The following is a 68,648-nucleotide window of genomic DNA, read 5'->3' as shown; positions in this document are numbered from 1 at the left end:
AAAGATCTTTAAACGTAAAGTCCAGCTTCCTTCTTTTTTTTCAAGGTCTTAAGACTACTAAGACACTGGGTGACTGAGAACCCACCCAGATGTACACAAATGTATAACATGTCCTCACCCTCACCTGTGGTCACAACCTTTGTATAATGGAGAAAGAATGAGATCATGCATAGAAGCAGTGCAAATGAGCTTTTTCCGAAGAGTGGATGGCCTCTCCTTAGGGTTAGGGTGAGGCCATCAGTCATTTAAGAGGAGCTCAGAATAGAGTGACTACTCTCCACATAAAAAAGAGCCAATTAAGGTGGTCAGAGCATCTGACTAGGATGCCGCCTGGGTGCCTCCTGGGTGAGGTGTTCCATGTTAAACCGGAAGGAGGCCCCATGGTAGACCCCGGACACACTGAAGGGAATATATATCTCACAGCTGGGTTGGGAAGAGGAAAATGGATCGATGGAAGTAAGGCACATTGCGTTTCAACTGCTTTCCGCATGCCATACAAATGCTGTGAAACAGTTTTTAAAAAAGGATTAAAATAATGTTTAGAAATGAAAGGAAGAACTTACAAAATTTTAAACACAGCCCCTTGTCCTTTTAAAGTTTTAAAAACTGTGTGCTGCTCCCACACTGGTTCAATAATGTTGAGATCCAGACTGTTTAATAGTAAGCTTAGCTTAATAGTATATTTTTCTCTCCAGATATTGTTCTACTGCATTTTCAGTGTTTTGGGTCCGTGTCATGCTGAAAAATGAAGCTGTTCCCAGTCAGGTGTTTGTCTGTACCGAACTACTTCAGTTATGACATGATCCCCAACACCACTTGGTTAAATGCAGCACAAAACCATGACAGAGCGTGCACTCTATAAGACCTGTTGTCACTGTTTCTTACTCCAGTTCTTGTGTAATTTGGCATACATCAGCCTTTTCTCTTTGTTTCCCTTCTTTAAGAATATCTCCTTGACAGCCACCTATCTGTCAATAGCCACGATATAAGGGCTACATTTGTCTCTAAGGATTTTTCTCAAGGACATGATTTTGCCTGCCACTTCTAACTTCCACTTCTCTAGTTTCCTCATTATTTAAGGAAACGCTGCACACTAAGTTTTCAGCTGAAAGGTTTTTTGTTTTGTTTTTAAATTCCTATTAAAATCATCAGGTACAAGGGCTAAAAATGAGTGTAAAAGCCACCAATGTTCAAAGAAAAACCTTGAAATACCTTCACAAAGCCAGTATTGTATTAGTTTGTATACAAATGATTTGTATCCACAGATCCCTCCTTCATCCCTCAGACTGACAGGTGTTACAAGCTTAGCCGTGTTTCTGTCAAACAGAAGCCTTACTGCTGAATACATTGAGTGAATGCAGCAATTTTCAGAGTTCAGATGAACTAAAAATACTGAGCAGAATGTAGGGTGAGCTCTCTGAGGCCTTACTGCTCTTAGATTATCCTTTATTTATTAACTTTATATTCTGCCCTACTTCAACTCCTCAGCAGTATTAACCCACTTTTATACACAGAACAGAAAATAATCAGAAAGATGATTCTCTTTATTAACTGTTTGTTGAAATAAGGTAGAGGGAGAGCTGATAGGAAGTTATCACTAGATGGTGTTTATGTGGAGCAGCAGCTGGAGAAAACCGTAAACATTAAGCTAGTAAATCTAGTGTTTTATCTCATACAAGAGCTGAAAACTGCTGTCTAGACTTTGCAGCCCTTGCAGACTTGTGAGCTTCACAGGCACATTTCTGGGAAGTCTGAGTCTGCAAAGAACCTCAAGTTATTTTCTGTGGACTTTCACAGGTGTGCAGACTTCAGAATAATGTCAATAGTGAATCCTTATTGCAAGTTTTATTATAATAATCAGTCAACAAAGAATGACGGAGAAAAATATTTTGAGACTGCCATTTGTTATTAATTGAATTATATGTCATTTAATATTAACTTGTTAGAGGTACTAGATTTCCATCCCAGTGTAACGCAAATTTGAAAAGCAAAAAAGCAAACCAAAATATAATTGATATTAAGGTGTACTGCTTAAAATTTTTAACATGTAAAAATTTGGAGGAACTTGTCAATGATCTCAAAGCAGCTGGAAACATAGTCACCGAGAAAACAGTTGGTAACACACAATGCCGTGAAGGACCGAAATCTCGGAGTGCCCTTGAGGTCATACACTCAAGAAAGCACATGTACAGGCCCGTCTGAAGTTTGCCACTGAATATCACAACGATTCAGAGGAGGACTGGGTGAAAATGTTGTGGTCAGGTGAGACCAAAATCGAGCTATCTGGCATTAACTCAACTCGCCGTGTTTGGAGGAGGAGGAATGCGAACTATGGCTCCAAGAACACCGTCCCCACCGTCAAATATGGAGGTGGAGGCATTATTCTTTGGGGGGGTTTTCTGCCAAGGGGACAAGACAGCTGTACTGCATCAAAGGGAAGATGGGAAATTCTTGGCTGAGAACCTTCTTTCCTCAGCCAGGCAATTGAAAATGAGTTGCGGGTGGGTATTCCAGCATACAACGATCCAAAAACCATCGCCAAGGCAACAAAGGATTTGCTCAAGAAGAAGCATATTAAGGTCTTGGAGTGGCCTAGTCAGTTTCAGACCTTAATCCCATAGAAAATCTATGCATGGAGCTGAAGGTTTCACTTGCCAGATATCAACCATGAAACATTCATTACTCCAGCCTCTATATATCCTGTGCTTAGAGCTTGTTGCTGTGCTGCCATGATTTGTGACTTGGTAGGATTTCTCGTTATCCACGTCTTCTACCTGCTTATGCCATGCAGTGGTACTTCCATGATGGTTCTTCTTCTTGCTTCTCTTTTTCCTTTAGTTTCTGGAAGGTCTGGAACTGGCTCTCTGTTTAAAAATTCGTAATCTGTGGAAAATCTACCATAATCTGTAGGGAATGCAGAGCTTGGATGGATACAGAGAAGACAATCACCCCGCTCTGTCTGCTTATCAGCCCTCTGGATTTGATCATGTTTCCTCTGAAGGCATGCTTGCCAGGGTGGCCCTCTGGTCAAGTCACACCCATTATCAGCAGCTTTCCTCTAAGTCTTTGCACTTGGTAAATAACCGGGTTAAATTTAGTGACCTGGTAAACTAGCCCCCAAGTATCTGTTTATTTTTAAGGCTAGAGTAACCAGTAAAAACCCTTTAAGTAATAGTATAATAATACACAGATTTTTTACCGCTACTGTTTCACAAAGGTTTTAAAAGGGAAGAAAAGTGTGCTTCAGCTTGAGGTTACAGACAGATAGCCAGATATTCTCCTTCAGGATGTTTTGGTAGACGGCAGAATTCATGGTTCCATTTACCACAGCAAGTCTTCCAGGTCCTAAGGCAGGAAAACAGCCCCAGACCATCACCTTACCACCACTATATATTTTTTTTACTGTTAGTATGATGGTGATGGTTACTTTTATGCCAGATGTAATGGGACACACACCTTCCAAAAAGTTCAACTTTTTTCTCATCAGTCCACAGAGTATTTTTCCAAAAGTCTTGGGGATCATCAAGATGTTTAATGGCAAAACTGAGACAAACTTCTTTTGCTCAAGAGTGGTTTTCTTCTTTGAACTTTGCAATGGAAGCAATTTTTGCCCAGTCTCTTTCTTAAGGTGGAGTCATGAACACTGACCTTAACTGAGGCAAGTGAGGCCTGCAGTTCTTCAGATGTTGTTCTGGGGCCTTTTGTGACCTCATCACTGCACTCTTGGGATAATTTTGGCCGGCCGGGCACTCCTCTTAAGGTTCACTACTCTTCCATGTTTTCATTGCATCAGCCATTTGTGGATAATGGCTCTCATTGTGGTTTGCTGGAATCCCAGAGCTTTAGAAATGTCTTTATAGTCTTTTCCAGACGGAGAGATCTCAATTACTTTGTTTCTCATTTGTTCCTGAATTTCTTTGGATCGTGGCATGATGGCCAAACATCATGCCACGATCCAGTGAAACTGGGGAGCCATTTGAGGATGTTTTGGTCTCTTCCACTTTGTCAGGTGGGTCCTACTTAAGTGATTTCTTGATTGAGAACAGGTGTGGCAGTAATCAGATCTGGGTGTGGCTGGAGAAAATTGAACTCAGCTTTCCAAAGATGTGATACATCACAGTTAATTTATGTTATAACAGGAGGTGCAATCACTTTTTTACACAGGGCTGTGTAGGTTTGGATTTTTTCCCCGTTAATAATAAACACCCTCATTTAGAAACTGCATTGTTTACTTGTGTTATCTTTGTCTAATATTTACATTTGTTTGATGATCAGAAACATTATAGGATATCAGGAATGGAGCAACCACTGTATATTGTCTGTGTCTCCCTCTGTTCTCTGTCACATCCTCCTCCATGGTGCCTGGAGCCTCTGTCCATCTGTCAGTTTGCCTGTCTTGGACTTGCTTAGTTTATGTGTTTCCATCTTGCTTCTTTTGGGTCCACTCCCTGCCTCCCACATGCTCTGCTTCACATGACATATCCTTTTAATGCTGTCAACCTTTACAGGTCCCTTCATCTAGAGTCCCAAGGTCTTCATTTAACTCCCTTTCTCTATAAATGAGTCTGAATGTTTAATCTGGCAAGTTCAAAAGAGCTCTATTAAACCCTGACAGCCTCACTGCCATGTTGCCAATAAAATGTGACCTGTGTTGTGAAAGGCTTTATTTGTGTCACCGTTATCTTTTCCAAATCTTTGCTTTTCATATTCTCATCACAGTTTCTTAGAAACATAGCCTTACACAGACATTTTGGGGAGCAGATAATTAAGCCAAAAAGGAGGTATTGGTATTTATAACAGATAAATAAATTGCACACACTAGCACACCTTTTACTTGCCTACATACTTACTTTGCTTATTTGTTTCCACACCCATACACTTCAGAATCAGATCAAAAATCATCAGATTAATAATCTACATATTTCTACAAACTGATCATATCACACATAGACAATTGACTTTTCATGCACTGGTTCTATATGGGTTGTTTATCATATCATAATACATCTTCATCATACTACTTACTGCTAGATGATGTGATCTAGGACAGAAGAGAGCTCCTATAGTGCCCCTTATGTTTTCTTAATCTGACCTTTCATTGTGCCACAACTGGGGAATGTAAAAATCAATATTACATGATTTATGATGAATTATCATAATTAAGGGTTAAGTGTGGTTTATCAGCTTGCGAAGTTAACCCACATTTCACCTGCACGTTCACATGAAAGACATGGTGTTGGCAATATCTAACCAATCTAAAAGGGGATTTTCACAGATCATATGACATATGGTCATATTTTCCATCTACTCCAGAGATATTAGTCAGTAAAATGCAACACTGTAAAAAGGACATATGAATGCAGAATGCAGAAAATTGTTAATGTGGTTATTTAGCACACAAAGCAGTAAAATAAAATAAAAATTATTCAAGTAAAATATTTTATGGCAGAGTGAGTGCACAGTGAGGCTATTTATTTCTGAGGCAACAGCAACTGGACTCATTTAAAGAAACCTTGCTGCTCCTCAGCCTAATAAAGGAGAGGTGCTAATCGCTTTAATTTGTCGCAGATCAAAGTGAAATTGAAAACAAAACAAACAAAGCTTTAATTTACAACAAAGTTAATATGAGGTCAACAAGTAGTACATATGGCCAAACACAGACTCCTCCTCCTTCAGCATCAGCAGAGGAATCTTAGCTGTGTCCCAGTTCATAGGCCGCATCCTTCGAAGGACCCGGCCCTTTGAAGACTGCAAATACCATGCAGGCCAGCAGTGAGAGGCTGTGAAATGGGACGGTTTGGCCTTCAGATTTGCATCACCAGCTGTTCCCGCCCCTACTACTTCCCTTTGGTGACAGCGGGAAATGATGGATGCCGAAATTTTAATGGCTCTCTTTCTCATCTTTTTATTAATTGAAGAGCTACGACAAATAAAAAGTCGTCTCAGTCGTCGGATTTATCTCCAACTGAGAGATAACCATGTTCAGGTCCAGTGAAGAATGCATGTCTTCATTTTTTTCCACTCAGATCTTTCATGTGTGCATTTTCTTCAAAGTGTTCAAAAGTTAAAAACTGAAAAACTGAAACACGAAACTTCACTCTGGAAACTAACTGAAACTAAACTGAATTAAAAACCAAAACGACAAAGTGGCATTAAAAAAAATCTAATTAGAAAATACAAAATTACAGTAACTCTGTTCCAGCCACTCTACTAATCTTGAATTAGATGATTGGATGATATGAAGCAAATGTTGGTATGCTAGCATAAACAAGTTGGTAAGCAGACAGTGAGTTAAAACTCACTTTCACCCTTTATTTAAGGCTGTAAGGCTGAGTTGGGAGTAGATCTTATCCTTTAGCTTGACCCTGCTATAATGTGACATCACTATGATGCGTTTCTCCCCTTTGCTTCTTTGTGATAGTGAACAGCTGCAACCTCTGACTGTTCATCTGAGACCTAAATGAGAAGATTCACCTCCTCTGCCAGGTCCTTCAAAAGCCTATTTCCATCCTGTCAGCTGTGATTAAAGCACAGAGTGGCGATGCCACCCCTCATTGAATTTGACCCCATCAAAAAAAAAAAAAAAAAAAAAAAAACAATCTCAGTGATTCATCTTCAGGAATCTAGCGTTTGTAATGCTTTATTGGTTTAAACACCTCGCACGGTTTTGCCCTTTTTGAGACTTAAGTGGGGTGTTTGGATCCGCTGAAATCTCAGAAAGGACTTTTGCCCGAGTTTATTTTTTTCATAGACATGTAAAAATATACCTATTTTCAGACATAGACATATGTGTGGTTTTGCATTTTTCATCCTTTTTAAAAATTTGATTTCATACATATATATATATATATATATGAACACCCAGCACGCCCCTGCGGGCGGTTTATCCTTCAAGCTCGGGTCCTCTACCAGAGACCTGGGAGCTTGAGGGTCCTGCACAGTATCTTAGCTGTTCCCAGGACTGCGTAGGTCCTGTGTTTAAAAAGTATATTTTAAACACTTTATTTGACTACTTTTATGATTTAAATGGCACAAAGGAATATGAAGATAAAACCAGTCTTATCAACCTTTACCTAAATAATAGCCTTGGAACTTTTTCAATATTGTGATATTTCACAATTTTTAGTGTCTGGCAGAAAAACAAAAACATTTTCTAATGAACACAACCAAATGTACTAATTTATTATTATTATTAGTCCTTTATTTATCCAGGTAAAAATCTCATTGAGATTAAAAATCTCATTTCCAAGAGAGACCTGGCAATAACTGAAGCATCTGGCATGCATAATCAGAACATCAAATTTGAATGATCTTCATAATCAGAAGATCATTCTATATATTCAAGTTTCATTCTATATATTAAAGTTTCATTCTATATATTCAGAAGATCATTCTATATATTAAAGTTTCATTCTATATATTCAGAAGATCATTCTATATATTCAAGTTTCATTCTATATATTCAAGTTTCGTTCTATATATTGAGAAGATCATTCTATATATTCAAGTTTCATTCTATATATTCAGACTTTGATTGTAATATATATATATATATATAATATTTTCCTAAACGGCATTCCATTATATATATATATATATATATATATATATATATATATATATATATACAGTATGGGTGTGCTGGGTGTTTTATATATATATATATATATATATATATATATACATCAGTTTATTTTGAAGAATTAAAGAATGTACTTTTGCTTTTTTATATTATTAATGAATGAGTATATACTTTTAGGTTTATTTTCCATATATCTTTAGTCAGATAAAAGCTGGTGACTGCCAATAATGAGATCTCGGTCTCCAATAAGCATGTATGCAGAAGTGTGTCGTGGTTTTTGATCACAATTTTGATCAGTTTGGCAAAGACTAAATACATTTCATGCAAATTATATTCCCAAGTTAGTTCCTAAGTTTTAAGTTAGTTTGTATTTAGTTTCAGTTTTCTTTCCTTGTGTGGTTTTTAATTTTTCCTTTTAGTTTATTTTTTGTTTATTAAAATGGTTATTCACATCTACTATTAATTTTTAGTTTAGTGTTCTTGGTGCCATGATTTTCTATGAGTTCTTAATTTTATTAATTAACTCATTAATTAATTAATTTTAACTCTTTTTTTCTTTTCTTTTTTCTTCCCATGCTTTTGACATTCTCCTATTTCTCATCATGTATAGTTTCCATGTCATGGATTTATTTCTTTGGGTTGTTTCACGGTTTTTTGTTTTTTTTTTATGTTTTGTTTCTTTCCTCTGCTTTGTGATTATTCTTCATTAATTTCCCCTGTGTTTGATTGTCTTCACTTCTCACATTTTATAATCAGCCCCCTGTGTAAATACAGCCTTGTCTTTCTCTCCATTCTAGTTGTTTACCCTGTATTCCTTCCAAACGGTTGTCTGAGTTCTTCTACTCCATGTTCCCTTCTGCCTTTTCTTTGTCCTTTTATTTGAACTTTTGCTTATCAACTTTTTAAATGAAGCAGAACTTTTTATTTTGATATTTTGCTTATCATGTCTGTATTTGGGTCTTCCTTTGTACAGATCTCAACAGTAAGTTTTATGTAAATATAATATGGTTAATGGACTGGCTCTCTTACAGTGTTTTTCCAATCTACTTGAGCACTCAAAGCATTTTATACAACATTCACACCCATTCATACAAGCACTATTTTCTGTGCCTAAGTGCTTTCTGGCCATCATTCACACCTTCATAGTTTGATGAATGCATCAGAGAGCAACTTGGGGCTCAGTATCTTGCCGAAGGATACTTTGGCATGCAGACTGGAAGAGTCAGAGAATGAAATACCAACCTTGTAATTAGTGGATGACCTGCTGTATGTCTGCAGCCATACTTGTAACCATTATAAACGTCTCTGTTTATGCAAGAAATTTGAAATCACATATTAAAATTATAATCATCTATGTATTGTTTTTTAACTTTTTTAACAATAAAAAATGCTTTTGACAGAACGATACCTTTTATGTTTATAACAAAAGTTTCGCACACTTGCTAACGTCTGACACTTGCTAAACTTAGTCATAACAATTATCACTGATTAGTCACATGCTTAGGTTTTACGATAAGGTTTTAGTAAAATAATTATAGCAGAACTCAAATCACAACATTTTTATGGGTTTTCTTGCCCAAGATGAAATTTATACCTGAATTTCAGCTCTAGAGATGCTCCAAACTACTGCAACCCAAAACACTTTAGTCTAACTTAGTCAACTGACATAAGTCAACTTATTGAAAAAAAAATCCTAAAAGATAGAAGAAGGAATTCACTGAACAGCCAAAAGATCACCCTTTTTGGAAATGCTGTGAAACTGTCATGTGTCAATTTGTGGCTCACAGTTTGCAAAGCAAAATTGCAGACACAAAGATGGAAAGTGAACTCCAACAGCTTTATTAAAACAAAATTCAAAATAACAGAAAACTGAAGTGGAATCTGGAACTTACTGGTTACACAACTGAATGAACAGGCCACACACATGAGGAATGAATGATGACCACTTGAAAAAGATCAGGGAATGACTCAGACAATAAGTACACAAGAGGGAATGGGGGCAGAGAGGACACACCTGGGGGACACAGCTGAAAGGAATCTAAACGACGAGAGCCAGGAAGCAAAGCAGAACATAACATGCATGAGACCAAAAAAAGTAAACACAAAATCACCACAAAAACACATCTGAAACTCTAGGATCCTAACAGAAAACACAACAGCTGTTTCACACATGAGGAGAATGTAAAACAAAAAAAAACCCCACATTATATCAATCACCTCTCTGATAAAGCATGATTTTTCAGGAAAAAAATATTTGTTCTTGCTAAGATGGATTTTTTCTTAAAAAATTTTAAAACATTCTGTGACAACAGGAACAAAAGATATATGAATATTTTACGCATAGAAAACTGGAGGATATTTGGAGACTTGAGGCAAGATCTTACATGGTGTTCATTTCATATTTCTTCTGCCACTGCAGAAAAATTGTACCAACAGTTCTCACCTTCTCACAATCACACGAGTCTAATCACACCTTGGCTTTTGTGATTAGGCAGACGATCTATAGAGGGTCCATGACCCTCTTAGGGACACTCCCAGTAGGGCTTAAAAATCTGGGACTCTCCACCAATTGCTCTTAGAACTCAAGAAGCTCCTCGGATGAAAGGTGAAATGTCTTCAAGAAACTTAACTTTCTATCTATCTATCTATCTATCTATCTATCTATCTATCTATCTATCTATCTATCTATCTATCTATCTAATAAATTATTGACCTGACTGAATCAGCAAATTAACTCTGTTTTTTAGCCTATCCTTATGCATTTGAAACTGGGTCTGCTGGACACATTCATTCCGCAGATACTAGCCTTAGGTCCCGACTGCTAATAACAGATGGTTACTGTATGGGCCTTAAAGCAGAGGGCTATATATATGGATGCAAAAGGCATGAAAAATGCAACAGCTTCTCCCAAAACTCTCTTCCTCCATGTAGCGCTAACATGATGAAATACATACCTACACACTTTATCAAACATAATGCAGGCTTCTCATTGGAGAATCCATATTAACGTGAATTGAATTATGCACTACATTCATGTGTGTCTCTGTGAGGGAGTGTGTGTGAGTTTGTGTGTGTCAGAGGATTTTCATTTTAAATTATTAAGACTTGGGAGCTTCACGTTTGCAGGATATGATGCACAACATCATATTTTCATATTCCATGCAGACATCATGCAAAGTAAAATGATACTGGACTGTTATGGAGAACCAAAAGAGCCACATGCATCAAAATAAAGAATTGTGCAATAAAATATGCATTACTAAAATCATTTATGGATTTAGTATTTAACTCCTTTATTTTTTAACATTATTAAAATAATTTCTTATTTAATAATTTAATTCAAAATAAAAACATTATTCATAAATCAGTATTTAAAAATGAATTATTAATCCATTAATAAACACTTCAAACTGAAAATGGATTTCACTGAAAAAGAATTAAACTATACTTAAAGAATTAAACCTCATTTCAAAAACCAAATTTGAACTCCAAATTAAACAGATCTTCAAAATCTTTTTCAAAATACAATTTAACAAAGAGGAATAAGTAAATGAGGGGGGAAAAAATCAAATATTTATTTCTGATATTTAAAACGGTGATTCTACTACTCATTTTGGGGTGATGCAAAAAACCTAGCCATAGGCAAAATACAAATCCAACTTGAAATAAAAACTAACTAAACTAACTCTGCGCAAGGAACCACTTGGGAACAAAGACCGAGGAACTGAACAGTACACTCTGATAAAGGACAACGGGAGACTGAGACGATTAGGGGAAGTGGAGACACAAGGGAAACAAAGTGGGAACAGTTCATTAATATACATAAAAGGGAAGTTAGACAACACAGTGCACACACAATAGACTCACAATAAAACAGGAAACATAGCGTTCTCACTCCCGGGGCGTAGCATGGCGACGTTTTGTCACGTCCCGCGGCGTTCGTGAGGAACGCGAAAGGTGACCTTCTGCGTTCTGATGGTACGCCCCGGGTTATGGCTGAATTCCAGTGGTATGACGGTTCCGTGGTAATATACGTTCCAGCCATGTATTCCAGCCCTAAACCTAACCTTATCCCTAACCCTAACCCTATTCCTAACCTTAACCAGCACAGAAATGGCATGAAATAGTGTTTTGTAAAGCGATTTGAAGAAAATGAACGAACATGTGTAGATAGAGTCCCAACGGTTCTCATGTTTTCTCATTTTTCCGATCTCGTCATGTAGGAACGTGTTGGGTACCCGAAAGCGTAAAATGTTGACGATTTGTCACATAGCGTAAAATATTACGCTTAGGGAGTGAGAACGCGTTGAAACATAACTAAACTAAGGCAGAAGATATATACAGAGAAAAAACACAGAACAGACAGACACTGGGGCTTGACTGAGGGAAACAAAGGGATTACAAAACTATTACATTAAATGTTGCAAAACCCAGGAAGAGCCAGAATATAACCTAAGATTATAAAGATATAACAAATTCTAAGACATTCTAAGATGGAAAAAGATGCCCCTCAGTCTGCTGGTTCAAGACCGGATACTGCAGTACCTTCTGCCTGGAAGTAGTTTGAACATTTTGTGACTGGGGTGACTGGAGTTTTTGATGATCCTCCCAGCTTTCCTCAGGCACCGCTTCCTGTAGATGTCCTGGAGGGAGGGAAGCTCACCTCCGATTATCCTCAGCGGGGCACAGAGACTTGCGTTCTGTTGGCTCGGAAACTCTGCAGGTTCAGGACCTTGTGGCTTATACTGGGCCGGCTCGAAAGCACGAATATATGGTATATACTGGTGGAGTGGATGGTTGCCGCTGCACACGATGCCTGGGCATCTCAGGCCACCCAGGTTGCTCAGGATACTCAGGCCGGTGCTATATAGGCTGCACAGTCAACTCTGGAGGGTGGGGCTGCAGTGACGAGGCTTGGGTGCTGAGCTGCTGCAAACACTGACGAGGACCACGTTTCCTCTTTGAGGATGACAAAAGAGAGGAAGTGGGCTCCGGCAGGTGGCTAGCAGGCACTGCACCAGGTGACCTCAGGTGAAAAAAAGGCATGCAATGTGTACACCTCCTGCATGCACTGGCATGCCCTGGGATCACAGCTTCCAGTGGGGGCCTTCATGGACCATGCAAGTCCCCCAAGGATCACAGCATGAGCCATGTCTTAACTTCAATATTCCTCTGTGAAATGGAAAGAACATCTTAAAAAACTTCATAGTCTGAGTAGTCTATTATATTTGTCAGTGCATTATGTTATGAGTTGTGGATGAGAACCCCAAATGCAGATGTAAACATAGGCAGTGCCCTTTTCATATATTTCCATCAACTATCAGAAACAAGTGTTGGTGAATTTGCTCTGTACTGAGTACTGTTTATCCTCAGCTTCCTGAGAAATGTATCCCACTATTCATCTCCAGGATCCATCATGGTCTGCAAGGGGAGGTGGTGAGCTGTTTAGTCCAGAGAGGAAAAGTCTGGTACTGCAGGTTTCAATTTTAAATCCACACAGAGTCGAAGGATTTGAGCTCCTTCCAATAAATAAACATTTTGTGTGAAATAAATCAGCTGAAAAAGCTTCATCATCCAGCTTCAGAACATGCAGGATCCAGACAGTAAACCTGCTCTTATTCTATCAGCTGGAAAAACACTAAAGCCAGGTTTAATTTAGTGTTACTGATCATTTCAGGGGACATACAGTTCACTTAACTAGCTCATATTTATTTTTACTGACACTCATGTATACACATAAGAAGGTGTATTCCCCCTTTTTTTAAAAAAAATCTGTAATCCATAAGTTAAACAGAAGCCTCATAAGTGTGTTATTCACAGGCAAGACATGCTGGATTTGTTTGAGTCTTTCCCAAAATGATGGGTGATGCAATTCAGAAAAAAAGAAAAAAAAAAACCTGCAGAAGTGCTGGTGTAGGAACAGAAGAAGTTGAAACAGGAAACAAGGCTATCAGAGAGGATTCTTTTTTTATTAGCTGCAGAATGACTCATGTTTTCCAACCTTTGCATCTTCCTCACTGTCATCTGGGAATATAAAATACTTCTGTATTCATGCATCTAATCCTGTTTGTTTGGGGGGTTATTCTCAAGATTTTTTTTCCTTTTCTCCTATGTCCCCTGTGTCTAGTCTGTGTTTCTGTTCTTGCATGGTTAGTCAGTTTTTGTCTTTGTGTTTACTTTGGCATTCCAGCCTATTAATCAACCAAAGACCAATGCAGACTTTTAACTCAATTTATACCCTGATGCTTAGCCTTCCACTCTAGCTTGAAAACTCAAAAACCATATTTGTTATCATCTACATTGGTTAGTGTTTCTAAAGACTATTCCTTTGCATTCTTTCCTCACTTAGGAGAGGTTTTTAAAAAAGCTCTTGAACCCTTAATAGAAACAGAGTCAGTATTGCATCTCTGTGACACTGAACCAATGATACTAAGCAGACCTGGCTCCCACAATGCATCAGCTGTCCTGAAATATCAATTTTGCACTTGACTTCACACGGCACGCTCCCCATTGGCTCAGTCTATCCATTTGTCATTAGTAGACCATCAGCAGAGTCCAACACACACAAATGTACTGTAATAGCACTACAGGCAGCCCTCTCTGATGAGGGGGAGTCCTCTCTCCCTTCATCCCAGAGGTCTTCAAAGTGTTTCTCAAAAATCAAAGAGTCAAAACAGTCTACTCGTATAAAATACCCTTTGTGTGTGTGTGTGTGTGTGTGTGTGTGTGTGTGTGTGTGTGTGTGTATGTGTGTGCACAGTATTATTGTAGGGTCCTTAATTTACAATATAAAGCACCTTGAGCTGACTGCTGTTGTGAGATTTATATTTATTCCCTTCTCGCCCCTGCGGGTGGTCCTTCAAGCACGGGTCCTCTACCAGAGGCCTGGGATGTTGAGGGTCCTGTGCAGTGTCTTTGCTGTTCCCAGGACTGCGCTCTTCTGGACAGAGATCTCGGATTTTGTTCCTGGGATCTGCTGGAGCCACTCACCTAGCTTGGGAGTAACCGCACCAAGTGCTTTGATTACCACTGGGACCACTGTTACCTTCATCATCCACATCTTCTTGAGCTCTACTCTGAGCCCTTGGTACTTTTTCAGCTTCTCGTGTTCCTTCTTCCTGATGTTGCTGCCATTTGGTATCGCTACCATACATGCCAACCCTCCCGATTTTTCCGGGAGAGTCACGAATTTCAGTGCCCCTCCCGAAAATTTCCCAGAGCCACCATTCTCCCGAATTTCTCCCAAATTCCACCCGTTAGGGAAGAGTATCCTCAGTTCTCTGTTTATGTATATACCTGTGTCTGTTGTTGTATACCATGGTTCTATTGAACCATCACTACCGTCTGTTGCACAGGTACTGGACAGCTATTTAATTTAACTTATTCTGTCTGATGAATAAAGACTGTAAAATTCAAGTTTTTTTGTCTGTATATGTATATGACGACCCCCCCCCCCTTTTTGAATGTCTCCCTCCACTTCCTCCACTTGTCCACCACGACTGTGTCTGGTTAGTTAGCCATCACCATTTTCTCCATCTCTATCTGGAAGTCCCACGGGATCTTAGTCATTCTCGACCACCCCAGGGGGCGTCTCCCATTTTGACCTCAGAACTTCCAGGCCATACTCAGCACAGATGTTTCTGTATATTATGCCGGCCACTTGGTTATGGCGTTACTTGTATGCCCTGCCTGCTAGCATTTTGCACCCTGCTGTTATGTGCTGGATTGTCTCAGGGGCATCTTTACACAGCCTGCACTTGGGGTCTTGCCTGGTGTGATAGACCCCAGCCTCTATGGATCTTGTATTCAGAGCTTGTTCCTGTGCTGCCATGATTACTGCCTCTGTGCTCTCTTTCAGTCCAGCTTTGTCCAGCCACTGGTAGGACTTCTGTTCCTACCAGTGTCCTAGCGGCCTCTTCATGGTTCCCATTTGCATGTGGGATTCCCAGGTACTTGTAGCTGTCCTCATTGCCAGGGACTGCAATGTTGCCTTCTGGAAGTTTGATCCCCTCAGTTCTGAGTACCTTCACTCTCTTCGTTACCATCCGACTACACTTCTCTAATCCGAATGACATTCCCATATCCTTGCTGTATATCCTGGTGGTGTGGCTCTGTGAATCAATGTCTTGTTCGCATACAGCATCCACGTAGAGGAAGTGATTGAGAATTGCTCAGTTCCGTAGTCAGTATCCATAACTAGTCTTGTCATTGATCTCATTGAGGGGGTTCAGGCCTATGCAGAATAGCAGTGGGGACAGCGCATCTCCTTGGTAGATCCCGCACTTGATGGCAACCTGTGCTATGTCCTTGAAGTTGGCCTCTAGTAAAATACCTATGTACGTGTTTTTTATTTTTTATAAACTTGCAAGAATTTCAAGCAAAATACCCTCATTTTATTACTTTGTGGGAACTGAGTGTAGAATTTTGATGTGGAAACATTTTATTTAATCCGTTTTGGAATAAGACTGTAACATGACAACATATGGAACAAGTGAAGTGCTGGAAGCACTGCAGTTACTGTAGTTAAGTGTTGTTCAATATACTGGATTTTACCCTCCAAATCACTCCATGACTGGTTATCAAAAAACACAACAAGTAAAACATTTCTCAAGAAAAGCAGACTATTTATTTTGGTTACAATACCCAAGACCAAACTGGCTGGTTATAAGGTGTTAATACTATGACTTCTAGCTTCTGCATTCTTTCACTCTGCTACTCACACTAAAAAGTCTACTGCCAGTATCACATGACAGACAGGGGAGATCACCATACCAGACTCCTCTGCTAGCTAAGCTAACTAATAAAGTCATAGTAAACAAAAAGTAATGGTGTGAGTGATGTTACAGACTAGTAGAATTTAGGTATTTAAACTCTAAATATTTGCTTGTTAGCATTTGCTCCACTCACCACTGCCAAGATTTCTCTCATATTCCGCTTTTTATTTTCCTTTCATTCTAAGAACTCCTTTTAATTTTAATTGACGCACTGACTTTCATTAGGTTTGTCATGATTTCCCAATAGTATTATTGATACCTTTAAAGATGTTTCCACACATTGTAGTGTACCCTCCATTTCTACCTGTGCACGTTTCTACAACTGAATGACAATCGCTTTTTCAGTCTTTTTGGGCTGAAGTGTTGTCATTTTGTAATCATACATAAATACTGAATGAAATATTGTATGCGTTATCATTAGGATAGGATTTTGTATTGTATTTGTGTGTGGAACTGTAGATTTAACATTTAAATGGTTTGTGATAATGTCTTCTAAGTTAATTTATGGAGTAATCTAAACAACAGGTAATGAGTAGGTAAAAAATTAGAAGTAATTAAGTAATGTACAACATTGCTTCTAAGAAAATTAACTAATTCAACTAACTTATTTAAGTAATCTGTAATTTTTGAGTAATGATCCCAACACTGTATATAATATTGCCTTTCACTTTGATGGTGATAATAGTTGGGCATACCTATCAGCGATACCTGACACAAACTCCTATTAATGCTTGTAGTTGTTTGGCTTTTTAATCTACTAAACTATACTTACAAATTAGCTCTGTTGTCAAAATAATCTTTTTTCATCATCTGACATTTAGCTAAGTCAAAGTCAGATTTATTTATGTAGCACATTTAAACAATAACTGTTGACTAAGGTGCTATACATTTAAGATAGTCAAAAGAGATTAAAAAACATGATAAAAATTAATGACAAAAATTGAGAAATACAAGCATAAAATGAGAAGATTTGAGTAAGAAATAAGACAAATAAAAGTAGTAGTAACTCATTCTGATTTAAAAGCCAAGGAATAAAAGTGGTCAAACCCTTGTTTTCTTTCAAAGACTGATAGTAACTTCAAGGCTGGAATATTGCAAATCACTGTCAGAAAAGGTAAGGCCTTAATGCTGGTGGTGCAGAATGCTAGAGCAAGATCCTGAGTGACACATGTAAGTTCGGCAATATTTCCTCTATACTGCCATCTCTGTATTTGCTATCTATTGAACATATAATTCATTTGGAAATCTGATTGTTTCTTTATACATTTAAAGATTAACTTTCAGACCTGTTGCATTATTAGTTAACTCTGACTCTATTAATTGTTTTGAATCATCAGAATATTAACAGTTTTCTTGTTCCTTCAAAATACTTTCAGATTTGTATTTTGTTTCTTTACTGGGTGCACAGGGGTGTAAATAATCTATATTTATCTATTTTTATATCCCTCTTGGAAAAATTTAACCTGAATTAAAGTGAAAAGTAGAAGTATGACAAAAAATTTAGTGGGCCAACAGCTCTCCTAGAATATTGTGACAACGGTCTCTGTTGTCCTCCAAGATAAATTTAACATAGGAACTGTGTGGTCTTCTTTAAAAACATGGAGATTTTCATCATCAAAAAGTTTTGACAGACTTTCTGCCTGGACAGGCGGCATTTCCTGCGGCGACAAAAACGCGGCATGATCTGCAGTACAAAAGAGAGAAACGTGGCGTTTGTTGGTGAAGCCAAAAATCGCGGTCGCTTTCATCGAGTCATCTAATTATTTCTCAGGAGGTCCAATTAGCAAAACGATGGCCGGACATGAAGCGAAACGATGGTCCTGTAAGGAGCAAATGGACTGGATATCTATGCATATGGTACAAAAGATGCTAAAAATACACAGCTTTAAACTGCTCATGAAAATTCCAAGTAAAAGTTAGTGTTTTTCCTGAACTTTAAAAACTTTTTAGCGGTGGCTCACGGATGAGACAGTTCTTTTGATGGCTACAAATCTGGAACCTGTCAAAGACAACACAAGTCTTATTTTAGCAAATGACCAAATGTGGTTCCATCACTGCACACAGGAGTCCAAGTAACAAACTTGTGTTGATTCCAGAAGGTTTTCTAATATGATTTAGTATGGTTATGTAATACAAGAGTCAAACATCACACAGTACTTGTTAGATAGCTTTATGAAAATAAAATAAAAATACTTTAATTAAGATATCAATTATGTTATGTTGTACACGAAACAAGCTCAGTTATACAGTGTGTGTCCAGCTTTTTATAAAATGTAATCAAGGGTAACAACTACAATTTGCTGGATATATAAAAAAAAATAGGGTTTTATTGTTTAAAATCTCAATAACAGTCTCCACACCTGCTTAATTTCAAGAGTCATGACAAGCTCACTACTTATATGAATGTCCACCTTTGGAAAATAAACTGAACAGCTTGGATTCTCTCCAGAATGCTAGCTTGCTCCTCCAGTCCAAAGACATGCATGTTAGGTTGACTGGTGATTGTAAATTGACCACGTAGGCATGTTGAAAAAACAAGTTTTTACAGGATGCTATGCTGTCCTGTGAAAAACAAGTATGCCCTTACTGCTTCCATACAAATTAAAAGGCAGCAAACCAGTGCTGCTAATCAAATGCACTTGATTAATACATCAACAGCAGGTGTGATTACCACTAAATACAATTTTTTTAGCCGTTGTTTGGTCTGGACCTCAGGTATCACTATAATACAATTTTCCACAGATCATACAATACTCAGAAATTTCAAAACAAAACAACAACAACAACAAAAAGCAAGAGCTTCTCATTTTCTACAGGGTTCATTTGGCAACGTTAAACATTAAAATTCATGTTAGTAAATTAGAAAAAGATTGAACGAGATGGAACAGTGTCTTTTGGACAAATGAGTCCAGGTTAAATATGTCTAACGGTAATGCACAGTGACAAAAACCAGATACAGGATATCGACACAAAAACCTTATCCCGACTGTCAAAACAGTAGTGGAGGGGTGATGATTTAAGCTTCTTTTACAGCAACAGGATGTGGCGTCTTGTAATCACTGAGTAGACCATGAACTCCTCTGCATAGCAAAGTATCCTAAAGTCAGATGTGAGGCCGTCTGTTTAACAGCTAAACATTGAAATTGGGTCACACAACCGGACAGTGATCCCAAGCACACTTGCACACTGACACAATGGTTGAAAAAAGAAAAGAAAAGATCCAAAGTATCAAAATCTAGACTCAAATCTGAAAGCTGAACTGAAGCAAATCTATAAAGAAGCGTCAGCCAAAATTGCTCCACAATGATAAAGAGTGATAAAGTCATATGGAAATGTATTCCTTAAAGTTCTTGCTGCTGAAGGTAGCTATTGAATCAAGGGTGTACTTAGTTTTTCGCAGGACTGCATAGAGTCACATGAAAATGTATTTATCTCAGGTGTGATTGTGAGCTTGAACGATTGTCTATCTCTTTGTTGGCCTTGTGATAGAATGACAGGTTGGCCAGTTCCCCACTGCCGCCCCTTACACCCCACTTCCTGAACCTAGTGAGCATCCATCTTATGTTCTGTTTTTTTGTAGTCTCTTCTTCTTTGCTCCACTGTGGCCAGCCAACACTCAGGACTGCATGTTAATCAAAGTTTTGTTAACAATTGATACGGGCAAGCTTAAAGCACAGACAAATGGACTAGGATGTGCCCCATCCATCACACTCGCAGAAGACTCATTGTTTGCAGATTTTAACCTAGAGGAGCTCTTCCCATTCCTCTCCTGTGAGACCCACAAATCACAAGCTGACAAGAAAAGCCAGACTGAGGTGGCCAAGAAACAGGAAGCTCTCAGGTTTAACAAGGAGAGACTCTTCTGCTCTGCCTTCTTGGAAGTTTAATCAGAGGTATGTTATTCAGAAGTATGTCCTTTAAACGAGTTAATAACAGTTAGGTAATAAAGTTTAGCTCAGTTAACACCTTTGCTGTTATTTTTGTTTGCCTGGTAGTTTAAATATGCAGTAATAGTAAGAACAAACACTTTCTGACAAGGAAAGTAGAACATTTAAATACAGCTTGCTTTAACATTGCAACAGCAACAATTACCTGGAAAAAAAGCCCTAAGAAGATACTGACAGTAAGATTTACACAACAAGAGAGTCGCACTCAGCATGAAGTCAATGTAATGCGGACATTAACAAAGCAAAATGGTGACGATGTTTGAAATTTGAAAGTTTGACATTTCTTTTTCTTGGGAGAGCTGGAGAACAGAGAGAGAGAGTGAGCCAAATTCACTGGTTGTTCCAGGAAGTCCTGTAATCCAGGAATACCCATCTCTCATCTCCCCACACTGACTGACTGCTTTATCAGTTATCAAGTTTTTATACGTTTTACTCGACCCAAGCTAAGGAAGAGAAGAATGTTTAAATGTTTATTAGGATATCAGTAGAAATAAATGAGTGAGGGGGAGAGAAAAAACAAAACAAAAATCAAATGAAGAGTCATAACTAAGTTGCTTAACAACACAGCATAAGGGCCTCATGACATGTCATTATTTGTTATACACTATTTTATTACCAAAACAATCAAATATAGAGGTGTCAACCTCATTTTAGTTCGAGGGACACAGACAGCCCAATTTGATCTCAAGTGGGTCAGACCAGAAGCCTGTGCTATGAAGCAGGATTTGGGATTATCGACACGACTTCAGGGTTAAACCTGGGTTTACTGTGTTATAAAAAAACTGATTCTTACTGTTATCATAGTGTGATATTAGCATCGATAAATCCTCTGACCTCCTCATATCTTCTCCAAAAGAAGCAGATAAAAAAAGATTAAATGAATCTAAGAATATTATTGCACATCATTCAGTTATTGCCTCAAAACCTGGATGTGGTGAGAACAAATATTGGAATGTATGTTTCTGGAATTTCTCTTAATGCATAATAAAATATTTATTTCACAGTAAAATAACATTTTATTGTTGTTTAATTGTTATTTAACTATTTTTTCACCACTGTGTATGAGAGAGATGGAAAAAGGGAGAGAAAGAAGAAGAGTAATTTTCCTGGGTGGAAACTATGATCCAGGTGGGAGCTACAAACTCAAAGAGAAGCTTTGATTACTGGAACATAAGCAGGTGCATCTATAGAATTTTCTACATGCCAAACACTTGTTGTAAACGTCAAAAGCCTATGAGATTCATGTCCATATCTCCACCCTGTAAAACTCTAACCTGTTTAAAAATATAATCAATTAATATGTAGTGTTTTAGTTATAGCCTTGCATTTTTATGATTGTTTTCTTATAAACAATTAATTTAATTTTTTTTCTTATTAATAACACGTTTAGGGGCGATACCTGGACGTGAGTCACATTTAGCTAGCTTTAGTGGTTCTAGTGTTAAGAAAGAATAATGATTAAACCTGTCTTGTGCACATTTTAAGGTGGATTTCCTTAGAATACAAGATTATAATCAATCAGATTCTCCCATCCCTTAATTACAGAGTTGTGGTAAATGGCCTGTTACTTGTGTAGTGCCTGTCTACACAGCTCTTTCGATTTGCAAAATTGAAGTTTGTTCACTTACACGATCAACATTTTTTCCAACTTCAAATGGGCTTAGGTTTATTGATATAGAAGATTTTTCTAACATTAGTTTTATCTTTCTTTGTAAAACCAGCTATTCTGCTGACTGTATACTTATCCATTATAACTGGTCAGTTTCTACTAAACCCACCTTCCTGCAAACATTTGTGCTATGTACTAGTACCACTGGCAGCAGCCACAGCACTTTGTCTCATCTGGCCATAAAACTTCAACTTGAGATGACAAGTTAAAAGACCTTGGTCTTGTCATGTTGAAGGACATTGTAGAACCGTAAGCACCACTATATTATTTCAAAGAAATCAGTTTTTAAAAAGTACCATGACATTCATGTATATAATGAACTGTAAAGTGAAATTAATTTTGTAGGTATTCTTGGTGTGTTCTGTGTTCTGTAACTGTGTTTTTGGCAGTGTTAATGAGACTCAATAGTGAAATTTACACTATTCTGTATCATAAGGTGAATACATGCACACTTCACTGACAATACATTGTGTAGTTTGCACTGTAACATTTTTCCTTTGTGTGATAGCAACAGTGTTGGGGTCGTCTTTTCCGGGGTCTCGGCTTCAAAGGCACTGTGAATTGTAATGCTACGGACAATCTTGTTGAGAGTTAACAAACAGTTGTAATTAGTGTTTGTAAAGATAAATGAAGGTGTGTCCTCGTTAGCGTGGTAGTATTTAATAAGCTGCACCACAACAGAAGTCCAATTACTGGGATAATGATGGGAGAAAGAATTACTACCTGCTACCAGTTGGCTGATTGTAATGGTTTACAGACTGACAGATAAACAGGCAGGAGTGTTTATTTTCACTTCCACTTCCTGACATTTAAGAACTGAAGATTCTGTTTATGCAGGAGCTGACACTTTGCCATGTATTTGTGTTTGCATTGTGTAGGCCTACATGACTTCAACTGATGAAAGTTAAAGACTTCATAGCATCATATCTCCCCAGCACTTTCAGAATGCTGGTTAAAAGGAAAATGGGAGGAAGAGCCTTCAGCTTCCAGGCTCCTTTTCTTTGGAACCAGCTCCCAGTTTGGATTGGGGACCCAGATGGGTGTCATCACATCTTAAAGATCTCATAGTACATTATTATCCTAAAAGAGTTTAAGTCTTAAGTTTAAGAATGTTCTTAACTATTTGCAAATTCATATATAGATAAACTCTGTTTTGGCACTATGAATTACTTTAGCCATAAAAAGGCTGGATGTTAAATCTTTTTATTCCACTTTTGGATAAACATGAGCCGGGAGATCTCAATCTCTAACCTGGCAGCACAATGGAAACAGACCGGACTGGAAACATTTAAACTGTTGTAGATTAGCACACTAATTACAATACCATCAAATCCCACAGCAGTCCCACTGCTCCCACTCAGTAACACTACTCTCTGTGGTCTCCTTTTGACCTCTGACCCCTCAGTGCTGTTATGAAGACACCTATTTCATTAATCCTCAGTACCCTCAGATGTAATTAAAGAGCCAGTAGTGTGACTGGAGGTGAATATCAATCTCTGAAGTGGTAATGATGTTGGCGGAAACTTCTGTCCACCCACGTGATCACACCTGTCTGTCAAATTCAGCACAGCAGTGGAATTAGGAGTGATGTGTATGTGGGTGTGCTAAAGTTGCCATTGACTCAAATGGAAGATTCTTAGCTTATTTCAATGATGCAAATTATTCATGAGTCATTTCATTAAAGTGCACTAAACCGCACTTTTCAATTTATGATAACAGAAAAGGTGAAAATAATTTTAATGAAGTTGTTTTAATATTTATACTTTTAGAAGAAACTAGTGCTTTCCTGAAATAAGCAGCGCAAATATAAGTGTGCCTTATAAACACACTGTGTATTTCAGGGCAGAGAGCAAGCTATAATCAGTGATGAGGTCTCACATTAAGCATGCAGAGAAAAGTGTGAATAATGTGTGAATGTGAGCTAAAAGAACCCTTTGGTAAAACAGAGTTGGGTGAACCATAGCATTCAAATAATGTTGGACTAAAGTAACTAAAGCTGAACATTTTAAATGGTCTTCCTGCATGATCATAATCATAACCCCTCTCCCAACACTGTGTGGATTCTTCTGTGAATAAAAATGCATCTTTACACTGAATAAAAGGAGAAAACAGAAATAAAAATGTTTTGCTTGTCCAAAGACAGCTGTAATGAATTTATTCAAAACAGGCAACAACACTCAAATTTTTTTAGTTAGAAATGTTATTTGAATACAAACTAAAGATAAACAAAGATAAAAACATGGTTAGACAGCACAGTCTCACAGTAGTTTATAATATAGTCATGTCATTTATTCATTGTATTAACAGAAATTTTATTTTTTTTACATTTTACATTTTTATATTTTGTGATTGTCATTCTATAAAAAGTGAAGATTCTTCCGTTTTAAAAGGTTAAAAAGCTCCAAATTTTGAGTTTGGAGGGGTTTGCGTTAAAAACAATCACGTCACTGGTCACACCAGAGCTCACAGTTTGAGTGGGATAGATTTTAGGACTTTCTAATTGAGTTATTAATCATTGAAAACAGTTCCTTATAATAAGTTAAGTTAATGACACAAAAAGTAGTCGGTTAAGCCACTAAAAACCAGTCGCATTTAAAATAAAATTATGGTGTTGGTTAGCAAAGAATAGTTTGCTATAAACTGACCATTTTTTCATGCACATAAATTATCTTTTCTTTACTATTTCACATTTTCCTATGAAATGTGTTGGTGTTATTATTATATCATAATTAATACTACACTGCAATTATGAGTGATTATTATATTTTCGTAGTGGATTAAAGTCCTGTGTTTCATCCACCACAACCTGATCTTAATGTATGTGGACTTTATTGTTATACATTTCTTTCGTTAGAAGATGCGCTGCACTTTAGTGTTATCCAAAGGTGTAAGCTATGACATCACAGCTGATTTGTCAGTTGCAATAAAGTTGGAGGAACAACATCAACATAGCAACTTGGTCTCAGCTAACATGCTTTCTATATAAGCTGAGACATGCACAAACTGAGAAGTTCATGAAACTATATGTTCATTATTTCATAGTATATGATTATGCCAATAGGACTTTGTGCAGCAATCCCTCTGATAGCTAGGAAAAATAAAGAAAAGTATCTCAGCAAAATTAAATAAAAAACCTTTTTTAGTGATAATAATATTATTGGGGTTGATATTTACAGATCTCTGACGATTAGTCACCTAAGTTCCAGTATGCAGCTACTCATAAAGTACCTTGTGAAACTGTGCTGGCTAAGATTAATAGGATTTGAGTTTAAAAATTAAAAGTGAATTCAAAGCTTCTGCTTCTGGTTATATTCCATACATGCTGTCTCACCTTTAATCATCTCTGTGTGAACCTTCACCAACATGAAAGTGATATTTAAAGGTTTGTGAAGTCAGACCGAGTACAGCTTCTACTGATTCCATTCATACATACATCTCTATGTGTTAAAAAGGTGTCTCCTTTATCTTTCACTCTGTATTTTCTTCTAATTACCTATTAGCATGTTACTGCTCTCTGTTTCTCTTTGGGCAAGGAGCAGTAGATCCGTTTTTTTCTGACACCTTTTGGGAAATTAATTCATTTCTTGCTAAAATGTCTTAATAATTACAGCGACATTGAGGTTAATTGCTTAATCTCTATTGAATTGGAAGCATCCCATTGAAATCCCCACACAATTTGTTCTAGAAACAGCAGCCAGAAGATTCTTTGTTACCAGAGGGGATGCTCTGACCCAAATATTTTTTTTTTATTCCTTGAACATGGAGTAGGTAGCAGACAGGGAGCTCAGGTAAGCTGTCGACTGTTATTAATTCTCTACTTTGATTTCACGTCTGAAACTTGTTCTGTTACAGAGGGAGAGAGTAGCTGACTGAGGTTTTTAAAATATGGAGGTTCAGTGGAGGAATGTCAGCCAAGGACTCATGCTAGTACCTTAAAAATAAAAGTGCCACAGTTTGTTCTAATCTTAAAGTTCTGAATTATGACCAGAAATCACTTAATGGCAGAGCTTTCACTGAATCATAAAACTTGTCCTTCACATTTTGAGCTTCTTAATAGCCAAATGCTTTTTGCGCACAATGACAAATAAAGTTTCAAGAGTTTGAGGAGACAAGCCTCTGTCTGCATCACAAACTCAATCAAGAAAAAGACAACGGCAATTTGTTTTGTTTAAGTGTGACTCTATTGTTAGTATTGATCCACAGGTCAGACCTCCACATCTGCGCGATGGCCTGCTCTTGTTTCAACATAATAATTCTTCACAATTCACAATAATTGTAGCATAAAAGACAACATCAACCTGGACTGCCCCATTAACCCCTTCACTCTACAACACATCACTCATCTACTCAGTGATTTCAATGGTGTGATTGATATGAGTGGTCATGTGCAGGGTTCACAGTCTCCTCTGATGATTGGGCCTGCTTTGCAGGGTATGCAGTCTTGTCAGAAGGTTAGGGCTGCACAGGACCCACCGTCGCCTCTTGAAGCTGAAGGTGAGGCTGGGGACTGGCTGCAGTCAACTTTGGAACAGGAATGGGCTGGACCCTGACCACACACACCCTAGATGCAATTATAGGTGCAGGTCCTCAGTCTCTGGAGAGACATTGAAGACTATTGCTCCAGCTGTACAGGCAAAGCTGCACTGCTACAGGTGGAGCAACAGTCTCTGGTGAGGCCTGCACATGTGCACATTAAACTTTCTCTGGGAAGAACCAGTTCAGGAGCATAATATACAGTTCCTGAAGGTTACTGAAAACAGCTTCTGAATCAGCAGACTGGGAAACAGAAAATTCAATATCTGAGAGAAATAGTCTATGCTCAGCAGTATAAAACTCATGCTGGGCTCTAGAGGACTTACAAGCATGAAACACAGATTTTGAGTGAGGTTCATATGCATTCGTTCGAAAAGCTTTTGTAAATGTCATTGGGAAAGCACTCAAGAGGTGCTGACTCCGAAGTTAAAAACACGTCATCTACAGTTTTTACATTAGCTGTTTCAGTTACAGAAAACATATCGTTCTCTTTTTGCACAATGGATATATTTGAAAGGTTTGCATTACCTCCTTACCTTAAATCAAAGTACGGACAATATTTAGAAAACAACCATAGAAACCAGCATTTGTTTCTCCTCAGCCTTGTATTGTATGTGCAAATATGGTGTGATATTGGCTAAATTGTCTTAGATAATGACATATTTTCCTTATTAAAGATTAGTTTGATATAAATTTGAACTGTCCAAATATTGTCTTATTTTATTTCTAAAAAATGAGACTGAAGAAGCTGCTGAATGAAGTTGGGACAAATCAAACACTTCGGTGATGGTACTTCATCACAAATAAGAATCAAAGAATGTAAAGTGACAAAAACACTACTCTGCAAAAAATATTAATATTCAAAGCACTCACACCGTCACTCTGTCATGAGGTCACATAAAAATGACCAGCGCCGACAGCCTCAGCATGACATCACCAGTCAAAGCTCAGTTACAGTCAGTGGCATTCAATTTTTTTTAAAGCCAATCACCATGCCCTTCACACGTCAACACTGACAACACAGACTAAGCCGTCCGAGTCACACCATCTACATCAGCACTGATAGCCCATTTATCACTGTTTCAAACAGCAGCAGCTGGTGGTGGCAGCCACGGCCCCTTCGGCACTCTGACGGCAGGAGAAGGTGAACAAAGATCTCTTCAGAGTGAAAACAGCGAGCAGTCAGTGAAAATGGCTGTTGTCCTCAGGGGCAAACAATGTATTTCATTTAGCGTTTAATAAGTTGTCATAACATGACAGATGATTTGTGAGATGATTGAATAAACTATTAGCTCCTCTTCTGCAATGTAGTTTTGCAGGGAAGGGGTGGGGGTCTGTTGTATGCTGGTGGACTTGTGAATATGAAGTCTGTTTTTGAATATTACAGCCTCACATGCAGGACAAAATATCAGCAGCCTGCATTAAACTTTATGTCTTTTTTGTTGCTTTTCAAAATAAAATATAAGCTTAAGTAATATTAGTTTTAGATGTGACACAGTAAAAAAGCTGCATAAGACCACAGATGAGTAGTTATTCCTGTTAAGTGCAGGTCTTTCAGTGTTCATAAAAATTATTATTCATATGCATTAAATACACATGATTTTATCTGTAATAATATCCTTTCAACCAGTATGTTGAAAGATTACATTACAACAACCGTTTATGAACATTTTAAACATAAAAAAGATACATTCATTATTTTTTATCAGAATACCATTTGAAAGTAAATATGAATAAGGACAAAATTTCATATAAAACCCAATATACAGTTGATATTTAGTACTTTTTTAAAGAAAAAAAAAAGTAAAATTTTTTAATCAATATGGATGTCAAGGTCTGTGAGATGTGTAGACCGAGTCCTGAGGTAAAAGATCCAAATGCAAATGCTTAAAGACAGGATTAATCTTAATAAAAGTGAGACATTTATTCCAAGAACAAAAAAGATAAAATTAAAATTAAAAAAAAAATAAAAGAACTGAGAACTTCAAATTAGTAGAACTAAATTGGGAAAGATAGTAGTCATAAGGAACTGGGAAACACTGAGAAAATGAGCTGGCAAAGCGAAAGTGACACAATGTATACACAGGAGGGTGATTAGGGGAGTGGAGACAGCTGGGAAACACAGCAGGGACAAATAATCAGACGGGGGAAGTAAAACTGAACATAATGCACATGAGACAAGGGACTGTCAAAATAAAACACAAACACTAAGATACTAAGACACATGAGTTGGACAAAAACAAACAAACATGGCAGACTTAACATGGAAGATACTAAAAAAGTACAAAGTACAGAGGTGAGTGTATAAGGACGGGAGGTGAACACTAAAGGGTAAACTAATAAACCTGAGACATTTAAAATAGAGATGCATAATAAAGAGGAAAAAAAATATTGAATAATAATAACTCATAAACACAAGGAAACCAAGGTATGAAAATAGAAGCAAGTGACATAAACCATTTCATAAAACTTATAACAATGAAGAGCTATAAGCAGAATTTGTGGCCAATGCAAGTTGCAAGACTGTTATTTGCAGCATACACACTGTAAAAAGAAATCCATAAAAATACTGTACAATCAACAGTTTTTCTATGAAGGAATTTTCTGTTTTGATTTTTCACAGGTTTTTATCTGTATTTCAGGGCAAGGATTTGGAGACAATTTTGCACCTTTCTGAAGTTAATATCAAAAATATATTTTACATTTTAAAATGTATATCTTAAAAGACTTAATTTTATGTGCTTTTTGTTGAAAAGGATGTGAAAATTATTGCGTATGCTTCTTGGAATAATGAAAAAAAAATTATTTAAAAAGAAATATTAGATTGAATGTTGCTATGGCTCAATCATTGGACATATCTGAAAAGACATTCTGAAACATTTAATGCCTAGTTTAAAAAATGGTGTCAACTTAATTTTCTTCTGTGACATCCTAATTTAACAAAATACTATATTCCCTAAATTATAGAATATCTTAAACTGTACTCATACATTGGCACAGTAGTTGCTGATGGCAGATCCCCGTTATTAACTATTAAGTAAAAATCTATTGTGTTAAAAGTTAAAAAAAAGATTTTAAAAGTTAAAAACCCCAAAATAGGTTAAAAACTGAAATAAAACACTTTGCCTAATTCAAAATTTTCTTTAGAAGGCCGGCCACTGTTTGATTTTTTAATATTCATTTCAAAAATAAATCATTCAATGGCTGCAATTCTGTTAGCTCACTTGTTAATTGAATCCTAAAACAACCCCAAATTTCCACATTTCCATGCTCTGCATTTGTAAATACAGTGCTTGTCCCCATACTGAACAATGCTAAAAAGTATTCTTTGCTCTTAGCTACATCCTTACCCAAATCTATCTTTTTTCTTTTTTACCTTTGACTGCTGATCTACTGTTTGTGCAACCATTGGTTTTATTTGTTTTGCTGATCTATAATCAATAAATACCGCAGTAAGCAGGAGCAGGAAATCCTTTTTTTAGATGCCTACAGTCAGCTGATCTTAAGCTGCCACTCATTTACTCACTCATTCCCACCAATTAGCAGTGACCTTGGGGGTGACTGGCAAGGTCACCGGCAATGGATTGCTTCCATATTTACTTACATAACCTGATCATGAGCGCTGAAGACAAATTACTCCACAAACTGTTTCAGGCAAGACTATATATATTTATATGCTGTTATATATTTATAACTCCAGTGAGTTATTACTCAGCAGCAGAAAACATGAGGAGAATTTGAAACTGGAGCAATGTCGGAGGAGGGCATCAGCAAAGAGCTGTTTTACTCGAGAGTTCGGTGTCATCTTCCTCTTTCTTTCTGTTCCTTAGTCAAAAACATATGATCCTAAAAACTGCTAACATAAAGTTATGAACTTAATTTTCCAAAACATCTAAGGGTTTTCTTGCAATCAAGAATTTAGAAACTGAGTTCTTGATTGCAAGCCTTATTTGTGACAGACATTTTGACTGTAAAAGCACTGTTTCACTGACATAGGTATACAGTGTTTTTTCCTTTTACTTGTTGGCAATTAGACAACAAGTAAAAGGAAAAAAGCAGCGTCTAAGGTTTAAGTAAATGTAAATGCCAATTATAAGCAGAATTTGTGGCTACTGCAAGTTTCAAAACTGGTATTACAAACAATTGAATTTTGCCCCACAAAAGAAAGTCAATGAAAGGGAGAGAGCTCAAAACCTTAAAAAAATGGAAAAACAAATTAAGCATCCAGTAAAAAAGTAAATCAGATCTTCACATGGTGCATCAACTCCTGATTTGAAGTCAGAAGCTGATGCAACCATTTTATTTAAGTAGAAAGTAATTCCTCCAGTCTAACTGGACTTCTATTCTGCAAAGAAACAAACCTAGATACACAGTCCATTAAGTCCATTATCAGCAATTCAACAAGGACTCAATACACTGTGAGGAAACACCTTCTGAAACACCTGAAGTGATTTCAAGTGATGTGAAAGACTAAACAAAGCAGTGCTGTCACAGACACACATCTGAGGGGTTTACTATGAAGGAAGAGAGTAATGGCTTGAACTCAGAATTTTCAGTGTCACATAAGTGGCTCGCTTTTTTCTATGTCACTGTGGTAACTTTTGCTGAATATGGGATTTAGTATGTTCTGAGTTTTTGTTCAAAATCATCTGGAAATGTCAATTTTATTGATTCTTTCATTTGTAACATGTTTTAATTACAGCTGGATTCTGGGCAGTTGTGTTTTAGAAGTTGTGTACTGTACTAAAACCAGTAAATGAAACAAAAAGTATCTGTTACATTGTCACTGTGGCACAATATCAAGGCAATATGTGTAATAAACATTTTACTTTGTTCTAAACTGAACTAAATAGATTTCCATGGCTTTGGTACGGCAATATTTTTAATTTATTTGAATGAATCCAATGTAAAGTTTCAAAGCTCTGTGTGCAGCTGTCAATTTAGAAATTAACAGCAGCGCAAAGAGTACTTATTTCACCCTTCTCTGACATGCTTTATTTGGAGCAAGTCCATCAGAACCATTTCCCCATCACCATTTTATCATATTTCTACCTTTTTATTGATTCTGGACAGCCCTGAACCTACTTTGCAACTATGGAGTATTTTGAGTGCTGAAAGGAAACTGAAATTTATGAATCTTGTAATAAACCTTTAAAGGTTTAAAGAAGATACAAAAAAATGTAGTGAAATAAAAGGGCTATCGTGTGAATATTATTTCAATGCCTAAAATACAGATTTTCAAATTTTAGTCTACATTTGAAAAACTGAATAGGTTTGAATAGGTTTTTTTTTTTGCCCCCACCGTCCCACCCCCCTTTACTTACTAGTACTTAAATACTCCAATGAATGTGAGTCAAACAGTTATTTTCCCCTTATAGTGTTTGTTTACTTCTTGGATTGAAGCTATATTACATTGCAACTGTTACCATAAGAGTAGTAAAACATTTATACTGGTGCAGATTTGTACTGAATGATGGCAGTACTCAGCCATCCATCACCATCATGGTGGAGACATTGGAGTGGTCTCACATCACCTTTACAATCTGCCAGCATTCAGTAGTGATCTAGACGCTGCAGTGCTACAGGGAACTAAACTTTAAAGAGCCAATATCAAGCTCCATTAACTCTCCTTCACAGCTTTTCATTACACTTTACTATTTGCTGGTCGACCACCACATAGCATGTTCTTACAATGTGGGGAAATGTATAGTTTAACTGCTCATTTGTCACTGTAGACATGACATGGGTCTGATTTAGTGAGCAGGATGAAATGTCATGTTCAAATTCATTTCCTGACTGCACTTTTATTTCCTGTTAGCTACAGGATTAACTTGTATATTAGCTAATGTATTAGCTTTGGGATTAATTATCAGATTAGCCATCCCATTTAGCATTTCTGTGATTCCTTTGGTCCTTGGAGAAAAAGCAATGCAAATTAGCCATTCAGTGTGATTTAAGGAGCTCTCTGCTTGGTTAGAGAGAGGTTGGATGACTTGATTTTTCTTCTTCTGTTTGCCCTGATAGCTTTACACTGCTAACACCAAGTATGTGTGCTTGTACAATGGGAATTTAGCCTCACTATTCACAATTTGTCCAACATGGATATGCAAAGAATATGAAGGGTTTCTGCAGTAAAATAATAACAGAAACCATTAAAAGCTAATAAACTTGCTTGTACTTGATGTAATACTTTGAGTAAATACATTACATGGATATAAAGACATTTACATCCATGTTTATAAAAGACATACTAAGTAGGAATAATGTTTTATAAATTATGAATTAAATATATAAAACAAACACATGTAAATATAGTTCCATAATTCCATATGAAGTCTTTTTCCACAGAGGAAATAACTGTGCACGGATTCTGTAGCAATGATTTTCTCCCGTCTTAGTGTTTGTTATATCCTGTTTTATTTTTGATAGACTCTCGTCTCATGTGCCTTGTATTTAGTTCTGCTACCCTTTGTCTCATTAGTCTGCCTCTGTTTGTTTTTTCTTGTGTCCTCCCTTACAGCATGTTTTTCCTGTTGAATCATAGGTTTGATTTTCCTTGTCTTGTTTTTGCACTTTATTTTGTACAGCTGTTTGGATTTTGTCTTTTGCCTGCCCTTTTCCAGAATAGTATGCTTAGCTGAATGATGACGTGTTAATGTCCTTAGCTTTTTAGATTACAAACTTGGCATTTTACTCTCACTGCCTTTTTGGTTCCCTGAGTTTGGGTATTATGGTCTTCTGAACTGTCTCTCTTTTTCTTCCTCCTGTTATGTTTTTCTGTCTCTGTGCAGGAGTTTGGCTACTCACTTATTCGTTTGCGCCACATAGCTAGCCAAAAAGCACTATAATGACCACATAAAAAGAGAGAATTCAGACAAATAGTAAAGTATTTCAATTGTAACTGAATCAAAATTCCATTTCCTTAGTTTCTATCCACTAAACTTGTAATCACACCACCTGTAAAATTTGGTTTTCACTCAGAGCTCCCATTTAGTTTTGTCATGGGGTACACAAGTTTCACAATGTCTTTCCCCTCCATCTCTCTCCTTCTAATTTCTCTCCATTGGGAGTTTGACTCTGGCTTTTGGTTTCATTCTCGCTCCTTAGCCTGTTAAAGTGCATGTTCCATATTGCTCTATCACCTGACCCCTGGCCTCCGCAGCCACCTCCACTCAATCATCACCAGCCCTGAGCAGAGGGGAGGGGTGTGTGGTAGGAGGTGGAGGATGTGAAGGTTATAAAAGCATTTATCTGTCAGAAAGAAGAACTGCAAGAAGAGGTGCCTGTCCCACTACTTTACCACACGAAATAATAACTGACTAAAGCTAAAACATTGCTGACAGAATATCTGACTTCAAACAGGATGAGCACATATTCAAAAGGAATGATTAGTACCAAGTCCTTGACTGTGGAACATGTTGACCCTCATTATTAGATCTTCCTTCTCGACCGATAGCATCAAAATGCGGCTCTTTTTTAAGAAAAGTAATTGCATGTCTGTTCATTTTATTTTTATTTTTTATTTTCCTGGTCTAAAACAATTCCAAGATTCCTCACAGTATTACTGGAAGCCAAGGTAATGTCATCTAGAGTAAGTATCTGGTATCATGTTTCTGAGAATTGAAGGGCCGAGTACAATAAACTCAGTTTTATCTGAATTTAGAAGCAGGAAATTAGAGGTCATCCAGGTCTTTATGTCTTTAAAACATTTCTGCAGTTTAAGTAATTGGTGCGTTTTATCTGGGTATCATCTGCACAGCAGTGAAAGTGTATGCTATGCCTTCTAATGATATTGCGTATGGGAAGCATGTACAATGTAAACAGAATTGGTCCTAGTGCAGAACCCTGTGGAACTCCATAATTAACCTTAGTGTGTGAAGAGGACTCACAATTTCTATGTACAAATGCTTCATATGTCAGAGGTGATGAGGAAATTGTCTAAGGAGCTTGGAAATACAGCATCTGAACTTCTTTCAATTTCTTGAAGGTGTTTTATCTCTCATCCAAGAGGTTTTGTCAGTTCTAAAACCAAATGGTGGACAGTCCCAGATAGTGGGGCTTGTCCCATAAGAGGGTCATTGACCCACTACTAATCATATGCCTCATCACCTGAGCCAAGGTGTGAAAAAAGGCATGGGTCATTACAACGAGACTTTTCGGTTGACCCACACTGAGAGCTTGAAACCTTGCCCCACTCTATTATGTGTTTTTTTGTTTTGTTTTAGGGGGATTTTGCTGCTGAACTGACAGCTGTAGAATAAAGAGACACGTAGTGTCTTCAGGAGATGCAGACATAACATTCAAGGTAAAACTATTACCATCACCTCAGACATTAGCTTTTGCCAGCAAGCTCACTCTCCTATAAATACCATAGGAGGAAGTGGCATGAGGACAAGCTGCTGCATGCTACTGCTAATCCTGGTATTGCACCTGCTTTGAATGTAGTCAGTCCTAATAACGTCCACTGAATGGACTGATGACATCCGAAGCAGATAGCTACTGAGCACCCTACCCACCTCTTTTTGCATTCAAAAATAAGATATAAAAATATAATACAAAAAATTATAATAATTACAAAATAATTTGAAAGTTTTAGTGTTGCATAACTAGTAATATTTTATTATGTAAAACATTCAGTCATGTGTAAACTGATTTTAAATGACTGGATTTTTGATTGCTTTTAAATGATGCAAACCTTTAATTTCACAGGTGTTTAACGTTTATTGTTCAAAAAGATAAAATTCATATCATACATACATTTACTTTTAATATTACTTTTCTATAGTTTTAAATTTTTTAATAAACGATTTTAAAACATACAGAACTACTATAAAGCACACCATCTATGAATTTACAGTAATTATATCTGTATTTTGACATTTTACTAATTCTTGTACATGTTATATACTCTAAATACTTATATATTTCAATGTATTATGCAGCATTAATAGTTTTTTAATTTATTGCAGTTGCAGGAGTTTCATGTTATTTATATATATATATATAGAGAGAGAGAGAGAGAGAGAGAGAGCGAAAGAGAGAGAGAGAGGCATTAATGTAATTGGCAATTTGACTTCAATGTCAAGAACAGAATTGAAGTGTTGTGAGTCTAGATGCTGATGTTTGTGAAAATGAAGCTGGAGGCTTGGATGGAGTTCTGCGTGACTTGGGTGAGGTTGGGATACGGAGGAGGTAGGTTGCACAAATGAGAGTCTAAAAGGGACAATGACAGAGAGCACAGATTTAAACCATACAGAGGGGAGACTGGTTGGCTCTAAGAAGGCAAAAAAAAAGACCAAAAAAAATCTGGACTGGTGAAATGATGATAGTATTGAGTTTGACAGCAGATCTTACCTTTTGGACTTACACATAAGCTTCATCTTATTTATTTTTGTAATTTTATTATTATTTCATGTGTTTAAAATAATGGGAAAATTCTGTCATATTGAAAAAATAGCAAAAAGATCTTGCTTGTTTACCCATCAACAGATATATGATAAGATACAGTTTAGATCTGGTAAGGTGAATGTATTTTGTCAGTGTGGGTCCTGGTCTGTCTGTCTCCCAGACATAATCTGCCCTTGATCATCTGCATAACCATTTAAAAAAAGTCACAGTGTCTTCCTCCCCAGCGTCACTTGACACCTAGGTCATTACCTCAGGGCCTCCTTGGCAGGGTTGTGGCAGTAGATGTGTGCCTGCAGCACTCTGCTTTGCAAACTAGTGTCAAGATTGTCATATTATATTATTGGACTGCAGAATGGGTGAGGTGAATGTCTTAAGAGGCTGTCTTGGCTTTGTTGATCACTCATTTGTTGCTGCTAGGATAAATGTTTTTCTTGTTTCACAACTTAAAAACATTTCAAATGGAAAAACACACTTTAACTATCTGTAATTAACCCTAACTAGCTCTACTATGTATAACTATGTTTTTCATTTTCTCTTTGAATCAGCAGCTTTGCATATTAGCTGCTTGGACTGCAGTTTGTTACAAAGCAGACACACACAGAAGCAGTAACCTTGTACAAAGATTTAGTTTGTGCAAGCTCAGTAGCCAATCGTGTCAGAGCTAATTAAGGGTCTGAAATATGCTAATAAGTCAGTGTGGAGACTGACAGATATTCAATCTCTATTCCATCACACAGATGTGGTGCAGCTGAATATTGCCCAGCTTTATTTATGAATCAGCAGATTGATCAGTCATTTGACTTGATGATGAATGTGCTCGTGTGTGACTGACATCTCTCTTAAAAGATGACTTTGCCTCCCCACAGTACAGGAGGTGAACCCTGCCCACAAAACCTAATGTTTGAATCATATGAATAGCTCAAGGCATTTTAAGGTGTTCTTTAAGTGAGGTTTCAACTTCTGATGATGATTTAGTTATTGTCTGTGAACAAACACCTAAAACAAACCAACGCTCTCAGAAAAAACATGAAAAGTCCAAAGACATGCAGATTTGGTTTATTGGTTTAAGGGTTTCCTGAAAGCACTCAAACCAGTGGAAATGTTGTCAGGTTCCAAAACAAAACAAAAAAAGTTACAAATGGCTCTGCAGCCATACACTTTAAAGGAGTTAAAGGGAAGTCAGTCTCTGGGAGAAAAGTACAAAATACAAATATCCAAACAGGATGGGAACCAGCGTCCAATGGCCGATAAAGCTGGAGGTTATACTATATACGACCACCAGTCTTCCAAGTTTCTCATGTAGAGTTGTAGGCTTCTAAAGCAGTGAGGTTATTTCTCAATGGTCAGTATTGCTCTGATTGATTAGGGACTATAGTGCAAGACCAGTATATTGTGCATATGCAGCCTCTGACAAAAATGTCAATGTGCGGATGATGAAGACATTGTTTTGGGCATATCTGCTTGAGCTAATTGTAAATAATGACAGAAAAATATGTGTTAAATATTTTAAGATTGGGTAACTGGCATGTACGTAATTTGCTAATTATTGGCCAGCCAACAATGGCCTGCCTGTATTGTGCTGTGGCGCTGCTGCATTGTTTCAGATTCTTTTCATCCTGTGAGGAGCAAGACTGTCTGTGCCAAATGTTATGCGAATATCTCACATATCTGAGACATTTCATTAAAAATTAGTAACCTTATCCAAACAGTGGTTCTAAAATAAAAGCAAAAGACCAATCTTTAAAGTCAAGAGTAATCCTCTGGCAAGCATCAACACAGTTTTGTACTAAGGATGCATTAGTGAAAAGCCTCTCTGCCCTCTGCAGAGATTTTTCTTTTTTGTCTGTTTTCTTGAATCAATATTTTTCTCTAAAATCTGAAATATGTTCTTAAATTTAGTATTTCCTCTTGAACTTGTGTTTTAAAATTGTCTTAATTCTTTATCTGTATATTTGTTATAATCTGTTCTCTTGAAGACATTAAAAATATATCCAATACTTTGACACTTGATGGGCTATTGTAAAAGCAGCTTAGCATGTAGCTCAGGCGGTAGCGCAGGTCATCAACTAATTGGAAGGTTGGTGGTTTGATCCTTGTCTCCTCCAGTCTGCAGGACTAAACCAAGATGAAGTGGAATTAAACATGAGCCTGCACGTCTTTGGTCTTTTAGAAAGATTAAATATTAGAGGGTTAATAATAAGGGTAATAGATAAAGGTTTAAGAAATCATCAGTTATTGTAATGCACCCTAAAGGAAACATGAATGTCTGAGCTAAGTGGCATCAACAAATACTTAAGTGACAGTATTAGTGCGCTTTTGTAGGAATAAGTGCGCTTTATTAAATCTAAAAAAAACAGAAAAATTGCTTGCGGCCAAAAGGAAAGAAGTAAATAACAAAATTAGCCTCTAAAAATATATACCCAAAACTATAGGCCTGTCTATGTGTGCACAGAAGTCCACAGTATCTATAAGGATTGGTGGTACCTGCAGAATAACACTGAAGACCTGGGGTTAACCCTGAAGTTACCTGGAGCCTGAAATCCTTGAAAGCATTTTAAGATGCCTTATGATCCAAACAAAGCATCCCAATCCAAGGTTATAATAATTACTTTTTCTTTCAGCAGTCTCAGGGGCTTTGCCAGTTTAAAGTGTTTCTTCTGTTTTTTTAGTATGGTTTAGGATTTTAGGAATTTTTTATAATTACCAATATTTGTAAAAAAAATTATGCTTTTAACCACTTCTCATGGCCTTTTTTAATTCATTGGTTACAATCCTTTCTTGGTTGCTCACCAGCTGAATCAAACTACTCCTTGAATTTGTGAAAGGAAACGCGGAGTCAGTACGCCTTCAGCAAGGGCTAAATTACCCTCCTCCAGTTTGTCTCTTGGCTGGCCTGCCTCCTTCTGAAGTTACTCCAGGACAAAAATTCAATAAAAGAAAATGGTGAAAAACAATTTTACAAAAGAAGCATTCTAGGTGGACATTTTGGGTTGAGAATATTTGTTATATAATGCAGACACTAGAAAAAAATCTGTCCAATAATAAATCTAATACAGACTAATTTAATTACGCTGCTGTGTTTTGTCAGTCTAAATAAGCTGAGAGTTGATTGTTATAGGTACACCTGGTGTTTCTCCAGGAAATAGGTCCCACTGATGATGCAAATCTCCCCTCATAAATCATGGGTTTTGAGGTAATTCAGTTTAAAGATAAAAATATCTTTGCTGACTCTTGGCTTGTCTGGAAACACTTCAGAAAGTTTAAGAGCCGAACATCCTGTGACTCAGACTTTCAGAATCACCAAATCAAATGATTGAAACAACTGAGGGATTCCATACAAGCCATGAAGGGACTTTTTGGGACTGATATTCTATTTTTTTGTATCATCAAAGCTCAGACTTCCACATATAAAATCTATCTTCTGGGTTTCTTGTCTGTGCAAAAAGTACTATTTATAGTTTTGTCATGTTGACTTTGAGGGGAGAACCTAAGGGGAGGCCAGGAGAAAAGTCAGTGTGAGAGGGGTTGATGTGAGCAGCTTTTCCTTCCCTCAGTAAAATTCATGGCCTCTTTACTTTTAATGTCTTGTCACAGTTAGTATTCACTACAGTCTGCTGTCATTTAGCAGTGGGTGGGTGTTATTGCTGAAGCATCCCCACTTGCCCAGAAATGACCACCATTTCTTCCTGTTTTGAATCAGTTAACCTATCTGTTCAGTGCATCACAGTGGGGTCCTGCTCCACAGTTTAGCCACTGATGCATTTATCAAGGGGTGACAAATGAGCTGTCCTTCCAGACGCCTGATTACTTGACCTTTATTCCACAGGAGCAGGCGAGTTAGCAGGGAGCAGCGGCTGGGGTCGGTGCGATGTCCTGATGGAGCTCAGTGATGCCACTCTCATATTCTCCAAGCTGTTGTAAGAGGAAAATGCCTAGATGTAACACCTGAATGCAGACATGAACATGACTTAAGAAAGAAGTTAAGATTAACCGGTGTTGAGGTGAAGTAAGTGAAATTCTCACATTCCCCAGGAACAGCCAGAGACCATGCACATCGGTTCCCATTTGAGGCAGAGAAGCTGATGAGTATAACACATTAAAGCACAGGAGGAAAATTGTCTTTTTATTGGACTCTGATTCAAGATCATTACATGAGTGGAATGGCATAAGCCTGAGAATGTGGCATTTCTTTTTTTTTCTTCCACCAGCTTATTTCTAGTGTTGGGCAGCAGATTGCCACTTACAGCCCTACTTATGTGTTTTCTATTGCTACTTCCCAGTTTCTGCACACAGTAAGCAGGCCTGCTGGTTATCAAAGGTCCACACCACAGATAGCATTATCATATCATTAGATTAGATTACCATTAAATGCTGCATTAAACACACAAACTCATACATGTAAACACACGCACATACAGTGCAGGCATTAACACATACAGTATGCTGCTGTTAATGCTCTCCTCCTGAAATTCCAACTACATATTTTCATAGTACAACCTTCAGATGAACTGAATAGTATGTTTCCATCTTCTCCTCTTTAGATCAGAGAGATTTAGAAAACACACACACAGAGGCGCTGTAGATATAAGTCTTACAGCAATGACTCACAATCTATAACAACTATGATTTGATGCTTCATAAATGACATACTTCAATGCTACATTCACTACTCATAGTAAGACACTGCACTTCTGCTCTTAAAGAGTAGAACCTTACCCAGTTCAGTTAATCGCCGCATGCAGCTTTCCACAGAGTAGCTTATAATTTTAGATCAACCACTAGTATTCCTGTTTTACAGATGTTTGAGGTTTACAGTGAAATCAAAGAACAAACAGAAGTGCTACAAAGAACATTGTCATCATTTCTTTTATTTTTTGGCAGGAGTGTGCACCTTAAATTTGATCCTTAGCATCAGGCTGTCAACAGGGATGTGAGGACCTGGAAGAGCATTCAGTTCAAGCAATCTGAAATGTTGTGCATCAGATTGTACAAAACATAATTTTTCACAAGATATACAATCTCTAATCGGCAACTGCCATACTCACCAAATGTGGCTCAATCCTTTTTCCCCAAAAGGAAATTCACATTGAAGATTCACAGGTCCTGCGCATACTGCCAGTGCTGATATGCAAATAGTTAGCAAAACATTTAAAGAGCAATCTAAAAATAGCATCGGGACTGAATGCAGTGCTGAGGTGCAGAGGGAGATGACCTCCAAATTTAATTAGAGTAAGGTTTTTGTGAGTCTGACCATGCTGGTCTGCTGGGGCTCCCCTATATGGTGCTAACGTGCAAGAAATCTGGAAGTACATAATCAAAAAATTCCGTTCAATTCACTCCAATTCAACCGTATTTATATAGCACAAAATTACAAAAACAGTCACCTCAACCTTTAATCAGATTATGGTGTTGATGGATTCTTTTATTGGTGTCCCTCCCAATCTTATTTAATGACAAACTCTATGGATGAGCTTTTAAATACTGGTACAACTGAGTTGCTCCTCAAGCTGTGTAGATATGATTCCACAAAATCTGAGTTAAATGTCACTGCACCAAAATGCTCGGAATAAATAAAAATGTATGTAAGGGAAAACAAAATAAATGGAAAGGTGTAGGCTTTAACATCCATCCATCCATTCTCTTCTGCTTATCTAGGGCCAGGTCACAGGAGCAGTAGCCTAATCAGAGAAGCCCACACCTCCTTCTCCCCAGTCCCCTCCTCCAGCTTATTCAGTGAAACACCGTACACTTTGCTTTTAAGGTCCCGGTATACCCACCCCAACTATTGTTTTAAAAGATTTTTACTCCTGCGGAAACAATTTGGAAATCTGTACCTTCCTACTTGGATCTTAGACACTGTTATCACGTTTGCTACAGTAGACTTTGTTCTTGAATTGGTTGTGCAGGTTTCTCTCCTATCATTTTTTCACCACTTTCTCCACTTGTGAGTCTGTTAGCTGGAGTGGTTTGGAGCCGAGTATGAAGTGGCGAGTACTGGGACCTCCAAGTCTGAGGCCTTTGGTCTCAACTGGGAAAGAGTGGAGTGCACACTTTAAGTCAAGGACGAGTTGCTGCTCCAAGTGGAAAAGTTCAAGTATCTTGGGATCTTGTTCATGAGTGAGGGAAGAGGGGAGTGGGAGCTCAACGAATGGATTTGGGCCTCTGCTGCAGTGATACAGATACTGTACTGGTCTGTCATGATGAAGAGAGAGCTGAGCGCACTACACAAGCTTTGTGTAGTGACTGAAAGAATGAAATTGTCAGTACCATTGGCAGAACTTTTTCCAAAGGGTGGCTCTCCCTTAGAGTTAGGATTTCAGCCATTCGATGTGGAGGAGTAGAGCCGTTGCTCCAAAGATTTCCAAAACAAATTAATCTCTAGAACAAAATATAACAACAGCATCATAAAAGATGTATATCCAGTCATCCATCTGTAATACTCATACTCAATGTATCAGCTTCAAACTCCCGTAGCTAGTGAAGATGGGCACTATTTGTCCTGTCAGACAATCAATGAGAGAGCCAAGTTCAGCCCAGGCAGTAAGCTAATTGATTGCACTGGTCTGCTTTTGAACTGATGCTGCTAGTTCATTTGAGCCACTGTGCAGTGATCACTCACTATAGATTATATTTCATCATCATGTAGTGGCTCGGTTATACCCTTCAACTGAAAAATAAATCAAGTACCTGTAAACAGTAAGGACTGGCTGTCTATTGTACTTTGGATCTTTATAATTTGGTGTCATGGTGGTGCTCACTAAAAACATCATTCGCTAAAAACATATTTTTTCCTCTAACATCTTTTTCAGTGACTCAATCAGAAGTTTGTTAAAAGTTGTTCTTTACCAAGTTCTTGTAGTCTTGGAACTCCGGAGTCACTTTTCTCATATCAGTATAAAACTTTCATTTGCTTAGCATAAGTGGCCATTTTAACTTTGAACAGGATCACAATTTTTTATTTATTAATTTTTTAATCCTGTGAGTTCTTGAGAGTGAGGACAAAACTTCATTTGGGCCCTCTGCACCTTCTACAACCCTCCCACCCCACCCCAATATCTGCTGCAGATGAGGAGATCAGCAGGGTGTGAAATGGCCATGGTGATTGCTCCGAGGCCATAGGGCCTCTAGCCCATTCACAGCCTGTCAGCTCTCTAATAGAGCCAGAGGAGATTGGAGACAACCCCACAGTTACCAGTGCTACCCCACCACCATTACTGCCACCATGCTGTTAAAAGTATAATGCGTTTTAGGAATGGAACGGATTTTCTACCAGTTTCCTACAGTATTCAAGAATTAAACAGATGTGCCTATTCTGATCTCAAGGGAGAGGGTGATTTAGTATGTTAACCCTTCCTTTTACAGTCACCTTATTATTATGTACCAAGTAAAATATGGTAATTTATAGTATAGAATAGAACCAGAATAGAATAGAACAGATAGAAGTAAAAATATCAGAGCTATACCAAGACAAGAGATAAGAGAAACCAAATAAAAATTATATTGTTTTAATTTTGGATTGGATGATGACGCAAATTCTAGTGAAGTAGCTGCAATTGTGTGAAAGAAGGGATAAGATGATTAAATTAACATGAAGTTTTTGCTCTGACAGCAGCCTTTAAGCTATTATTTTTATAGTGATGATTGAAAACATAAAAATTTGCATTGTATTATAAAACAAATGGAAGTATATGTGAGCTAGTCCATCAGATAATTTGGACTAAGTGAACAAAATCTTGAAATGATGACGGATCACTGACATGTTGTATCTGCTGTGACTGTGCAAACTTGGGTTCTTTGTTGAATTAAAAATGAACTGCTGTTAAAATATGTCATAACAGAAATGACTTGATCTAAGAAACAGATTTAGATTCAGAGTGGCCTTCACAGAGTAAGCTGTGCATAGCGGACAAAAAAGTGGGCCAGGCTTCTTTTTGATGTGTGGAGTGTAAATACAGCCCCCCCCCCTCCTCTAATTGTAACTGTGTTGTTTTCATATTGTTGAGTCTCAGAGATGTATAATTTATCACACAAATAATCTGGAACAAAACAAACTCTCCTCTCAGCTCCCGAGAGCCCGAGCATCTAATGAGTTCACTCCATAAAATATTCATACCTCTGCAAATTATACTATCACTTTCAGTGCAATATACACAAGTGCAAACACACACACACAAAGAGCTGTCCAACATCCCATTGGATATAATGGCAGGTTGTTCAACCTTAAAAGCTCATTGATCACTGTCAAACAAAAACAATGTATTCTTTCTTGCTCTACGCCTGTGACTTGGCTTAATAAAGAAATCAGTTACTCATATTGATCCAGATCTCATTTAAAGTCTTCCCAATTGTTTGGACCCTCATCTTATTGACCAGGGTCATGCAGACTCCAGCAGTATTTTTTGTGTGTGTTATATTTCATAGGTGTGTTTTTTTTAATAATTTCCTTTTTTAAAAACTGCAAATCAGTTTGTATCTGATAAAGCCACATTGTTGTTTTGTATTTCTGCTTTGATTAGTGCTTTAAAAAAAATTTCTGGCCAAATTAGCAAACCTGAAATTGATAGTTTCCAAAAAAAAAAGGAAAAAACATGGTCTATAGTTTTTCTCAAAAGGTATTCAAACACTTACATTTCTGCAGGTGATTAATCCAAATTTGCACTGATGAGCGTTTACAGCAGAAAGATGGTGTACAATTAGAAAGACTTAATATTAGTAATTAGGAATTAGTAGTAATTTTAATACCTCAGACATATTACACTTTGAATTAAATCTAAATTTTTAAAAGAATTTAAAAATCCAGGTCTTGACTAAGGTTTCATACTTTTTGGTTTTTGTCCTGTAAATCACAATATTACAGCAGTAAACAAATAAGATTTTACAAAAGTACTTTTTTTTCTCCAACCTGTTTTTTTCACTTGGTTTTAGATTTTGTCATGTTAGAGATATGAGGAAATATTATTTCCAGGCAGCGGGAAAGTTGGAGGTGGTGTTTGTACTCCGATTATGACATGGCCATCAAGAGATGAGAAGTTGAAGAGCAGAAAAAAATTTAGATGAGTTTTTTTTTCATTTCAGAGAGAATTAAGTCTAAATCAGGAAGCCATTTCTCCTCTTTAAAAAATTTCACACACATATGTTAAAGTATGTATAAGACTATAAGGATATGTGAGAATACTTTATGAAGCTCATACTTCATAAGGTTTGAGCTGGCAAAAAAAGTCCTATGTAGAGATTTAAAAAGGACAAGCAAAGAAAAAAGACGATGATAAAAGTGTTCAGTTGCAGTTCATTTCAAAGTTTATTGCTGGATTTAGAATCAGTCATACAGGTGTAGCAGGGGAACAGCCAATCACACGGGGAATACAAAGGCTTAAATAGGTGATTGCAGCCAGGTGTGGGGACTGCTTCCTGCCATTGTCCTGGACTCTGGTTTGGCTCCCCTGTGGGTTGAACTGATTTATACTTTTGCCTGGTGAGCTGAAATAGTGGACTTTTTAATAGTTTTACCCATTCCAGTGTTTTGTTTTGTACTGGTATATTTCCATTTAGTAATTTGTAAGTGCCATAGCTAACTTACTTTTTGTTTTTTCAGGAGCACTGACTGCTGTTTATTCTGGGATTTATTTATTTTTGCAGCTTTCATTTGCAGTATTGTTTATTTAGCTATTTAATATTTATTTTTTTCATACTTGTTGTTCTGTCCTCTCTGTTTTTAGTGCTGTGGCGGGTGGCTGCCTCCGGCTCTAGGCTTTGTTGATATATTGGGAGCAGTTTGTTCACTAATGGAATACTCCAGGTATCTCAGCAGTGGTTGTTTTTATTTATTTTTTTTAACTACATATTTTAGCGAAATTCTTAATAGCCAGTTGGCAAATACAAATGAGCTGAATTATATTAACCCAGTTTTATGCCTTTACTTGTAAGCATAATCCCTCACAGCTCAGAGTTATGCAAAGTGCACACTAAATGGAGGAACAGTCTGATTTTACCAGAGTTCTTGATTTACAAACTGTTAAGATTTTAGAAACTTATGTCTTCAACTAAAGGCATCACTTCAGACTAAAGTTACTTTCTGTGTTTTAATTTCCTTTTTACCTCCAAGAGGAAGGAATTAAATTAAACTTGGCACACTTTGTGAAACCATAATGATTTTGTTGCAGCAGGGCTTCTAGGCAATAAATTTTATACTGTTGGTGTTATTTCCTATGAAATGGTGGCACATTTGCACATTACTGTGCCTAAAAACGTGCACAATCTCTCTTTATTCTGATACTGATTCATGTTCATCATTTATTGGACTGGATGCTTAAAGTCATCTTGGCAATTTAACAACTTATTGACTTAACGGGCCCTATGCATGTGGAGGAACCACCTCCTCATGATGGTTACCCACTGTGGGATGGCATCTCATCAACCAGAATAAGTTGCTTATATGTGAACTTGTGGACTCAACATTAGCTTTATTGTCCCTTTAACAAGGACAATGTTGAAAGTGGGTTGTGTTTTTTAACCTTCCAATCCCCCCAGAATTTTCAGACTTGATCGGTCCTCCAAATCCTTCTCCATACACATGAATGCACATTCACTTTTATCTTTACCTCTTGGCTCAACTGAAGGGGAAAAAAAAAACACAAACGGGGGGTCAATGCGAGCTGGTTGATTCAGGCAGATGCTGGCTGACACCTTCACTTATATGCAGCAGTGCCGGCTGCATTAATGTTGTCAACACATGTCATGTTTATTGATTAGCTGGACATTAATTACCTGTTTGCATGGATAATTATTTCCAACTTCAAAGACATTTAACCTCCAGACCCTGTGTACTGTTCAGCTGGGCAACAAAATATCTGCTTCTAATTGGAGGATAACGAGTCATCAGGAAAAACTCAATTATTAGGTTTTAAACATTCAGTTCAAAACTGAACCAGCAATGGTAATAAAACACAAACTGCAAGAATGGAGCAGAATGACTTTTTTAAATTTGTGTAATAATCTTTCAAAATAGTCACTTTTAGAAAATGCATACTCGGAGTGCAAATGAGTGCAATTGAATATCGAATGAAATTATATTTTCTCACTTAAATTAGTGCAGTAATTTGTGGAAATGTTTCTTTTTCTTTCATGTGACATGGATCCTTTTTTTTTTTTTTTTTTTTTTTTGCATGCACACTTTTGGAATGAACACACAATGTGGCTCACTTCCTTTGCATAGTCTTTTAAAGCACTTCGTAGCAGTTTATAATACAGCCTGTGACTTGGGCTGTAATTCCTCTAGAATTGGAATTTCAGTATATTTTAACTGAAAGTGTGACGTAATTGTACTTGCTTTTAAATACTTGTTCCCCTTTATTTTAAAGTACAATTCAACTTCTGGGTAATTTAGCAGAAAAGCAATATGTCTCTGTCTTAATGACACGTGTTATTTAGAGGCTTGACCATACTTTTATGTTTTTGGTGATTTATTTTTTTTTATTTTTTTTTTTTTTAAAAATGTGGTATATTGGTGTGCAGCATTGCTGTTCCGTTATTCAGTTGTCCCATTTTCATATTTAATATGAAAATGTGATAAGGAGTGCTCTTACCTAAGATTACCATGAACAAAGAGACCAATAGATTTTTTTTTTTATTTTTTAAATATGAAAATTCAAAATTGAACACTGGTGCTGGTGTTCAAATAACACTTAATACAGTCAGACTTCATATTGAAGGCTTGTGGAAAATGTAGTGGACCTGACATTTAAATCAAAAATCAAGATGGATGTAGAAGTTGCACATCGATCAACAGCAGAGTTAATTTCAGGCAGACTTTGGAAGCCCCAGATTGTCTCTTAAAGCACAACCTCTGTCCACATTATCATAAGACGCATGTGTCTTTATAAAGTAATGCAACTTTGTGATTTGTGTTGTCAAACAGTGTCATGGAGATGTAGTATATTCAATGAATAGATGTCTTATCCCTGTGCCCAAATGGTTACAATGCATTGAGTTCTGCATTTATTATTCTTGTTCATTTTAATAACTTTCTTAAAAGGTGCAACACCTCCATCTAATGGTGACTTGGTGATATACAGGTAACTTGCTAAATTTTTATACATTTACTCATGTCATCAAAAGCTCCAATTTTTATTTTCAATATTAAAACTAAACAGTATAACAAGTACTATAGAACCAGGATAACAGCCCTGATTTTCTTTTTTTGTAAAGTGTGAATGAAAAATGTGTAAAACAAAGGCAGAAGACATTCAGAGTGATTTAATAACATATTTTAATTTCAGTGTTTTAGTATAAAAATCCCACCAGCCTGCTGTCAGCTGGTTTCCGTTCCCTGTTAACTGTGGTTTTTCCCAGAGAATCAGCTAAAGTACCAAATCTATTTACACACAACATCCACATTCAGAAGGACCAAAGAAAACAGGAAGTCTACCCATTGCTACCCTGCCAAAATAAACGTCAAACACTGTCACCTCACCCCTCAGATTTAATGCTATCAATATGGAAAAATAACAAAAAAGACTGACACAGGAAAAAGAGAAGGGACTCCTATGTGTGACTCCTAGTGCACCTGTAGTATTTTCTTTCTCTATAAAGTAATGCATATACATTTTTCAATTTACAATAAATTAGTACAGGCACATTCTCTTCTCACCCTACAGCTGACTGTCCAGTCCAGGTTGAGAAGATGGTTCTATGACATTTTTTTACAGAAGACTTGAACTCATCACAGCACACAAACAGGCCAAAAACCTGGGAAAAAAAATCTAATAAAAACCCCCATAAAACACATTATTGGGGAACCTGTGGGCAGCTTTTTTTTTTGTTGTTTGTTTCTTTGTTTTGGTGTGAATGATGCACTTTGGGCATTTTAAACTTTGAGAGTTTTATAGATGTTATATAAATATGTACAAACAGTAAAAAAAAAAAGAAAAAAAGTAGTCCAGTAAAAACATTCAGAATAAAAAATTAAAAAAAGCACACAAACACATTAATGCCAAAGATGAGAACTTGAAGCATGAGAACTCAATAACTTACAAAAACCATACAAAAGAAGCTGAAATAAAAAGGTTCAATACAGTATGCATGTTTGATTTCTCTGTAGAGATAGCACCAGCAGAAATACCAACACTGTCAGTGCTGTTGACAGCGTGGATCACCTCACTGTATAAATATCAGAATGCTGTGTACCAAAACTGACTGAGGGAATGAATAAATTAGTGTCAGGCCTTGTACAGGATATTTACAGGAGCTGCTGCTGTCACACACAATGATGGACAATTTCATGGCAGTGAGATTGCAGCAGTCTTGCAGCACATTTAAGGAGGTCAGAGGCCAAACTCTGCCACATTCAACAGGTTCAGACCTGCTACTTTTCAGTTCTCGCAGCCAAGATTTGATTTTTTTTTTTTCTTTTTTTCCCTGTCAACTTTTTGAATCCACTAACAAAGACGTTTTTCATTGCATAGCTCTTGACAAATAAGAACAACTGTTTCAAGCTACAGTATTTCAGAGAGGTGGAACCTGTGTGTGAGGAAGGGTGGAAAGGATTTGGTTCCAGTTTGAAGGACATAGTAAACAAGACGCGTGTTTGTGTTGTGCGTATACAGCAGACACCGTGTTCTCTGCAGTGACAAAAACATGATTAAGAGATGGGTGATGGGAGGATTCTTGAGGTGGCGGGGCTTCAAATCGTGACACCGAGGCCAGTGTTCGGCTCCAGCTCTCTAATGCGGTCTAGATGTTTCATGGCTCGATCGAAGGCGAGTCGCACAGATTTTCGAACAGAGGACGACCGAGCCTCCATCAGCTTCATTCTGTCGAGCATCTTGTTGATGCCGAAGGGAGCCATTTTGGATCTAGGAAGCCATTGCCTGGTGAGAGAGGAGACCATTTTGGAAAATGTTTTCACATGCGACAAAGAGGAGTTCCTTTCAAGACCTTTTGTACAACACACAGAATGCAGTTCAGCATCTCTTTCATAGTCTGATCAGCCTAAAGTTGTTTTGTTTTTACATATTATAGTAATATAATTTGACATAGGACAAAAAAGGTCTGTATTAAGTGGCTAATGTGTTTTGTTTTTTGTCTCTGAAGTCATTCTTAAACAACATAACAAAAGTAAAAGTTTTGTTAAAGTGAATCTTTGAGGTTTCTCTGAAAAAACTGTTTGGGGACCACACCACAATCGTAAGCTCTCCTATTATGAACACATTTAAAAAGCTGTCATTAAGCAGACTACAGCGGCTCGCCACAGGTGTGACTGGTGGAGCTTGTCTCCAATTAGATGAGTGGATCAGATGTTGCTTTCCAGGTTAAAGAGGTTTCAAATGTACAATCTGTGTTGATCACCTTATGTTTTGTTTTAGTAAGATTAATTCAATCCCAGCTAACAGTCAAGGAAGTTGGCTCCTCACCAGCTGCGCCTGCTGTCGAAGAAGTGGACGAGGAAGAGTTTCTCTGCGGACCTGAACTGCATCCGCTCTCCGGCTCTGAGAACGTCCAACGGTGGCTGGGGAAGATCCACCCCGCTGTGTCGACACATTGTCTTCCGTGACCTGGGGTCCATGATCTGTGAAAAACCAAGAAAATGGAGCGGGCCACTGAGGGAGGCAGACTTCTCGTAGGAAAACGTGTGGCCAAAAACTGGCAACTGGAGTTTGGGCCTTTTGTTTGTTTTGGTTTTTGTTCTTTAATTTAGATGACTGGCTGAAAATGTTAAAAATGCTAATTTGTCTTGATAAGTACATCAGTTTTGGTTTATTTGAACAGCCCACTAACATCACCAAGTCATTGCCATTTCTATGAAGATGTTGAATATCTGCTTCTGCCATCAACTCGACATCTAAGCTGTAAGTTGTTAGGTCCTTGCTTGGGGGGGGAAATCTTTCTGTAAAAAGGTACTAATAACTGGGAAGTCCAAAAAAAACAATGAATTCCAAATGGCTCAATTCCTACTGAGCTGGATCAAATAATTCAAAATGCACAATTAGCTTAGTCTCCACTCGGAAGTGAAGGAAATAGAGAAGATCTAAACAAATCCATAATTACTCCATTCTTATTTCATCCCTACCTATATGGAAAAGAAATAGTAAAAACTTAAAGACTTGCATAAGATGTGGCCTACTTCGTATAGTGAATCATATAAGGCTTATATGATTTACTCATGAAAGTGGCCACTTTCTCATTACTTTCATATGTTGTTTTACTAAGTATCCAAAACATACAAGTTTCATTTATATAATTTTTCAAGGGATCTTATATCTGTTTTCACTCTTGTATGCTTTTCATACAAGTTTCACACAAGACAGATACAAACTTTGTAAGATTTATATATATCTTTTCCATATGGGTACAGTTGATGTGATGTTTTAATGAAAAATATTTTTTTGGTCTGGTCATATTTGAAAGCCTTTTCTGCATTAGAAAAATCTGACCCTGAGCTTTTTTTTCCCCCTAATTGAAATGATTCTCATGTCACTTGTTTCCATTCTAGCTGATCGAGTAAAGCCAAACACATTATTATTAGTAGCCCTGCTACAAGTTGAATACTTAACTTACATTTTACGTCTAAGTGCAGTGACTAAAAACACCCCAGTTTGTTCTAACTTAGACATTCAGACTAAGGAGTTGGTAAATATTATACCAATTAAATACAGAGTACTGTCTTTATTTTTAGACAGTACTGTGTGAGCAGTCTAAGTCTTACATGACACTGACATTGTGCCACCCAAGTTATTTAGCTGAGGCTTTTGACAGTGTAAGAAATAAATGTAATGCCTAACTGTAAGTGAACTTAATGTTAAAGCATTAGTCTAATTCAAATGTTGATTTTCATGTTGCTAATTTTAAAGTTTGTAACTATAACTGAAGGATGCTGTATACAAACTAACAGTTCCTGTAAAGTAACACGAAAGAGATCTTTGTTTCTGACTCGCAAACTGTATTTTAAAATCATATTAAACTAAAGACCTTTAAAGAGACTATTCTTCCCAGATTTGCAAAGAGCAAATTGTTGATATACATGATCATGTAATTATTTGCATTAGACTGCCTCTGCTCTTAAACTCTTCAACACAGGCTCTTTCCACCCTGCGGTTGATAACTAGGGATGGATTTTAGAATGCATTTTTTCTTTCCATATGTGAAAGTTGAGAAGTAGTCGTTGACGAGAAAAGTACTGCATTTTATTTATTAAGTCCACCAAAAAGGGGGATTGGTTCAGTGTTTCTATTTGTTAGCAGATTTACTCAAAATGTTATGGATGGGGTTAGCATGACATTTTTAGCAGAGGTGGGTTTTTGGCCCAACTTACGTGATTAACTGGTTCGATCGGGAGAAAGATCCAGACTTTTTGGAACAATTCTTTACCATTGTGACATTGGCCCTTTTTCCTGGTTCTCAATGCATGTTATGGAGGGAAATTTCATCCTTTGCCCAAAGGGGCCAACTTTCAGGGCCTCTCTTTAACTATAGGTCAATTTCACATTGCTCTGCGGCTCCCAGACTGACTGGTCCTGAAATTCATTATGCTAATACTAAATTTAGGGAGCTGGCTTTTATTAGGGAGCTGCTGCTGCACACAAGTGAAACAATCTGCAGAAGGCCCCCCCAACCCCCGACAGTTGTGTGAATGCGTGAGATTTCTTTCAACTTAAATTATTGCCCTGTTTGTTTACATATTTAGTCACTTCCGTGTGCTTTGTGTTTTCTGTATTCAAAGCACTTGATTTCCATTATTTACAAAAAAAAAAAAAAAAAGCTGAAGAAGTGTATAACCTGGTGAAAGAAGGCAGCATTCAGAGAGACAAGCATGCAAGGCCAAGTCAAGCCCAATACACCCAGAGCGAAGCGACCCACACTACACACGACGACAACAACAACCATTCCACTATCAGCCAGCTGGAAGCTCCTGCGTGGCCATGAGCACAAATTACGAGCTACAGGATGGACAATGGCAGAGGGGCAGATGGGTAATGAGATACAGAGGGGACTAACACTCACTCACCAGGGCAGGGAAGGAGGGATATCCACTACATTTAGCCCAAACTAGTTTAAGAGGCTCCAGAACAAATGGAGAAGCAGCAGTGGGTTTCCACACCTCTACAGGAACAATAACAAGCAAGTTATGAAGGATACACTGCAACAGAGAGCACAACCAATCTCAACGCACACACACCGCCAATAATACTTTCTATAAAGTAGACCATGTAAACCATTTTAGGGTGTATATTGAATTGTAAGTATGTGTGTGTATAAAATGACATTCTTATGAAGGCATGTGTAGGTATGGTACTGGCTCTTTTTTTTTTTTTTTTTTTATATATATATGTCAGTGTTAATTTATATAAGTTGATATTTATCATGAATGCCATAGGGAATAACTTTCTTTAGATTTGCTTTTACCATTGCAAACACTCAAAAACAAACTGCACACACACACACACACACACACACACACACACACTTCAACTTCCTAACTTTAAGACTGTCATAATGCAATGCTCATTAATGTCGGCAGTAATGATGAACAATGCAGTTTTAGAAGTTGCACCACATCAGCTGTAGTACAATGTAGCTGACAGGCACGAGTGTATAATTCGCTCTGAATCCACAAAGAAAATACCAGTCTTTAGTTCACTTCCACCTCGTCCATCCGCGGTTTCCCATTTCTGTTGTTCTCCTGCGTTTACAACTTCCTTTGTAGCTTGAACTCACAGTGTGAGTGCAGAATATGCCGACTTAAATCCAGTACCTGATGAACCACTTAACCTCAGTTTCAGAACCAGTGTGGAAGACTCCATTGATGAATCGGTGATTTCATGGTTCTGTAGTAACCCCCTTTGAAAGATTTCTATTTAAAGGATTTTTGCATCAAAACCTACGACACTCAACATGACTCATTCAACTTCAATTGCTCTGTATAACACAGGTGTAACAGTAGAAAAGTGAGGATGTAACATGAAAGCAAGAAATTAATTTAATAAAATGCTGCATGCTTGGACATAAGAAGTATTAGTATCCCAATAGAGAGCCACTTTTTAATTAGTTTAGTAAATGCCTTTAGAAGACAGAAGTAAGAAATGACAAATCAAAGCTTGCCAAGCTGTTTCATGCACACTCATTAGGTCACAATCGACAGCTGATCAGCTCACCTGAAGAGATCTTCGCAGCTTTGATGAACTCGCCATTTTCAATGCAGGTCATTAGAGTGCTTTTGTCATCCACGGTGCTACGTCGAGCGGTGGCTGGTCGCCCTTTACCACTTTTAGACAGGATAACGGTCCTGAAAGACACAGGAGCAAAGGTCAATGAGGAAAATGTTGTGGGGTTTTTTGGTCTTTTTTTTTTTTTTTTTTTTTTTTTTTAAACCCTCATGTACCAGCTGCCGGAATGATCGACTTAAAATTATTAATTTTCTCTTCACCAATTCATTTTCAAACAACTTCAAATCTAGATAAGCAAGTAAACCCAAAAGCAATCTACTTCATATTATTAAAAAGACATCTTTTTGTTGTGATGACAGTTTATTCCAAATTATTACATATCAAATTTTATGCTTCAAAAGAACTTTTAGTTTTACAAAATACAAGCTAATAGATAATACATCAAACTAGGGGTGCGTGATATATCGAATATACTTGATGTATCGCGGGTTTTCCACATACGATGGTTAAAACAATTATAAATTGCCATGGCAATATTAAGCTGTCTGCATGGGATTCACTAGGAGGGGTTTTTTTTCTCCCACATATCCAATGCATCATAATCCCACGGGAAGGATGCCATAAAACTATTGCCGCTAAAGGTAGCAGCACCACTAATTTATTCCACCAGCTAAAAAGTCATCCACTGCAAGTGAAGCCTGTTTTAAACTCCACATGTCAGCGTCTCCCCACACACCAAAGAAAACGTTAAATAAACCAGCTGTGACTGTTCTTGGTTAGTCGTTTTTATAGACACTCAAGACTTTTGTTTCTGTAATTTGAAGTCATCACATTTTTTTATTCTACTATTTCTATATGTTATAACCACAAACAAGCACCTTTTTAACTCCAGTAGTTTCATTTTGTCTCGCGAATTTTTTTTTGTTGCTATGATCTTTTGTTTGTTAACGGTCTGGTGTTGACCACAGAAGCAGACTTACTGTGACAGTATTGTCCTTTGTGGAAAACCTCTGTGCGCAACTGATGGTTAACTTATTTGGTTTGAAAACACAAAGGATCTCGGCAGCTTTCGCCCTGGAGGCGCATATATTAATTGTTCTGATTACACTATAAACTTGGTCACCACAATGTTAACACAGGCAGAAGTGAAGGACAAAGTAAAGAAAAAAAGCATAGACACTCAGGTTTCTGTTGTTTCTTTTCTCACTCACCTTGTGTCACAAAGGATACTTCCACTTGAAGAAATGCTCGACTCGGACGCACAGCGTCGGCGTGGCTCTAGCAAACGGGGAGATTGTGAGACCACACCCTCCTCTTCCACCACAAAACCGTTTGCCATTCCTGAGGGGGATAAAAATACAAGAATTATTTTAAACTCACTGAATGTTTTTGTCACCAGCGAGACATTGTTTCCAATTGAAACAAAATAATTTATATCTGACTGGCACCTGTACCAAGGCGTTTGATCGGCGACTCCTCGTCGTCCTCACCATCAGCACTGCTGCTGCGTTTTCTTTTCTTCGGCAGAAGGAGCGTCTCCAATCGAGGTATCACTACTGACAGGAAGGTTTTGGCGCCCAGGGGTGGGGGGGACCCAGAGGAGACCTCTTGGGTCCGGGGTGGTTTCTGTGGGCTGGCACTTTTTGACTTCCGAAAGAGTACATTGGTCCTCCGGTTATAGCGTTCCACGTAGAGGTCACTTTTGGGGAGCAACGACTCTGGGATGTGCCCATTTGGGGTGTCCGATGGCACTGAGGTAGATGTGTTGGTGACATCCTCAAGCTCTGCGGGTGTCTGGTCCAAGGGCTTTGTGAGCTTCACGGGGGTTGGGTCCAAGTCCATAGGCAAAATTTGGGATGGTAAGGTTAATGTCTCTAATGGTGGTGGAGGTAATGACTTGTCTTCCTGTGTCATACTTGGATCTGCCAGCAGTTCTCGTAGTGGTTGGTCTTCAGATTCAGCAGGAGATGGGCTGGGATCTGGAGTAGAGGGTTGTGGTGGCAGGGAATTCTTCAAGCTTATCTCACTGCGGACCTCCGTGATGGTTTTCTTGAGTAGCTTTAGCCTCTTGCTGCGGGACGGGCTGTGCTTCATAGCTATGCTCAGGTCCAGTTTCTCCAGGAGCTCCTTCAGCTGATCCTCCAGAGGAGTCTTCTGGCGGTAGGTGGGAGTCAGCAAGCGGTCCACTACGGAAGACAGTCACATGATATAACCACATCATTATCCTGATTACATGACTATTTTACTACTAAACTCATACTTCCACTGTTTAAATATCTACTACTTTAACTTTGTAATGCTTGAAATGACACGTTAAAGCAATACAAATGCACCATCATAATTAGCAAGTCAAATAACACCATCTGCAAACATGAAAGTGCAGTTTTGAATGATTATACATATTACAGTTCAACTTTTATCAGCTTTAACACTTCAACTGAGTTTATTTTGACTGCCCACACTACGACTTCTTTGGTCCAGCAACTTGTCAGTGTGCAGAAACATTAACATGCCCACAGCGCAAAAAAATTCAGCTGCTGACAAACCTTGCTGCCAGAAATGCCAACCACGCAGAGGTGAAAAAAGAACAAAGATGGTGGAAAAACAGGCCTCAGGTTTAAATGACTTTTCTAATGCAGTACGGAATTTACACTACATTAAACATTAACCAATAAACTGTATTTTGAGAGGCTAAAGTTATTATTCAATATACTTAAGAGATAATGATGGAAGATAAATTACTTATCACTTTCAGAGATTTATTACTTCATAAAGCACTATAAGCCTACCATCTTCCCAGGTGAATGGTGGTGTTGGCTCCAGTTTCGGAACTTCAGGAAGATGCAACCCACTGGGGAAGTCAAAGCCAATCCTCTCTGCTTCTCTACGGGCCCTGCGAAGGATGGCTCCGCCATGGTCTTGCATCCGCTGAGCCGCCTTGTAAAAGAACGTGTCCTTGGCATTGTATGTCATGCAGTTGGATATTATGAGGTCAAAGTCGGCTTCAAACCCCTCCAGGCTCCTGTAGAAGTGAGCATCGATTCTTTTTCTCATGGTGGAGAAGTCCATGGGGTTCTTGATGATATCCAGGTAGTCAGGTACCTGCATAGAACAGAGAACAGACATCAGAGGCTGCAGTTTAAGAGGAGGAAGAAATTCTGGTTCATGATATCCCTTTTTCGAAAGGCACGCTGGAAGGTACTGAGCCTTGACACTCTAAAGCTTGATTTTGATGGGTGATCGGTTTGGGCACTAGTTTCAGAACTTGGATGTCAATTTTTAAAGCTCAAAATGGTCAAGCTTTGCAACACAGGTTGTCCAAATTTAGAAAACAATGCATGCTTTCATTTATATCAAGATGCTTTGCACTCACATAAACAAATTGCATTTCTTCGATCATCTGCACAAAAGGTGCCATTAGTTTCACTGTTTAGTTGTTCATACAACCCAATAGATACTGAAGTACGGAACATGTGCTACATGTTTCACTGTCAGGGCAGCACGGTGGTGTGTGGTTAACACTGTTGCCTCACAACAAGAAGGTCCTGAGTTTGACTTCACCACCTGGCTGGGACCTTTCTGTGTGGCATCTGCATGGGTTCTGTCTTCCTCCCACACTCCAAAGACATGGAATGAGTGGGGTTAGGTTAACTGGTGATTAAAGTGTGAATGGCTGTGAGGGGTGACCTGTCCAGGGTGTACCCTGCCTCTTGCTCTATGGTATCTGGGATATGACCCTGATAAGGATAAGTGGAAGAGGATGGATGGATGTTTCGTCGTGGTGAATATCACTGTAAAAAAAGAAGAAACAGTAGAGAGAATGCCACAGATGTACAGGAATCGCTGATTTGAATTGCAGGCCCCTATCATACACTTTCTATTTGCATGTGGACAAATATTCTTCAATTACGTTGAAGAGAGTATGGAGCCAAATACACAGTGTGGAAGTACATGGGCCTGAAACCCTGTCTGTACCAATTGAGCACAGTGGAACCCGACTTGTCCCACATAATAACACAAGGAGCTCTGCTTTCTACCACACAATCTACTGCTATATTTGCAAATATGGTGATATGGTGGTGATCCCTGATATCCCTGGTAGTATGTTATTTACATTTTTACCATTAGTCGAAACCAATACTCATTAACAAATTGGTGTCAGCTCATCTCATTATCCTGAAATTTTCATCACGTGAACATGGGACATCATTCCTGAGTTTCAATGAAAAGTATGCTTTAAAGGAATGCAACTGTTGCTTAGAGCAATTGATAGAGCACTACAATGTAATGAAAAGTCAGTCATCTCAAATCCAATGTGTGAAACGTTTTCTGAAACCAGAATACTTTCACATTAAGTTGGGTCTTCTTCAAATGGTGATTTTGGTTCAGTGAACTGCTTTTCAGTATAATGACAGAGATACACTTGATTTTTATAACACAGTTACGCAGATGTTAAACAGACTTTATAAATAAACATCTTTGATCAAGAAAAGGCAGGAAAAAGAGGCGTTCCTAAGTGTTGTTATATATTAGCCATTTCATTTGAACTGGGGAAAAAGACTTCTACTTTGTTTTTGATTGCTTTAAACTGTTTTAAAGTGAATAATGAACAACTGCTGACCTCTTTAACGCTGACAGGCTGAGCGAAGATGCTGTACTGGTCCTTCTCCTGCAGCTGACTGAGCACGGCTCTCAGCAGGATGTTGAAGGGAGTCAGCTGGACCTCCAGCACTGACTGCTGAAGCTTCATCTGTTGAGAGAAGGTAGCCAAACACGAATGCCATGAGGTGTTATCGAGAGTCCAAGGTCAATGTTTATTAAAACTGAATGTGTGTATACAGTAAATCCCATTTTTGGGTCGATGTTTATGTTTTAGTGCATTGGGTGTTTGAGGCACATAAAAGGTTTTAGACTAACAGTCAAGTAGTCAAATTTGTGAGGAGCTGTCCAACTAATCAATGGCATTTGGGATGTTGTGGGTAGTAATGAGTTAACTAAATAAGTGCCAGCATCTAACTATAACAATTACAATAACAAATATAATTAAAGTAGTGAGTAGTAAATGAAAAGTAAAATATTTAGCTTTAACTTGACAATAAACAATGTGTCCTGAAAAGAAATGATGAAAGGAATAAAGCTCTTAACTAGACAACCGTGAAGTAGTAAATGCTGAAAGGATTTTACCTCCTCCCTCTTCAGTTTTTCTCTCTTCCTGATAAGCTCCAGCAACAGGCGGGCTCGCTCCAGGTCGTGACGGAGGCGGTGCCACTCTTTCAACTGCTCCTTCAGTGCCTGGTTAGACTCCATATGGTCCTGCAGGAAACACAAGCCTCAGCTCAATAACGAGAACTACATTAAAAAGGACAATACTTCATTGTGTGAGGTTGCTAGGTGTTAACAGAACTGACCGTCTGCTTGGCTTTGGGCGGCTGTGGGTTGGCCTGTAACCGGCGGATTAGGGGCACATTGTTCCTTGACTGCCTCTTCAGCACCCAGTAGCTCAGCACCCCCTCAACAAATGAACGCTTCCTCTGAACTGATACCTGGTTGAGGATGGTATCAAAACTAACCCAACATATAAGAAAAGGGGAATATTAATCAGTGAATAATAATAATAATAATAATAATAATAATAATGATAATGATAATAATAATATTTTTGGTCATGTTTTCTCCGTAGCTCGAAAATGCTTTCAGATCTCTGGCTTGTCATTTTTGACCAATCAGATATCTTCGTATTTGTATTTCTATTCGTCTCTAATAAACATTACTGCTGACACACGTATGGAAAAAACTCCACAATATTGGAATAATGCTGGCAGAGTTCTCTTAAAGTACTACTGATAAATATCACTTATCCCAAGTTAAACTTTCAATATTTACTTTTTCCAGATTCATAGTTTGTCTTGTTTTCTGTATATAGTAAAAATCATTACCTTAGATAGCATTTGTCTAAAATTAGAAGCAGAAAAAAATTATAATTTCAAATTCATTGAAATAAGAAGGACAAAAGACCAGGGAAAGAGAGTGCTGATTTGGTGGGTTAAGGCTGACTGTTACCTCGAAGCAGTGATGCTAGGTCCAGAGCTGGTCGGAGTTTCAGGTTCTGTTTCTGGTTCAGGGTCTGCTCGTTTATTCTTTTTCTTCTGCCAGCCCTTGGCCTTCCCTTTCTTTTCAGCTCGCTTGTGAAAGGCTCCATTTTTAGGGTGGGGCTCCTCATAGATGTTGAGTGGCCGGCGGTCACAGCCTTCAGGCGTGTGGCTGCAACAATAAGCAGTCTTTTTAACAGAGAAAGTGGTGGCACCAGATGCAGTCACCTCTTTGACAGGCTCCATCTTCATGCAGAGACCAGCTTTCTGGGCGCAGCTAACGTGGAAGGCGGTGTAACAGTTGATCTTGTCACATTGGATGCATGCACCGACACCTTTCTCCTTACACAGATAGCAGGTAAGCTTCCAGCGAGCAGGTGGGATGTTGCGGACGCCATCAATGGGCTCAATGAAAACTGTGTCTGAGAAGCCAACTTCAGGCACCCACAGGGCACATGCTACATGGCCCCAGCGGTCATCATCTGTCTTCTTCAGAGCTCCTCCTCGATTCGGGCAGAAAACACACTCAGCCGGTCGTGTCGGACACTGGAGGCAGTGGCGACAAAGCCACTGGCCTTCGGGGATGTATGGCACACCGTAGCACTCCTGGTGCACGGCAATGTTGCAGGAGTCGCAGAAGAGGATGACATTACTGTCGGCTCCATCTCCATCCATGCATATACAGCACACAGCATCTTCATCCACAAGTGACTGCAGGTCACTCTGACCCTGCGTGGCTAAGAATGACTCTTTCTCAAAGCGATCCATGAGAAACTCAAACAGGTTGTGCGACACTTGACTTATGCCCTCACTTTTTCTTTTCTCATTGATGATCTCCATCCAGGCATAGTCTTCCTCATCCATGTCATATTCCACCTCCTCATCCAGCTCTTCAGGTGTCCTCTCGGTGTATTTGTAGTAGGTTGCTGGCCTTTTCGGCACCACTGGCAGATTGTATTCAACTGTTCTAACCTTCGGCTCCAACAGACCACTGGTACTGCTGTGGGTGGCACTACCACCATGTGAGGTGGTGAGAGCTGCATTCTTCTTCTGCTGGTTATTTTTGAGGCGGACAGAGCGCACCAGAACCTGCTGGGGCTTCTCATTGTTCTCCTTGTTGCTGTTACACTCCATGATCTCTTGAGCTGTGGGGTCATCGTCTGTGATGACGTCCAGCTTGTCGTAGATGCTGAGCCGGTGTACACGGCCATCCACCTCCAACTCCACCATTCGCTGAGCTTGTGCATATGTCAGTGTCTCCCGGTTGGGTGATGGCTTGATGGGAGAAGTCTCTCTCTTAATCACTGCTGGGCGTTGGTTTCGACTTTTCTTCTTCATGTTTGAGCTATGAGGACCCTGAAAAAATCCAAGCAATGAAACAAATATGTAAATATGTAAAATATGTGTTTTAAAATGTATACTATTTTGTAAATCATCGTTGGGTTTCTTGAAAGGCGCTATACAAATCTAAGTTATTATTATCATCATCATCATCATCATAACTCGCTGATCAGCAGCTGCTGACAAAGCTGTCATGTCATGGATTTCACTGTACATGTCTGCATGTATACAAGTGACCGCTGTCACATCTTCCAACCCTTGTTTACAGATAAGGGAAAAATGTCCCAAAACAAAGTTTTCATCTCTGTATTTTATGTCTTGTTCTTCAAGCCTAATATGAAGTAGTAGTAAGCCTTCTACATTTAAATGACCGATTGCTCTCTTTTGATCCTTATGGTACATTTTTTCTTGACTACATTAAAGGTATGCTATGTTAAAGTTGCTAAATAAAACTCTGTTCATTACATTAGTTTGGAGTATTTTGATATGATTCCCTAACTGCTAATTATGTAAATATTAAATAAAAACCTTAACGTGAGATCCAGAATAAAGTTGTGATGTAAATTTCAATCCTACAGTAAATCTGATCCATTTACAGCTACGGAAAAACAGACAGATCAGGACTGGGGCTACTTGGATTTTAATTTCTTGTGCTCTTTATTAATTCTCAGCAAATGTAAAGTTTACACACCAATAAAAAGATCTATCCTTCTGTAACCAAAACATTTAAAAAGGATATTAGTTAAATCTCATAGACAAAGAAAACCAGCAAAACCTACTTTCCAAGCGTATCTATTATTGGCCAAGTAAACCACTATCAATTATGAATTATTCCAGCCGTGTTTGCATAGTATATCGATCTTCCTGAGATCCCCCCCCCCAAAAAAAAACCCAAAACGCAATTACCTAGATTTGTACCTTCGCGACACACACACTTCATTTTATTTTTTTAAACCAGGGCAAGTGAAGTTAAGCTAGCAGCTTTGAACATACTGCTCCAACGTGGGCTGGTGCACCTTTAACTCGTAAGATCAACACGCTTTCAGCCGGCTGCGCCAACAGTACCTTCAGCCTTCACTGGACAAATGAAAGAAATGCATCGAGAACAGGAAGCAGCAATGTCGAAGACAAGGAGCCTCCGATCTGCACAACCTGAAAGCGGTTTGTTTCCTGAATAACAGCGGCTCCATGTAGCTGCAGCTTGTTACTAGATCCATGTCCGGTACGGGTAACATTAAGTCCGACTACACAGTGATCTGTGCTATGTTTCGAACCTGCTTTAGATCGACCAATCAAACACAGGCGGGTTACAAGAAAAGACAACCATGTTGTTCCCCTTATTAAACAGGCGGTGGCCTCTCTAGTAGCTCGTCCGTCCAGAAACCGGGCTAACATTAGCCTGCTACTACAGGGACCTAGGAAATATGGCGACTAACACAAACAAGAAACTACCTCAATTAAAAAAGTTGTCTTTTTCTATGAGTAGCACGGGTTGGTTTTTAGCTTATAGGTATCCAGAGTATAGGGAAAAACATTAAACGGGTAAAACGAGAGTGAGGTAAAACTTACCTCGCTATTTTCAAGAATTAAGCTTATAAAAACAGCAGCAATGGCGGTGCGGCCTGCGGAGCGAAGCGGCAGTTAAATCCACATTCAGTCTGGTCATCCAAAGGCGGCCGCGGCTCGCGCTGAACCGAGTGAACCTTAGAAGTGACCGACAGGTATCCAGGGCGACGGGGACGGTTTCAAGTGATATACTAGGATATGAGGGTTAAAATCGATCGCTAGGACTGTGGAAAAGCAGTAAGAAGTGGCAGGGCTCAGCGGCTGCCCGAGCTTCTCTTCCCCCACAACAATGCGGTTGTGTGAGTCGCTATGCCGCGACGTCACCACGCAAACCAGGAAGTGTATATATATATATATTTTTTTTTAAATTATTATTATTATTCATATTTAAATACAAGCATATAGTCTTTAAATACGATACGTAAAGATTATTAAAAACATTAAAGTCGTTCCGGCATCCAACACCTGAGCGATCGACAGGGTATCGAATCGACGACCGCATCGCTTCCATATGGTACACGCGCTAACCGCTGGTGGGGTCGTCTGAAAGACGTTTTGAACGTACCCACTGCACTTTAGTAAAAGGTAAATGACAATCAAGAAATATAAAACTATATGTGTTTGTATTTTCTCTAATCCAAGTGGATTCACAAGTATACATACTGGCTCAAATACATATTCACGTACTAATGTTCCACAATAACTTAACCTGAGAAGGCAAAGGCCAATTAACTTCTCATTAGTGATGATAGTGACTGACTACAACTGGTAGGTTCTCTTTACATAAAATGACTTCTGACAGTGCCAATAATATCAGTCAACCAATTATTGATCTATTTTTATGATCCTGAAAAATGTCTCATTTTCTTTTTAAATCTAATAAATTGTTCTTTGAAACTGCACCAGTATAAATGCAGAGCAGTGAGTTAAAATACCATATCTTATAAGATTTATGGATTAGTGGCAAGAGTGGCATTATTAAATACTAAACATCACCATAGTGAGTGCTTTTATTTCACTTTTTTATACAATTTCATTATAGTGTGATAACTGAACAATTATTAGTCATGGAAAAAAACAATATAACATTGACTGTGCCTGGTTTGGCTTAAAATAAAAATTTTCTCAATTTAAAAGTAATGGATAAAAACATTTGTTTCAAAGAATTTTGCATAAAAATACAAATCAATAAAAACATACTCCTCTGCTTAGAAAAAACATTCAAAACAACCTCCAGTGTCTTTGTTGATGGACATACCACTGCCGGCCTTATAGAAATTAAACTGTTAGCCATCTTCTCATCTGTCAGGAAAGATTTCTTTTAATAGTAACTATCCACTGTATCCGGGTGTTGGCCGCTTTTGTTTTTTGTTTGTTTTTTTCTTTAAACCACGAAGAGCGTAAGTCATGTGGATCAGGTTGATTCAGCATTTGGCTCTGACTCATCTTGGCTCTGGGTGGGACAGACTGATGGAGCATCCTCTCTGGACAGCAGGTTCTTTTTGCGGAGATGGCAGGCCTGCTGGTACGGGGGACGTATGGGTGGCTGAGTAGGGGGGGTATACTGGTACTCTTTATCAGCATCAAGCTGAGGAAAGGCCAGGAACAGCCAGGACACAATGACAGCAAGTAGAAAAGTAAATTAATTTCTTTGGACAATTTGTACAACAGTATTTATGTATGTAGTGAGTCAACAGTGAGTCAAGCAAAACTGCACCCCCCATTCTATTTCACTCATTTATTACTAAACCATTAAAAGTCAGTATTATGACACTGAATGCATTCCATTTTAGAGTGAAAAAATATAAAGAAAGGGATAACCGAGACATCACAGGAAAAACAAAAGTTAAATTAAAAAGTAGACTCAAACAGACATTTTTTTTGAAATATATTGTAAAATACATACAATTAAAGTGGACATGAAACGCTACACACATAAAAACTAATTTACACCATAGAGCTCTGCTCCAAAAAAGTTTTTAAAAACATGTTTAGCATCATCTTCTGTCAGTATACACATTGACCTACTTTCCCTGTAGACGTGTTGATGGGATTCCCTATCGTGCTTCGGTAAGAAACCTAGTTACATTTGTGGTGTGATGTGCATGTAGTATGCTGCTATGTTGTAAACTGTCTGGATGTGCTTGGGAAAAGAAAGACTATTTTGCATAAAATAGTGCTTATTGCATCCGCTGATTTCCCCACTCGGTACACTCGGCCAGAGGAGGAAATATCAGCTTCTGACTCCAGCTTGTTGAGCCAGTGAACCACCTGTCATGTGGCTCAAGCACACTCTCTTCCACACAGTTCTCATTTATAAAGTGCTTTACAAACCTGAACATTACAGCTAACAGCTGGATTTTCTTGTTTCACAATTAGCTAGCAAAAAACAACAACAACAACAACAACAAACCACTGATTGCTTAAGAAACAGAGTGAAAGTGGACAGTATATCCTCAGTTTTAACATAAAACTCATTGTTGCAGCCAGAGACAGCACAAAAGTGACCCCCTCCCCTTTTAGACTGATTTTTAGTTGTAGTTAGTGTAGTTTAGTGCTTTCCATGGATTTATCAGTTCGGTCACTAGTTAGCTAACACAAACTAATGTGTATATTAGCCCCAACCAACCAACCAGTGATGACACGTTCTGTACTGGCACAAGATGGCGCTAAACATGTTCTAAAATCTTAAAGCACTTCTTTCTTAAATACAGCTTCACAAAGTTACATCGGTCAGTTTTTGAGAGCAGGGCTGCATGGCGTAAATTAACCTTTATACATGTAGGGTTTCGTGTCCACTTTAAATTTGGTTGGCGAGTTTGACTCAGTATCAGGATCAAGAGGATAAAGCAGCTCACCTGCAAAGGGTAGGTTCTGTCAGAGTCATAGGCGCTGAGGTCACCACACGCCAGGAACGGGACAATGACACGGTTCGGACCTTCTAACTGGTTAAAATCCACATCTTAAGCACAGAGACCAGAAGAGAAACTTATAGGTGTGAATTTATGCTGTGGAAAGAGACTATGCAAACGTTAATTTAACATTCAAAGGCACAAGCAAAAAATGTGTAATGCAGTGCTGCACAGTCTGAGGTTCTGTTTATGTAATACCATTGGTCTGGTATCTAGCTTGTGTTGGCTTAATGTTTCAAGAAATAGATCAGTGTGCCAAGAAAAACAAGGAAAAACAGACATGTGCCAGGACCTACAGATGCAAACAATCCAGGATTTAAACTTTGGTTTTGAATAAAACACAGGCTGTTTTTTTGTTTTTTTTTAAATTACCAAATGTGGCCACAAAATTATTGTTACCATACACTATTTTGCCAAAAGTATTCACCCACTCATCCAAATAATTTAAATCAAGTGTTCCAAACACCTTCATGGCCACAAGTGTATAAAATCAAGCTCCTAGACATGCAAACTGCTTCTACAAATAATTTTGAAAGAACAACTCGCTCTCAGGAGCTAGCTCCGTGAATTCCAGCGTGTTACCATGAAGGATGGAAGTCCAGTGGCGAAACAGCCTCACTATTAAATATTCCACAGTCAACTGTTAGTGGTGTTATAACAACTAGTGGAAACAATTGGGAACGACAGCATCTAAGCCACGAAATGACAGAGCAGGGTCAGCTGATGCTGAGGTGCATAGTATGCAGAGGTTGCCAACTTTCGCTATGGATCTCTAAACATCATGTAGCCTTCAGATTAGTTCATAAACAGTGAATAGTATTTCAAGGAATGGTTTTGCATGTCTGAGCAGCTGCACCCAAGCTTTACATCACCAAGCACAATGCATGTCATCACTGGACTCACTGGATCAGTGCAGAGGTGTCTCTGAAGTGACAAATCACACTTCTCCATCTGATGGAGGAGTCTGGGTTTGGCGGTTGCCATGAGAACGGTACTTGTCTTACTGCATTGTGCCAAGTCTAAAGTAGAGGGGGGATTATGGTGTGGGGTTGTTTTTCAAGACTTGGGCTCAGCCCCTTTGTTCCAATGAGATAAACTCTTAATGCTTCAGCATACCAAGACATTTTGGACAATTTCATACTCCCAACTTTGTGGGAACAGTTTGGGAATGGTATCTTCCTGTTCCACTGTGACTGCACACCAGTGCACAAAACAAGGTCCATAAAGGGATGGATGAGACAGTTTGGTGTAGAACAATTTGACTGGCATGCACAGAGTTCTGACCTCAACCTAACAGAACATCTTTGGGATGATTTAGAGTGGAGACTGAGCCAGGCCTTTTTCATCCAACATCAGTGTCTGACCTCACAAATGTGCTTCTACAAATATTCCCATAAATACACTCCTAAACATTCTAGAAAACTTTTCCAAGAAGAGTCAAAAGCTTTGATAGCTGCAAAGGGTTGTCCAACAATATATTAAACACCATGGATTAAGAATAGGATGTCAGTCTAGTTCACATGTGTGTAAAGGCAAACGAACTAATACTTTTGGCAATACAATGCATGTTACACACTTCGTAATTTACGTCTGTAAATTTTTAAGACAACTTAATGTCTTGCAACTAAAACTACATGGTTGAAAACATGAGAAAACTATTATTTAGACTTATGTGGTTAAATGGTTGATAATTACCATAGGAGTGATCCAGCAGAGGATTAGACATGTTGGGGATGTAGCCTTTGGGAGGAGAGTAATTCTGACAGACCACAAAGGCCTCTGTACACAGAAAGACAGATCATTCACGTGGTATGTCAACAGAGATTCAAATGTTTGAGATGGGAATGAGTGTGTAAAATCAAACAATGGATACTGGATTAGAAAGTTTCCCAGAGAGAATCTACAAACAATTTTATAAGACCAGGCTGCCATTCATTATTAGTATAAGATTTTGTGTAGCCCACTGCCTGTGTGTGAGTGTTGCTGAAACATGTAATAAAACCCCCAGCAAACATACATTTTTTTGCTTTGGATTTTATAATAAAATAAATAAATGAAATGGAGATGAGATTTTCCTTCTATTAGATCCATGTGAGTGGGATGTGACTGTGGTGGCTCACCGATGCTGGAGTTCCTGCTGCTGCGAGGCTTGGTGCAGGTCACACCATTGAAGAAGAGCTTCAGCTGAGAGTACAGCAGTGTCACATCTTTACCTCTGAAAATCTGTCAGTGACAGTAAAAGCCCGGCTGTCAGTACAGGCCAATCCGACAAGAGACGTGAAACCCAGGGCCCACAATGCACCACTGCATTAATTATTATTTGCACTGTGGTAATTGTTAAGCCCCTTAACAACAGTGTTGAAAGACTTCAGTATTTGTGCAGATTAAAGTCAATTAACAGGACTCTCACACTCACACACACTACATATCTACAAATAATAAATCATGTTCCCCTGTTTTTGTTAGCAGGTGTCACAGAGTAACTAAGCATGGAGAAGCAGAGTTGTGCTTTAAGTTTACAAGCCACCTGTTTGGAACAAATTCCCAGAAAACTACAGGCTAAATGCTCTTATGCTGTCTGAATTTGCTCCTTTTGCCTTGATCCCTTCAATATTTTACATTAATTACTTGTGGCTGAAATTTATGCTGCAAATAAACTTACTTTGTCT

At 38.1% G+C, this 68,648-nt stretch overlaps 2 protein-coding genes and 1 long non-coding RNA gene across 6 annotated transcripts; 1 reads left to right on the top strand and 2 right to left on the bottom strand.

The window, feature by feature from the left end:
- The first annotated feature begins 45,159 nt into the window (after nt 1–45,159).
- Nucleotides 45,160–50,550, top strand: LOC102080819 (uncharacterized). Of its 2 annotated transcripts, XR_266443.4 has the most exons (3): nt 45,161–45,385; nt 45,630–45,709; nt 50,274–50,550. It is a non-coding gene; the product is annotated as an uncharacterized LOC102080819 (long non-coding RNA). The 2 variants fall into 2 exon arrangements; XR_003220844.1 differs by lacking the exon at nt 50,274–50,550 and having other exon boundaries at nt 45,160–45,385; nt 45,630–46,983.
- On the bottom strand, nt 48,161–63,384 carry LOC100700206 (bromodomain-containing protein 1). Of its 3 annotated transcripts, none has more exons than XM_013273793.3 (12): nt 63,071–63,384; nt 60,132–61,516; nt 59,480–59,636; nt 59,256–59,384; nt 58,693–58,821; nt 56,861–57,173; nt 55,526–56,257; nt 55,283–55,412; nt 54,060–54,190; nt 52,913–53,007; nt 50,322–50,476; nt 48,161–49,778 (listed from the first exon to the last, which is right to left on the bottom strand). In XM_013273793.3, exons 2-12 carry the CDS (start codon nt 61,496–61,498, stop codon nt 49,592–49,594), a joined length of 3,525 nt encoding a protein of 1,174 aa, XP_013129247.1. In that variant the 5' UTR covers nt 61,499–61,516; nt 63,071–63,384; the 3' UTR covers nt 48,161–49,591. The 3 variants fall into 3 exon arrangements, with proteins under 3 accessions (XP_013129247.1, XP_013129245.1, XP_013129248.1); XM_013273791.3 differs by having other exon boundaries at nt 55,520–56,257; nt 63,071–63,383; XM_013273794.3 differs by lacking the exon at nt 52,913–53,007 and having other exon boundaries at nt 49,643–49,778; nt 55,520–56,257; nt 63,071–63,382.
- A 661-nt stretch (nt 63,385–64,045) lies between these two features.
- Nucleotides 64,046–68,202, bottom strand: ftsj1 (FtsJ RNA 2'-O-methyltransferase 1; the record flags this gene model as incomplete). The annotated part of the gene is given in 4 exon segments (XM_019346349.2): nt 64,046–64,655; nt 65,926–66,029; nt 67,675–67,758; nt 68,100–68,202. Coding segments are annotated over 4 exon segments (465 nt in total), but the record flags the coding sequence as incomplete, so codon positions are not given.
- Nucleotides 68,203–68,648: the final 446 nt, after the last annotated feature.

This window comes from Oreochromis niloticus, linkage group LG7, assembly GCF_001858045.2.
Source record: "Oreochromis niloticus isolate F11D_XX linkage group LG7, O_niloticus_UMD_NMBU, whole genome shotgun sequence".
Classification (NCBI taxonomy): domain Eukaryota; kingdom Metazoa; phylum Chordata; class Actinopteri; order Cichliformes; family Cichlidae; genus Oreochromis; species Oreochromis niloticus.
The sequence above is the reverse complement of the archived record's forward strand: the minus strand, read 5'-3'. Positions and strand labels throughout refer to the sequence as shown.

What these genes read in the sequence shown, in the direction of transcription:
- LOC100700206 (XM_013273791.3), bottom strand. Translation starts at nt 61,498, where the DNA reads ATGAAGAAGAAAAGTCGAAACCAACGCCCAGCAGTGATTAAGAGAGAG. An exon ending in GATCAAACGCCTTGGTACAG is followed by an intron (nt 55,413 to 55,519) that starts GTGCCAGTCAGA and finishes TATCCCCCTCAG; the next exon opens with GAATGGCAAACGGTTTTGTG. An exon ending in TTCGACAGCAGGCGCAGCTG is followed by an intron (nt 49,779 to 50,321) that starts GTGAGGAGCCAA and finishes CTCTCTCACCAG; the next exon opens with GCAATGGCTTCCTAGATCCA.